This window comes from Akanthomyces muscarius, chromosome 2 (assembly GCF_028009165.1).
Source record: "Akanthomyces muscarius strain Ve6 chromosome 2, whole genome shotgun sequence".
Taxonomy (NCBI): Eukaryota; Fungi; Ascomycota; class Sordariomycetes; order Hypocreales; family Cordycipitaceae; genus Akanthomyces; species Akanthomyces muscarius.
The window spans coordinates 3846044-3913026 of record NC_079242.1 but is presented as its reverse complement, the minus strand read 5'-3'; the positions used below and the strand labels follow the sequence as shown (position 1 = coordinate 3913026).

At 54.5% G+C, this 66983-nt stretch overlaps 20 protein-coding genes across 20 annotated transcripts; 11 read left to right on the top strand and 9 right to left on the bottom strand.

Annotated features, from left to right (window-relative positions):
• Nucleotides 1-874: 874 nt before the first annotated feature.
• Nucleotides 875-2215, top strand: LMH87_004413 (uncharacterized protein; the record flags this gene model as incomplete). The annotated part of the gene is made up of 2 exons (XM_056195625.1): nt 875-1176; nt 1609-2215. 2 exons carry the CDS (start codon nt 875-877, stop codon nt 2213-2215), a joined length of 909 nt encoding a protein of 302 aa, XP_056049235.1.
• A 394-nt stretch (nt 2216-2609) lies between these two features.
• Nucleotides 2610-4088, top strand: LMH87_004412 (uncharacterized protein; the record flags this gene model as incomplete). Its single annotated transcript, XM_056195624.1, has 10 exons — nt 2610-2672; nt 2747-2789; nt 2902-2989; nt 3041-3112; nt 3172-3205; nt 3262-3475; nt 3550-3641; nt 3691-3825; nt 3886-3995; nt 4067-4088. 10 exons carry the CDS (start codon nt 2610-2612, stop codon nt 4086-4088), a joined length of 873 nt encoding a protein of 290 aa, XP_056049234.1.
• Nucleotides 4089-4957: 869 nt separating this feature from the next.
• Nucleotides 4958-5683, top strand: LMH87_004411 (uncharacterized protein; the record flags this gene model as incomplete). The annotated part of the gene is made up of 3 exons (XM_056195623.1): nt 4958-4960; nt 5041-5234; nt 5305-5683. The coding sequence occupies 3 exons, from the start codon at nt 4958-4960 to the stop codon at nt 5681-5683; spliced, it is 576 nt and encodes a 191-aa protein (XP_056049233.1).
• Nucleotides 5684-6141: 458 nt separating this feature from the next.
• On the bottom strand, nt 6142-7060 carry LMH87_004410 (uncharacterized protein; the record flags this gene model as incomplete). The annotated part of the gene is made up of 3 exons (XM_056195622.1): nt 6142-6443; nt 6535-6836; nt 6900-7060. The coding sequence occupies 3 exons, from the start codon at nt 7058-7060 to the stop codon at nt 6142-6144; spliced, it is 765 nt and encodes a 254-aa protein (XP_056049232.1).
• A 2009-nt stretch (nt 7061-9069) lies between these two features.
• LMH87_004409 (uncharacterized protein) lies at nt 9070-9692 on the top strand (the record flags this gene model as incomplete). Its single annotated transcript, XM_056195621.1, has 3 exons — nt 9070-9308; nt 9396-9538; nt 9610-9692. 3 exons carry the CDS (start codon nt 9070-9072, stop codon nt 9690-9692), a joined length of 465 nt encoding a protein of 154 aa, XP_056049231.1.
• A 473-nt stretch (nt 9693-10165) lies between these two features.
• On the bottom strand, nt 10166-12009 carry LMH87_004408 (uncharacterized protein; the record flags this gene model as incomplete). Its single annotated transcript, XM_056195620.1, has 2 exons — nt 10166-11772; nt 11826-12009. The coding sequence occupies 2 exons, from the start codon at nt 12007-12009 to the stop codon at nt 10166-10168; spliced, it is 1791 nt and encodes a 596-aa protein (XP_056049230.1).
• A 928-nt stretch (nt 12010-12937) lies between these two features.
• LMH87_004407 (uncharacterized protein) lies at nt 12938-13450 on the top strand (the record flags this gene model as incomplete). Its single annotated transcript, XM_056195618.1, has 1 exon — nt 12938-13450. The coding sequence occupies one exon, from the start codon at nt 12938-12940 to the stop codon at nt 13448-13450; it is 513 nt and encodes a 170-aa protein (XP_056049229.1).
• A 700-nt stretch (nt 13451-14150) lies between these two features.
• On the bottom strand, nt 14151-15071 carry LMH87_004406 (uncharacterized protein; the record flags this gene model as incomplete). The annotated part of the gene is made up of 2 exons (XM_056195617.1): nt 14151-14896; nt 14972-15071. 2 exons carry the CDS (start codon nt 15069-15071, stop codon nt 14151-14153), a joined length of 846 nt encoding a protein of 281 aa, XP_056049228.1.
• A 256-nt stretch (nt 15072-15327) lies between these two features.
• LMH87_004405 (uncharacterized protein) lies at nt 15328-19515 on the bottom strand (the record flags this gene model as incomplete). The annotated part of the gene is made up of 2 exons (XM_056195616.1): nt 15328-15578; nt 15645-19515. 2 exons carry the CDS (start codon nt 19513-19515, stop codon nt 15328-15330), a joined length of 4122 nt encoding a protein of 1373 aa, XP_056049227.1.
• A 1125-nt stretch (nt 19516-20640) lies between these two features.
• Nucleotides 20641-22646, bottom strand: LMH87_004404 (uncharacterized protein; the record flags this gene model as incomplete). The annotated part of the gene is made up of 3 exons (XM_056195615.1): nt 20641-21558; nt 21622-22131; nt 22413-22646. The coding sequence occupies 3 exons, from the start codon at nt 22644-22646 to the stop codon at nt 20641-20643; spliced, it is 1662 nt and encodes a 553-aa protein (XP_056049226.1).
• Nucleotides 22647-23354: 708 nt separating this feature from the next.
• Nucleotides 23355-25788, top strand: LMH87_004403 (uncharacterized protein; the record flags this gene model as incomplete). Its single annotated transcript, XM_056195614.1, has 6 exons — nt 23355-23462; nt 23550-23562; nt 23667-23738; nt 23795-23934; nt 23989-24970; nt 25025-25788. 6 exons carry the CDS (start codon nt 23355-23357, stop codon nt 25786-25788), a joined length of 2079 nt encoding a protein of 692 aa, XP_056049225.1.
• A 702-nt stretch (nt 25789-26490) lies between these two features.
• LMH87_004402 (uncharacterized protein) lies at nt 26491-30032 on the bottom strand (the record flags this gene model as incomplete). The annotated part of the gene is made up of 3 exons (XM_056195613.1): nt 26491-29331; nt 29386-29594; nt 29654-30032. 3 exons carry the CDS (start codon nt 30030-30032, stop codon nt 26491-26493), a joined length of 3429 nt encoding a protein of 1142 aa, XP_056049224.1.
• Nucleotides 30033-30633: 601 nt separating this feature from the next.
• On the bottom strand, nt 30634-32642 carry LMH87_004401 (uncharacterized protein; the record flags this gene model as incomplete). Its single annotated transcript, XM_056195612.1, has 3 exons — nt 30634-31951; nt 32031-32318; nt 32407-32642. The coding sequence occupies 3 exons, from the start codon at nt 32640-32642 to the stop codon at nt 30634-30636; spliced, it is 1842 nt and encodes a 613-aa protein (XP_056049223.1).
• A 1840-nt stretch (nt 32643-34482) lies between these two features.
• Nucleotides 34483-38655, bottom strand: LMH87_004400 (uncharacterized protein; the record flags this gene model as incomplete). Its single annotated transcript, XM_056195611.1, has 3 exons — nt 34483-37565; nt 37619-38540; nt 38617-38655. The coding sequence occupies 3 exons, from the start codon at nt 38653-38655 to the stop codon at nt 34483-34485; spliced, it is 4044 nt and encodes a 1347-aa protein (XP_056049222.1).
• A 1935-nt stretch (nt 38656-40590) lies between these two features.
• Nucleotides 40591-53700, top strand: LMH87_004399 (uncharacterized protein; the record flags this gene model as incomplete). The annotated part of the gene is made up of 2 exons (XM_056195610.1): nt 40591-43631; nt 43704-53700. 2 exons carry the CDS (start codon nt 40591-40593, stop codon nt 53698-53700), a joined length of 13038 nt encoding a protein of 4345 aa, XP_056049221.1.
• A 645-nt stretch (nt 53701-54345) lies between these two features.
• LMH87_004398 (uncharacterized protein) lies at nt 54346-55329 on the top strand (the record flags this gene model as incomplete). The annotated part of the gene is made up of 1 exon (XM_056195609.1): nt 54346-55329. One exon carries the CDS (start codon nt 54346-54348, stop codon nt 55327-55329), a length of 984 nt encoding a protein of 327 aa, XP_056049220.1.
• A 384-nt stretch (nt 55330-55713) lies between these two features.
• LMH87_004397 (uncharacterized protein) lies at nt 55714-57399 on the top strand (the record flags this gene model as incomplete). The annotated part of the gene is made up of 2 exons (XM_056195607.1): nt 55714-56122; nt 56177-57399. The coding sequence occupies 2 exons, from the start codon at nt 55714-55716 to the stop codon at nt 57397-57399; spliced, it is 1632 nt and encodes a 543-aa protein (XP_056049219.1).
• Nucleotides 57400-59420: 2021 nt separating this feature from the next.
• On the bottom strand, nt 59421-60974 carry LMH87_004396 (uncharacterized protein; the record flags this gene model as incomplete). Its single annotated transcript, XM_056195606.1, has 6 exons — nt 59421-59974; nt 60027-60094; nt 60145-60233; nt 60290-60586; nt 60650-60757; nt 60813-60974. 6 exons carry the CDS (start codon nt 60972-60974, stop codon nt 59421-59423), a joined length of 1278 nt encoding a protein of 425 aa, XP_056049218.1.
• A 2898-nt stretch (nt 60975-63872) lies between these two features.
• LMH87_004395 (uncharacterized protein) lies at nt 63873-64476 on the top strand (the record flags this gene model as incomplete). Its single annotated transcript, XM_056195605.1, has 3 exons — nt 63873-64048; nt 64286-64341; nt 64397-64476. The coding sequence occupies 3 exons, from the start codon at nt 63873-63875 to the stop codon at nt 64474-64476; spliced, it is 312 nt and encodes a 103-aa protein (XP_056049217.1).
• Nucleotides 64477-65429: 953 nt separating this feature from the next.
• On the top strand, nt 65430-66415 carry LMH87_004394 (uncharacterized protein; the record flags this gene model as incomplete). The annotated part of the gene is made up of 2 exons (XM_056195604.1): nt 65430-65584; nt 65662-66415. 2 exons carry the CDS (start codon nt 65430-65432, stop codon nt 66413-66415), a joined length of 909 nt encoding a protein of 302 aa, XP_056049216.1.
• Between the last annotated feature and the right edge of the window lie 568 nt (nt 66416-66983).

Sequence of the window (66983 nt, the reverse complement as noted above, 5' to 3'; positions counted from 1 at the left end):
TGTAGATTGATGTTTGTACTGGTACACCGCCAATACCGTGCATGAATCGGCAGGATTTTTGTTGCAGGCCAAGCTGCAAACCGTCCGTTAGCTCGACGGCGGCGGCGGCGGCGCTCCACCAGTACTAAAAACAAGCTCGGGTAAATAGCATTTGATATTGTTCAACCTTCTCTAATAAGTACTGGAGTTAGTTACAGACTGCCGCTGTGGCACAACGCCGAGCCTGTGACCACGGTAGGCAGGCGGTATTGGGCTATTGCAGACGCTAAAAGTCGTGCAGCTGCCGCTAAATCATGTGTAGTAGAGATTTGAAACCAGTAGGTACGGAGTAGGAAGTAACTTATTATCAGTAGATCCTGGCAGAAATCACACGCTGTCGCTGCAGGCATGGATGGAGGGAGCATGACCATTGACCACTCGCTGCTCAGAATAGTTACCCAGGCAAGCAAGCAAGTACCTGCGCCACTGGATGCTTCAGCCACCAAGCACCACCGCTAGCCAGCCATCCATCCACCATCCATCCACCATCCATTCACCATCCACCATCCATCCACCATCCATTCACCATCCATCCGTCCGCCCGTATTGGCAAACTTTTCTTCGTCTCTCTTCACCCCTCCATCAACCACATTAACCACATTAATAAAAGACAAATACAACCACAAACCCCAGCGCGCCGCAGCCACCCACCAGGCCCCGGCTGCATTACCATCGTTTATTTTCTCGCCCAGCCAACGAATCCACTTCGCTTCCCCAACGCCACGAGCAATAAGCGAAGCAGCAGTCAAACAATAGCGACGTAGCAGCGCATGTGCACCACCACAGACACACATGCACATACACATACGGCACACACACACAAACGCAAACTCTCATGGTCCAGTACATCTTTACTCCATGGCGCGATCGTCAGGAGCTGCTCCTCGTCCGCGACCAGCTCTACGCCGACAGACGCCTCCCCAAGCACGACGAACCGGACCGTGATGCTCGTCGTGCCCGTCAGCACCTCGCCGTCGCCCGCATCTCCATGTGGGTGCAGCGAGGCAGCTGCCCGCACATGGTGGAGTCGACCGCCCTGCTCTTCGCCGCCGTCCTGAGCGATGAGATTGCCGCTACCCAGAGCGCTGGCTCGTCCACCTACGCGGTCCGAGCTGCTTATTCGGCGGCCTTTAGTCGGTGAGTTTTGTTCCCAGTATTTTTCCTTCTCCCCCTTGCCCTTCTCGCCTGTCTCTAGCTTGCCCGTTTTTCGAAACTGCGCCATTCTTGTGCTTCTAGCGGCGCCCTGCCTACATCGGGCGGACCCCGAGTGCGAAAACACTGGTACATTTCATTTCGGCAAACCAGACCGGAATGGCCTATGCCGATAGACCCTGGGGCGGAAGGGAAGAGAGATGGAGGATTTGAAAAGGAGTCCCGACTTCATATCTGCGACCCCAGCGCCGCAGAAGCACAAAGACCGGCGTGCACGAAGACGACCATGGCCCCCAAACCGTCCCAACAATGCACCGAGATTGGGCACGGCGAAACAGAGACCAGGGTGGAGATCGAAACATGCGACAGGCTTCCAGATTATGCTAACTTGCTGGGCCATGTTCCTCTCCCCTACAGATTTGTTACAGGCCTCCTAGATGGCCACCAGGACAAGCTCCGCAAGCAGAGCATGTATTCCATCGCCAAGGTGATTGGCCTGCCGGCCACATTTGTCGAGCTGCGCCACCAGGCCACCCACGAGCAGCTGCCTTCTCTCGCCAAGTTGCGCCCAGCTGCGCACAGGGCCCTCGACTGGATCTGGGACTATTACTGGAAGCAGCTCGATCAGGGCGGCGACGGCGCAACTCCGGTGCAGGATCCTTGTAAAGGGGCGGTACTTGGATACCTGCGCGAGGAGGACGAGCAGCGTAGGCAGGCAATGCTTGCGCGCGAGCTCAGTAAATGGGAGATGAACGAGCTCATGGCTACCATAAAGGATCTGCAGACGACGCTCCCTGGCAACCAGGTATTCCTAAAATGCATGAAGCTCAAGCAGGAGCTTATCGCCCTGGAAAAGGTCAAACTCCAAGCACCAGCTGTCATGGAAGCTGATGCTCTTGTTCAAGGGGAGCAGCCGACAGTGCTCGAAGCACACGGTGTCGAGGCAGAAGAGTCTGACGAGGACGACATTGGCTGGTCCAAATACCAAGGACAATGGAAGCCAAAGCCAATTGGCATCGTATAACGTACTGCATTGCACGTAGGGCGTTTTTTTCCTTTTCTACAAGATACCCCATCTCCGAGCTATACTGGCGTAGACCACTCACTCCATCTCACCACCAAATGCGACAACACATAAATCCTGCTGCGCGGAAGCGCTGAAAAATAAAGTATGATAACAAATGAATACAAGACAATGATTTTTGCCAGGACGAAATCGTAAAGTAGCTCTCGCATCGTACTAACCGTCGTCCGTCCCAAGAACGATGCTTACAAATCGACGCCATATTTGTGGATGACCTCAGAGCTTCACCTAGCTTACCTCTCCCCGCCTACCCGTTGTCTGACAGCTCTCCGTCGATAGGTTGCCGCGAATAAACAAACGCAGCATTTCATCTTACGTGCGCCAGTGTGAACTGATGAACAGGCTTATCCCGCGACGACCCTTTTTACGACAGAATATCGGGTACCTCTCTGCAGCTGTAAGCTTCTCTTCCCCCATCACACAACCCATCCCCACTGTGCATGTACCCCAGAAGTGCTAATGTGTTGATAGCTCGCTGTCTCTCGCGCCATGCATATACAATCGATTCCCATGTGTAAGTTTCGTCAGGGGCGGGAGGCGCTGATATGAACAAAAGGGGACGGTGAGGTGATGCCCGGAAGATGTTGGCTTGTGAGGTGGATGAACAATGCTAACCCGCGTTGTAGGGGTTGGCACCAGCAACAACTATGCCTACCTCGTTGTCGACGAAAAATCCAAGGATGCCGTCATCATTGACCCGGCCAATCCCCCCGAGTATGCACTGCCGGATAAAGACGAACGTAGCGGGGACTGACTATGTTGTAGGGTCGCGCCGGTTCTGAAGGATGCCACGGCCGCTGGCAAGATTAACCTAACGAGCATCGTCAACACTCACCAGTATGACACTCTTTTCAAAATCACGATTCGCAGGAATGGAGAACTAATGGAGTGCCTAGCCACTGGGACCATGCGGGCGGTAACAAGAAGCTGGTAAGCTCTCTCATCTGCGTTCCATGGAGATAAGACGGTACTCACACGACCCGCAGCTCGAGGATCTCGGCAACCCCAAACTTAACATCATCGGCGGCAAAGACTGCGAAGGCGTCACCCAGACCCCGAAGCACGAGGAGGTCTTCAAGATTGGCGAGATTTCCGTCAAGGCTGTCCACACGCCCTGCCACACCCAGGACAGCATCTGCTACTACATGGAGGACAGCACGGGCAAGGCCGTCTTTACCGGCGACACGCTCTTCATCAGTGGTGAGTATTGCCCTCTTTTGAACCTCCGATTCTCTTTCTTGGAACTAGGTTCGCATGGCTAATTGGGTGCTTAGGATGCGGCCGGTTCTTTGAAGGCAATGCCGCCGAGATGCACGAGGCACTGAACAAGCGTCTGGCCGCCCTGCCGGAAGACACTGTGGTCTATGTAAGTCTTGCCACCTGGCTTGACAGAGGCTGAGCTAATAAGGATGCAGCCCGGTCACGAATACACCAAGGCCAACGTCCAGTTTGCCATTTCTGTTTTGCAGAGCGAGCCCGTCAAGGCACTGCAAGACTTTGCCGAGAACAACAAGGTCACCACGGGCAAATTTACCATTGGCGACGAAAAGGTGCGCGCATTCACCTCACCCACAAACGTATACGGGAATGCAAGGGCTGACCGTGACTAGAAACACAATGTCTTTATGCGCCTCGACGATCCTGTCGTGCAAAAGGCCACTGGCGCAACCGAGCCCGTCGAGGTCATGGCCCAGCTGCGCGAGATGAAGAACAGCTTCAAGTGAGAAGTAAATCTGGCTCCCTGCTGCTTGACCACTACCCAGACGACAGCGCTGACTCGAGCCATCATAGGCCACCCGAGCCCAAAATGTAGAAGTAATATAGTTGTTTGCTCATGATGTTGTTTTTCTAGGTGGAGGATGCTGGCGAGGCAATATCTATGGTTCATTCCGGGGATAGGAGGCAAATGAATATGGAACAAGTTATGGATATAGGAGCGGGCGCGGGTTGTCAAACAAAGAACATTTGTAAAAAAGTCACGAGAGGCGAGGAAATGTCTCCAAGAACAGACAGGCAGAGCTGGACGAGCCAGCACAAGCCGCAGGCCGCTCACTGGAATCAAGACGCGTTTTTTGAAGGAAAAACGAATCTTGACTTGTGTTTGCTATTGCTTCACTGTCCACACTTGCTCGCCCTGGTGAAGAAAGAGGCGGCAAGCTCTAGCAAATTTTGAAGCGAGTATTTCATAAACGAAGTTTTCGTCCGGTTCACAGTCGATTCGGCATTTCACGTGGCGAGAGAGAATAATATCCCATCGGTTTCAGCGCTCTGAAAGCAATCCGTGTCGACCAGGGTTCATGTTAAATCCAATTGGAGACTTGCGAGTAGTGGTAGTATTCGCCGTCGATCCAACACATGAACGGGGATCGTCGGAGTCAAAGAGTTGCGCCGCAGTTATTCTCTGCAAAACAGGCAGGGAAGCATGTAACATTCTGCTCTGTAGAGGGAGGAAGAGGAATCAAGAGAAAAGAAAAGAGTTTTGTACGCTAGAGCTGTTGGAGTGGGTTCAGGTGAATCTGCACCGTTTTAATCCTCATTTGGCACTGTGTGGCGGCACTGTCCGGGACTGTGATGTGAATTGCATCACCGAGCTTCGCGACCCCGTCCATCCCCATCGCGAAGCACAACGGGGGCCGCTTGGCGCAAGAAGCTACTTTGCAAACCACTTTTCAATTCGCCCACATGGTAAGTAGCATGCCCTCTTCTCCACGGAAACGTTACCCATTTCTTTTCGATATGTGCTAATGCCGTTTTGCTCGACACAGCCACCGAAGCGCAAGCCCGCGGCCGCAGTCGGCGGTGCGCCGAAAGCACCGCGGCAGTCCAAGCTCGCCAAGGAGCACAACGTGTCCGCGCAGGAGGAAAACGAAATCAAGGAAGCCTATAGCCTCTTTGCGGAGCCCATGGACGGGGAAAAGAATGGTGTGCTGCCGATTGACGATGTCAAGTCTGCCTTGATGTGCGTCCCCTCTCCCTCTCTCTCTCACTCTCGGCCTGATACCTTCTGCGGTGCTAATAAAAAAAAACAGTGCTCTCGGAATACCGCCCTCCTCCCCCGCCGAGCTCAGAGAGTTCATCTCCATCCTCGACCCCGACGGCGACGGCTACGCGACCTATGAACCGTTCTTCGCCATTGCCGCGCTCAAGTTCCACAGCCAGGACCAGGGCGCGACGCACCAGGCCGAGGTCGACGAGGCGTTTGCGCTGTTCACGAACCACCAGGAAGGAGGAGCGGGCGCGATCACGCTGGCGCACCTGCGGCGCGTGGCGGCGGTGCTCAAGGAGGACGTCGACGAGGAGCTGCTCAAGGACATGATCCTCGAGGCCAACGGCGGGGCGGGCGTGGCGCGGGGCGTGCGCATGGACGAGTTTGAGGAGGTGATGCGGAGGGCGGGCGTGTGGCGGTGACAAAAGAAGAGGCAGGAGGATCATGGGATGAACGTTTGCTGTATAGATTGCTTTCTGGGCGTTCGGGGGGTCTGCATACGGGGTGGCCTGGGGCTAGCATGGCGTTTGGTCGGATTTTTTATTTCCTTTACTTCTTTCACAAGGGACTGACTCTATACATGACAACATGTTCCATCTGCGTTCTAGGTTTCCCAGTGTCGGCGCCGTGACATTATGAATCTTGCAATATGCGCCGTGACATTGCATGCTTTTCATTCTGAGAGACCAGCTAATGCTTGTAATCCAAACTCGACTAATTCTACCGTGGACCACGCGAAAACAAAACAAGAACAAGAAAAAAAAAACGCCGCGGGAGCTGATCCCTTGTATATCCCCGTCTTGTAAAAGATCCCAAGACTATGCCCAAAACAAAATACACATGCATCACGCCGTCAAAGGAAGCCTTTTCCAGCTCGTTTTCATTGCGGCGACTGAATAGACACCTTTGGCGCGTCTCCCGTCACGGGAGAGTCCTCCGGCGAGCCGAGCTTCTGCGCGTCCACCAGGCCCTGCAGCTCCGGCGGCACCTTGAAGCCCTCGTGGTCGGCGTGCTTTTTGTAAAAGTAGTTTTCGGAGCGCGTCTGCAGCTCGGCGGGGAGCTCGCGGAGGATGCACTCAAACAGCGCGTCGATGGATTTCTGCTTGCTGGCGTCGCGGTTCCAGACGGTGATGAGGTGAAACTTGAAGCGGACCGAGAGGCCGACGCCGCAGAGCTGGTCATCTGTGTGTGTACTTGTCAGTTCAAGCGTACGTTGTCAAATTTCTTGTAAATGATGGGACGGTAGATGGGAAGGCTGGAAAGGCAAACGCACTCTCGTCCAACGCAGCCTCGAGCTGTTCGCCAATGGCCAGCAGCTGCACCTTGGTCCATATCTCCGGCCCTTGGGCGCGGGGCACGCGAAACGTCCAGCTGCCGCCGTTGATGTTGCGGCGGTCCTCCCAGACGGGGCGGAAGCCGGCCTTGAAGAGGTATATCGACTCGCGCATCTTGATCTGCTCGACGGGGGTGTTGTTGTTGTAGCGCCAAAAGTCCTGGACCGACTCGATCTGGGAGCCGAGCTGCTCGAGCTGGACCTTGTACTCGCCGTCGGCCGGGTTGTGGTCTTTGGATTGGCTGCGGGCACTGTTAGCCTTTGTCTTGCAAATACCAGAAACAGGCCAAGGGGATGGTACATGCCGGTCGAAATAGACGTTCCAGTAGTGCTGCGTCGGGAGCGGCCGCATCGTCTTGAGAAAGTTGCGCTTGGCATCGTCGCGCTGCTCGGCGGGCGAGTTGGTCTCTGGGTTCTGGGACAGGCCCGAGAGATTGCGGGTGAAGAGCTGCGGGCGGGCGGCCATGTTGGGACGATTTCTTCTTTCCTGGAGATGAGGTTGTAAAGTAGAAGAAGAAGAAGAATTAGAAAAGGGGAAAGAAATAGTCCAAGGAGCAGAAGACAAAGACGTCGAGATACAAAGCCACGAAATCGGCCCAAGCTTGGTGGTCTGGAGAGGAGGGGCTGGCGGCTAAAGAGGGACGTACCAGTACGCAGAGGTACGAACGGTCGAAGCACGCTAGACAGCTGCTTTGTCGCGGCCGTCGGGGAGGCGTCGGGTGGGGAGGGGGGATGGCTTGGGGGGGATGGGATGAGGAGGGGCAGATCTGGGTCAACTTGGCGGCTTCATTGCTGGCTCGAGATTTCTGATTTGATTTTTCCCATCAGAACAGAGCTGCAATTGCTATCGAGGCATGCTGCAGAAAATCCAAGCTCGACAGCAGATTTACGGCCCCCTCTACCTCGCTGCAGGACATGGGCATCCTTGGCACCCGTTGAAGCACGGATCCGTTGTTCGCCAAACAGCAAACATCACCCGCCCCAGCAGGATGAAGCAACCCCCATCTTGAAACAGCCACTGCGTCGCTGATATGCCTGACGAAATTGCAACACCAAGCATAGTATTGGCTTTTATCAGCACTGCTAAACTTGGTGCAGGATATTTCTGTCCAGTCTTGTGCCGTCCCCGGCCCTGAAACATTGATGGTGCCGTGACGGGGTGTGCCGAAGCACATCCGATTCGCGCTCTTGACGCCATGCGTAACCCAGCATAGCCGTCCTTGTCAGATCTACACAAACATGTCACATAGTCGGGCAAATCTGCTTCTGCGGTCCTTGATCTTCCGCGGCCCGGCACGAAGCCACGCAAAATGGCGGCAAGGACAGCAATGACCTGGATCCCATCCTTTTTGCCTGCGAATGGAGTGGTCGGCAACGAAAGCCAGATATCGATGTTGCGCGTTGTACAGCGCGGCGGAAGTGTAGCAGAGACTCTGTTGCCCTCGAATCATTCCACACGCCACTCCATCCATGCTTTGGAGTTGTCCCGCGGGCGACTTCTAGCAAACGACAAATCAGCCGGTTTAGGTTTCTCCTTGCACAAGACTCATGGAATAGTGCATCGGCTGGTCCCAGAGATGTACTAGTTACTCGCTTCTAAAGGACAAAGCACCGCCCTAGTCACCGGCACCGCGCAGTCCACCGCAAGATAGCCAGCAATCACTGCCGACCCAAGAGTAAGCCGCAGTTCTCATGCAGGTCCCTCTCGGCAACATCTCTCAAACGCACAGCTGCCGGTCTGGGCTCTGCAGTGCCGTACCTCATCGAGATGGCGCCGCGAATTTGGGCTCTAGTGGCGAGGAGTGCGAGACCAACGACGAGTGAAGAAGCCCAGCCCATGCAGAGGGCCATCTCTATCCTAGCCATAGTCTTGTCAATAGCGCCTCGTCTGGGAGTCTCGCAAGTCTCGTAGCCTACTCTTGCGGCGCCGGCTCGTCGCCCGGCGTTTGGCCTCTGCAACCACCGACCGAAACCCCACGCTTACACCGGACCACGCCTCCGCCCCAGAAAACTAGCTAAATGAAGCTTAAAGCTCGCACTTGGATGCGGATTCTTAGGATCCGGTGCAAACACAAGCGAGCCATCATATTAGTATTGCGTTTGTTGACCGCCGCTTCTTGGCCCGGATGTTCGAGACCCCTTCCCGTTGGAGGCGGTTTCACACCACACCGGTTGTTGAGGATGCTCCATTGCTGCCTTGTGCGCGAATTACATGAAATAAAAAAGCATGCCATGGCAGCCTTGTTTGCAGTTCGTTTCCATCCTTTCCCATGTTCTTAGCGCTTATGTTCTGCCAAGGGAGTATAGATCCATTGCAAACTTCGGCTCACTCCCGAAAAAGCCAGGCCGGGAGAGCCTCATATATAGCCCCCTCGAAGCATCCCGTTTTGAAGTACGCAATAATACGTCTAGTTTCTCAGTTCTGACCTTCTCATCTCGCTGACCAATCCAAAACTCCCTGCTGAACAAGAAAACATGTACGCTCCCGTTGTTGCCGCCGTCACCCTCCTCGCCACCGGCGCCGTCGCCCAGGGCCTCACCTACGACACCTTTGACGACAGGTGCAAGTACCTCAACGTGCTGGGCTCGGGCAAGAAGGGCCAGACGGCCATTACCGCCGCGTGCCTCGACGACGCCGGCAAGCGCTGGCAGACGACCCTCAACCTGAACCTGTGCATCGGCAACGATGCCGGCAAGCTCGCCTGGCAGGACAAGTGAGTATTTTCTTTCTCTCCGCAATGCGAGCCACAAGCCCGCGTGTGTATAATGCGAAAAAAAAAGGCTAATGTGCTTCCCTGAAGTGGCAACTTTGACCAGACGTGCCGCCCCTGCACCATCGGCCAGCTGGACAATGGCCCGGCTCGCAACCTCGGCCTCAAGTGCAACTGCCTGCCCGCCCCCAACGCCGTCCCCAAGTACACCGACCTCGCCGTCTCCCCCAATAGTGAGTCTATTTCCTACTTTCACTGATAAACATGGCGTTTTGTGTGACTCTTGTCTGACACCGGCGGACAGACAGTGACGCGCTGGGTGTCAAGCTCGTGGATGGCCGCTTCGTCTGCGGCTCTCACCAGGGTGACAAGGTCGAGCGGAATTAAGCTGCGCGGCGTAGCTCGTGTATATAGAATGAAAAATGTATATGCGGTATAGTAAAAAAAGACTTGGAATAAATGAAACATGACTTCTTCAGCTCGTTTACTCTGTGCGTTGTGACAATGGCTCCCAGGCTGGCTGTTTCTGGTCGCAGCACTCTTTTTACTCACTTTTGCTTCTGTTTGTAAGCAGCAGCGGCCCTTGTCTCTTTGAGTCATGGATGACGTATCTTTGGCTTGCTATGAGGCTTGGTCCCGGCAGGATTTACTTACTTTACAATTACGATGAGTGGACTCACTTCCCGCGCTCAAGTACACCTCTTTTGCAATCATAATTCAACTGTTCAATCTATTGTTGTCATATATACTGTATAAACTGATCAAAAAGAGCGTAAGAAATGGAAATGACGCTGGCAAGGTACCCAAACACCGCGCTGCATGTAAATCTCAAGTCAAAAAGTCGCAGTCTCAGCCTTTGGCTATGCATTTTCCCTCATACCAAGTGGCATGCGCACGCTCGTCTCATCTTTGAAGCGCGACAAGTCGCCGCCAATGAGCTTGCGGAGATTGCCCATATCTTGCAAGTAGCGATGCATTTCTTCCTGCAAGTCGTCACTGCCATGGGCTGTGCTATCGGAGTCGTAGCCATAATCGTCGTCCTCTTCGTCGGATTGGTCGTCGTGAATAGTGTGAGCAGCATTCTCCTTGCCATCGTCGTCAAAAGACTGGACCTGCACTGGGGGAATAGGGTTCTTGAGACTCTCGATGGCCAGCTTGAGATGCAGCTTCAGGGCCTCGTTCTCGGTCTGCAGCTTTTTGATCTTGCTCTCGGCCACCATGCCACGCTCCTCCATGAGGCGCTGCATTGTCGCGACACGTTGCTGATATTCGTCGAGGCGCTCCTCGGCGTCCTTGGCGTTCTTTTCGCGCTGGCGAGAGGAATCGGATACAGACATTTGCAGCATGCGGATTTCTTCGGACATGGCGGCAATTTGGGCGTCGCGTTCGGCAGTGGACATTTGGTCCTGGTTGACGACGGCGCGGGTGCGGATGCGCTTGGCCTGGTCGGCATATCGCAGTGTGGAGAGCGTCTCGTCATAGTCAGAGGGCGCAATGCACGCAATCATTGCAGTTTTACTGTTGCCACCCAGGGAATCCTTGAGCAGCCACGTAAGGATCGAGTCTCGGTAAGGGACCACCTCCTTGCGCTTGGCCCCGGGTCGGAGCGTCTTGGGGTCGGCGAGGGCAGCAATGACACGACCGAGAGTGGTGAGCGACTTGTTGATATTGGAGCCTTCGCGCAGGCGGGCGCCGGTAGCTTCAGTAGACTTGGCACGCTCACTGCCCGCCAGATCGACAAGCCGGATACGCGAGCTGCGCTCCGTCGTCTCGTCCGTCTCCATGTCGTGATGAATCTGGCGCAACATAATGGTAAAGACCGCGTGACTTCTGCTACTGGTATCGTTCATTTTGGTGCTCGCCGTAGTTCTGGAGGCATCGCCGTTCTTCATGTGACGCAGAATCTCGTCGATGCTGCGAACGGGCACCTCGGTGAGATCCTTGACGTAGGGGCCCTCGGTCGGGGATTCGCGAATCTTGAGATAGTTGGGCGGAAGGCTTGCGTTGACGGGAACGAGCAGGTCACGAACGTGCTCGTTGTAGACTTCGAAATAGGAGACGCGCACATTGTAGGCAATGTTTGTGTCTTCGTTTTGGGCCGCCTGGATACGCTCAAACAAGTCTTCGCAGGTGCGGGGGATCAGGCCTGGCTGGTCAGGCGTGCCCATCATGGTGTAGCTCTTGCCAGAGCCGGTCTGACCATAGGCAAAGATGCATGTGTGGTAGCCTTCGAAGTTGTGGTCGAGGAACTCTTCGCCGAGGGCATTGTATACGTCCTCTTGGTGGGCGTAGTGATTATCTTTCGTGTCGTGGCTCCAGAAGGACGAGTCAAATGTGAATTTCTTGTCATCGGCCTTGCGCGACCTGGACTTGGGGCCGGGCTGTTCGTCTTCGTCTGGAGCAAGCAGTGTCGTTTGTTGAGTGATGGGATCCATCTTGATCAGGCATCGTGTCCGGCGTTCGAGCTCTGAGAGCGGTTAGACGGGAGAGAAAGACGTAGATAGAGGCAAAGACACATACCTCTCTTGAGAAAAGCTCTCACGCGAACAACGACTCTGACATTGCCGCCTCCGTCCATCCTAGCGAGCATGGGCAGCGTACCATCGCGGGATCGCAGGGAAGGAGTTGAAGCAGTAGAGCGAACCGTCTGCGGCTCGGGGGTGTTGGGTGCAGAGTAGGGCATCAAGCGGGCATCCACAGCCATGGTAATAAGTGTCTCAACGATTTGGTCGATGCTATCACGGCGTCGTTGACAAAGAATGTGCCACATTCGTAAGGTCGGGGCATTGGAGCTCTTTGTTTACTAGCGCGGGTGATGCTGTTGCCGGGGTAAACAGATGAGAGAGACCAGGGTTGGAGCTTATTTGGGCAGTTTGCCTTGAACTAGCGTCGTGGTCGGCACAGCTAGCGGCCTCTGTAAACTCTGTATCTGGGCGCTGTAGCAAATCCACAAGGTTCCCTGTGTGCCTGTAATCCCGTCTCTACAAGTAGCTGATGCGCCGTGGCTCCCACTGGCCAGCCCCTGTTGCAGCGCATGAGCGGCCAGCAAGGCCAACCAGTGCCACGCTAAACCATATCGGGCTTCCAGTGGCCCGCACCCTTCTACCCGTCGTCTCCTCTCCTCCTGTAGCCATTCACAGTCGAGGGTCCGCGAGATACTCACTTCCCATTGGCTCGCTAGCTCGCCGCCTCGAGTCCCCCGCCCATCTGGCCATGTACCTCTGTCCCCTGGAGCTCTGCTGCTCTGCTGCTCTGCTGCTGCCTCTGCTGCTGCTCTGCTCTCCAACCACCGCCACCAGCTTTCTCTAAATTGCCTGTCGCGTCGCACGCGCTTCTCATAAACATCTCTTTTCATCGCCAATTTTATTTGCGCGTCCATCTCTCACCGTCGCCTTTCGCACTTGCGATCGTCTTCTGTTCACGACTTATCTCGCCGCGATTTAATTGTACAGCCCCGGGCTCTGCCGTCGTCGCTGTTCCCATCGTCGCGACTGTCTCGGCCGTTTTTTTTTTCGTTCGCGCGCGCAAAGCCACACCCGCCGTCGCGCCCACCATCACTCGTCGCCCTGCCTATCTATCCTCCTCAAGTCACTTATCCCTTCACATCACACACACAACAAAAGTTTTACAAAATGGCCAAGACTCCCGAAGAAGCCAGCACTGCCACCGGCGACGTGCCCGTCAAGCGTGGCCGCGGTCGTCCCCCAAAGGACGGTGTCAAGAAGACGGCGTATGTGCCTTCGGGCAAGCCCCGCGGTCGCCCACCCACTGGCAAGGCTAAGCCTGCCTACGTTCCCACCGGCAAGCCTCGCGGCCGCCCCAAGGGCAGCGGCAAGGCTGCCACGGCCAAGGCCAGCCCTAAGAAGGCCGCTGCTGGTCCTGGTCGCCCCCGCGGAAGACCATCCGCCGCCGCTGCGACGACGCCCGCCGAGGAGGAAACTGGCACCAGACGCGGCCGTCGCCCCCGTGGTTCCGATGCTGTTGGTCTCGAGACGCCCACCGCCTCCAAGCGTGGCCGCGGCCGCAAGAGTAACGCGGATGCCGCCGAGGAGCAGCTGACCCAGGAGGACCAGGAGGCCAACGCTGATACTGCGAGCAACGAGGACGCCGAGGATGCGGACGAGGATGCCGAGGCCGAAGAGTAGATCTCTGCCATGGCGCGCCATCTGAGGGCTCGCGATCAGCGACGCAGAGAGGCCGGCGAGGCCGAGAATGTGGACGAGGATGCCGAGGTCGCGGATTTGATCTCTACCGTGGCGCGCCAGCTGAGGGGTCGCGATCAGCGACGGAAAGAGGCCGAGCGTCTTGAGGATTCGGCTCCATGACGCAGGTTTGAACCGTGAGTTGCGCACCATCGATCACGCCCGATTTTCGGTCGTCGCCGTCTCAGGGAAATGTGTAATGCTATTGCGGCAAGGTTTACCAAGTGTACTGCGGAAGGAATCCACAATGAACAAAAATAATGTAAAAAAAACACAGAAGCGTGCGAAATTCTGGGAAAATCCTTTTTGTGGGAATAGGTTTGAGATTTGAGCAGGCAATTGGAAGTATACGGAATGATTCATGAGCGCGGTTCACTTTTGTTAAATGGGAGACGGGATGCAGCCGAACCTATTTAAACAGTTTTGTATTTCTTTATATATTGTCTGTTGCGAAGCCCTTTCTACAGTAAACAATTAGTCTGTCTTTTTATCTACACCTGGGCACCTCGCATCTTCAAACTCCAATCAGCTCCATTCCAACAATGCGGTCACCCTCTCTACTTTTAAACCATCTATAGACTCGTGATGGGATCATCGCATGGTCACCCTCTCTACTTTCAAACACACAAATACATGATCACCTCTACTCCCTCTTCCACGCGTCAAACTCTTGTTCTAAATGCTCCTTGAGCTGCGCAAACTTGTTCCCAAAGTTGCGTCCGCAGCGCCAGCACCGCAGATCACGCTGCAGATAACCCATGCGCTTCGTATCCCTCCGCGGGTCGTCCTCTGCGAGCGGAAAGTCCTCCACGTCCACCAGGAACGGCGTCGTAAACGAGTTGTAGTGCTTCCTGTGCTTGACCTTGCGCGAGTGCATGTCCCGCGACAAGACGTGGACGTGGACGTGGCTCATGCTCGGCACCGCGTGCACGCCGCAGACCACCTCGGCGGCCCAGTCGCGTCCGCGCGGCAGCTCCGCCCCCTCCTGCACTTCCGCCTCGCCATCGAGGACGGCTTGTCGCGCGGCCTCGGAGGCGCTGAAGCGGCCGAGCTGCCGCTGGAGCTCGGCGGCGACGAGGGCCTTGGTCCGGAGGACCTGGGCCTTGACGCTCGCGAGCAGGGCCGGGTCAGCGAGGGCGTCAAACGGATGAAGGAGGTTGGCGGCGGGGGACCGGGGCAGGATGAGCGTGTGCACGGTGGATTTGGGGAACTTGTCGTGGATGACGACAAAGTCGGGCGAGTGGGCGATGACGACGGACGCGGAAAAGGCGGCCGGGTCGCCGAGGTAGGCGCCCAGGCCCATGCGGTCCTTGAACGGGTTGCCGCCGGCGGAGCGTGCGGGAGTGGCGGCTGGAGTTTGCTTCTTCTTAGGTGCCATGAGCGCGGCGACTGTTTGGGTGTTAGAAGCGTGTGTGGGTGACGAGGCACAGTGAGCCGCGGGGGGGGATGTTGGGCGAAACGTACAGGCATTCTTGCGCTTCTCGCCTGCGGGAGGTGCTTCAGAGGCGCTTTGGATCTCCTCTTTGGTGAGGCCTTCTTCGGCGCTGGGCTCGGCATCCGCCATGGTGTGGTTGTGATTGTGTAAGTCGCGACGTGGCGATGAGCGGAAGAGTCAGGTTCACCGTCGCCACTTTACTAGCTGGCTGCCTGATTCGGTCTCGCAGGTAAATAGACCTCAGCTTCAAGAGCCACACAGATTTCAATCCAACATATTGGCATTTCATCGTGTCCGTTTATATAGTCTATGTTTATCTCATCATCGTCTTTATCAATACTCAAAACTTTTGGTGTTGCTCTAAATCCCACCTTCTAAAGAACATCTACGCGTCCAAGCCATTGAGCTCTATCAGCTTGGTCACCAACCTGATGACCTCGTTGCCGCGCAGGTCCAAGCCGGGCTTTTCCACCTTTTCCGCAATCAAGTCGTCCACCATGCCGCGCAGCCGCGCGACCAATACGCCGATGCGCGCCCATCCGCGCAGCCTCAGCCATCCATCCACCAACAGACCGCGGCCCAGCGTATCCAGCTCAATCGGACCGGAAAACATGAGCAAAGTATATACGTTGAAGGCTGTCTTCTTGTTAGCGCTCTATTCCTTATACATCTCACCAATTTCAACCTGGGCAAAAGACTTACGGGAAAGATCTCGGATAAACACCTTGGACGTGGCCATGATGCCAAAGTACGCCATGTACGCCGCGTGGCCCGAGAAGCCCTGGCTGTCAAAGATTGTGCTGCTCGGGTGCACAAACACCCGACCATTCTCCTGGTTGAAGAACTTGATGGACCGCGCCTCCGGGTCCAGCTCGACGGCGCCCGACATGGAGCTCGCAAACTTCTTGTCCGGGTACTGAATTCGTGCAATCTGCGGCGTAAACGCCGAGGCGATGAGCGCTCGGAGGAGCTGCGAGTTTTTATTCTTGCCACCACCCGCTGCGCCGCCCGCCATGGCAGCCTCGATGGTGTCCTCCTCGGCGGCAGCGGCCTCTCTGGGTGACACGAGGCCGATCTCGGCCAGAGCCGTGTAGTACTGCGACTTAGTGTTGGAGATGTCGGATAGGGTCAGGTGCGAGAGGAAGTTGTCGTCACAGAAGCCGCGAACCTGCTTCATGGGGATCCGGTCGCGCATTAGGCTCTTCCACTCTGTGTATGCAGCGAGATCGGTCAGCAGATCGCCGTCGCCCGCAAAGAAGCGCATGCGGGCCTCCTTGGCCGCTTCGCGCTTCTCCTGCGGTGAGAGGAACGGGCTCCTGGTGCTCAGAATGGCCGCAATCGTCACGCAGTCGTCCAGGCAGCCGAAGATGGCACCAAAGACCATGAGCTTGCCGCAGCGCAGGTCGGCCGGCAGCATCGCCAGCTGCTGACCCATGGCCGTAAGCTCATCCCCGTCCAGCGCGCCCATGCGTCGGAGCAGCTTCATGGCTCCTTCAATGGCCAGAGCTTCTGGCGGTGTTGGCGATCGGCCCAAGAAGCGAGCCACGTCACGCATGCCCATGGCACGCACCGACAGGCACAGCTGCTCGAGCGGCACACGACGAATTTCAGGCTCGGGGCGCTCAGCCATTTGGTTTTCGAGATTCTGCGTGTACAGCTTGTAGCACTTGCCTTCTTGCACACGACCGGCACGACCACGGCGCTGCTTGCAGGCGGCGCGCGATGCCCACGTCTCTTCCAGCTTCCGCATATTGTTCCCAGGATCAAAGCTTGTTTCTTTGACTTTGCCACTGTCAATGACAGCGACAATGTCATCAATCGTAATAGACGTCTCAGCCACGTTGGTAGCCACGACGACTTTGCGCTTACCGCGCGGTGCGCTGGCAAAAACGCGCTTCTGCTCTCTTGTTTCTAGAGAGGCGTGTAACGGGAGCACGTGCAGCGATGGTATTGCTTGCAATGCTCTGCAAGCTTGCGCAATCTCACCCACGCCAGGAAGGAAGATGAGAATTCCACCTGGCAGTTTGTCATAGGCAAGTTCGTAGTCTATGGCTTTGACGGCCTCCACAATGAGGTTGTAGTTGATGCGGTGTCCGAGATTCTGGATAATCTTGCCCATGAGCTCATCACCAATGAAGCCGCCGTCTGGCGTCTCCGCATTGTATCCCGTCATGCGAATGACATCATCCAGGAAAAAGTTGTCAACTGGATATGTTCTGCCCTCAATCTCAACGGCGCCGACTTTGAGGCCCTCGGATGCGAAGTAGTTGATGAACGAAGCGGCGTCCAGCGTAGCAGACATGAGAATCAGCTTCAAGGCATCTTTTTTGATGCGCATCACCTCGCGAATCAAATTGAGCAAGAAATCGGTATCCAAACTTCGCTCGTGGACTTCGTCGACAATTACATGGCTCACGTCGGCGAGGGAGGCAACCACATCGTCAATGCGACCGCCCGACGTTTGAAGACGACGGAGCAGGATACCGGTCGTCATGAAGGTGATTCTTGTGTCCTTAGACTGTCGCGCTTCACCACGAATCGTGTAACCAACCTCCTGTCCCACGCGACCGCAACGTTCTTCGGCCACACGGTCGGCAAGACCGAGTGCTGAAATACGTCGCGGCTGAGTGACAAGCATATTGGCGCAGTCGCCCAGGCCCTGACCGTACAGATCATCAAGGATGAACTGCACCGACTGCGTTGATTTACCTGAACCAGTTTCACCGCTGATGATGGTGACGTGGTTATCCGTGACTGTCTTGACAATCTTTTCACGCATCTGCCAGGCAGGCAACTTCTGCCTCTTGCTGAGCATTTCTTTGTACGCAGAATTCTCTTGGCGCTTCATCCACGCTTCCTTGCTGCGCGTATCTGGGCTCCATCTGATGGGTCTGGCAGCTGTCCGCATCCTTCTTCTAGACTTGACTGCATCACCTGGCTTTTGCTCGGAGGCGGCGGACGAGACCGCTGAAATGTCGACCAGCTTCCCAGGGTGTTCGATAATATCGTTGATGTTTTGCTGAATCCAGTCCAGCACCAAGTATACCTTCATTGGCTCTTCTCGTAGTGACGAATCCATGTATTCCAGTGCCTTGCGTATGATGCTCAGCTTAATGTATGAGGGCAAATTGGCAATGATGCCGAGGATCAGCGTATCTGGATAGTTTGAGCCTCGTCGAACTTGTAAAGCAGCCTCCACCTTATGAGGCGGGTTCTTCACAGATTCGAGCTGTATCTTGACGGTGTCGGCGCCGTCTCTTGAAAACAAGCCCCCATACATTGCTTCCAAGCTCTCCATCTCCTCTCGCCACTGCTCCTCGGGCGATCCCATATCAAGAAAGTCAAGCGACTCTTCTTTACCCTCATCACCCTCCTTGGGCCTCGAAAAGAGAAGATCCTGAAGGGCCTCTGCTGTCCTACTCTCATCGCCACCAACCTGGTCATACACCCGCGAACATAGCTCGAGCGAATAACCATTCTGTGAGAGACGTTGAATGGTACCATCTCTCCTGAGATCGTTTGTCCCAATAGTGACTCCGGCTGCATACTTTTCAGGCAGCGCCCAGCGCGGCAAGTCGTCCTCAGGGACGTGAATGAGCAGCCACTCCAGGGTCTCCTCTCGGTCTTTGCAGTATTCGACAGCTTCCGCAACATGGCTCTTGCGGAAGCCAATCTTGCACAATTCTGCCTCAACAGTGTCCTTTTGCGCCCTGGACATTTGCACCGCATACGGGTTCCATGAGACACCGCTGCGCAGGAGGTTTTCCAGTTGCGACCGCGTCTGCCGGCCCATCTCCACATTCGGTGCATTCGTCCACCCCTTCATGATGTTGAATCCCCTATCGCCACCGCCGCCGCTATTGCCACCTCTGCTCCCTCCGCTCCCTGCATTCAGAAGCGCTAGGCCAGAAGCACCAGGCATCTCCTTGGCCTTGGCCTTGAGTGCATCGGCCTCCTTGCGCTTTTTTTCTGCCGCCGCCTTCGCCTCCTGTCTTTCATGAAACGTCTTGAATGGATCCGCATCGTAAATCCAGGCCTTGCCGTCCTTGACATCCTGTTTCTTCAGCTCCTGAAAGTCCTTCCAGAGCGCCTTGTGGTCCGGCGGCAGCACCATGTGCTTGTTCTGCATGCTACACACGCGAAAGAGGGCATACGTCGCCGCTGCATGCTTGGCCTCAATTGCAGTATCCCGCATGATGAGGTGCTTGTGGGTGGGCGGAATCTTGAAAGGGTCCAGCCGCGTCGTCTCCTGCGTCTTGGGATCCTTGGCGCTCAGCGTCACAAACACAGAGAAGCCATCGGGCGTCTTGCGAGTGTCGTAGTCCGGGCGATCCCACTTTTGCTTCTGGCAGTACTCGCTCAGCAGATTCACTGGCAGTTTACCCGTCCACGAGGAGCCGCCGATGAGCTGCTTCACCGTCGGCTTGGGAGGACCGACGGGACCGAGCTCAGCAGGGACCGCGGCCTCCTGCTTGACGCCTTTCTTGCCCTTTCCAGCATCCTTTCCCGTAGCAGCCGGGGCTGCGGCGGTCTTGGGCGGCTCGGTGGCTTTGGCTTTGCCCTTTTTCACCATGGCGGGTAGCTTTGGATATCACACCAGGGAGAAGCCGTCTCGTCTGCGCACAAAAATTTCTGCGAGCTCTAGGTTGCCATTCGTTCCTAATGGGGCAGATTCCGCAGACTGAAGGGTGAAATTCAGGCGCTGCAAGCTGATATATGCGTGTTGCTTGCAAAGTAAGCCTAAAGTGATGACTTGGAGAGGCTTGTGGCGAGAAAGGCTCTGCCCGCAGACTGCTACACCTCTACGGCGACATCTACAGTTGCGCCCCACATGGGCACCAGGAACAAACCACCTTCGGTAACCTGCAAAGAATGATTGGATGGAACAGTTGATACGTTGACTCTATTTGAACACCGTTCGTGCCCATTTCCTCTCGTTCTTTTACCATGCATGTTTCCACTCCAGTTAAAAGTCTCGAAGTTGCTTGGGTCGCTACAGCAGTATCTACGAGGCACATCGCGAGACGTCGCGTCATGTACTTTGGGGGGATTGATTTGTTTATTTCGCTACAACTAGAAACGAGAGCACCGGAAACAAATTTGCCACTTGGCAGTAAAGTCCCCTGGCCGATTCCGTTCTTCTCGGTGCAGGCTGCACTAGCATCGACTGCCCGTAGTTGTATTGCTCCATCAATAGGTGAAGCTCGCTTCAGCAACAACTGCCAGTCCTAAATCTTTGCTGGCGCTGTGCATATCCACTGAGCAGTCTATATGGAGCCTCTTCGTTTTCCATCTTCCATGGTTTGCGCCGAAGCCAAGGCACGACATCGCTCATCAGATCATCTCTAGGCTGGAGCTTTCAAGCTACCATATGGCCTTTATACTGTACTTCCTTCCGTGCAAATGCATTAAACTGATTATAAAATGACTGGTGCTATGTTGATATTTGGGGGGGGGGGGGGGGGGGGGGGTGTAGGGTAAACGGGTAACGAGGGGGTATGTGGTGTTATGTCCAGGGAATTTCTGTCGCTCGTAAGCAGGAGCTAGCATGCGTTGGTGGGCATGCTGGTGTTGTTTCTCGTTATGAGTTGTTGTAGTGGTGTGTCGGGGGGACTGGAATGACATGTTGGTATATCATCCAGCCTGTTCATTCGCATTTCACAACACGGCATAATTCATGGTCTCTCCTGCAGACACTTTACATGTCCATGGAGTCGCCGCCGTTGGCAAAGTTGAAGCCACCAGCCTGGCCAGAGCCGTTGGTGGCGGTACCGAAACCGAACTGGCCGTTGGGGCCTGCGGCTTGCGCCATGCCTTCATCGGCATTCTCCTCCTCGTCGGAGAAGTACTTTTCGATGATGTTGTATGCCTTCATGTAAATCTCCTCGTTGGCATTGTTCTGGCAGTCATGAATCTTCTCCATGCCGCCGCACTCCTCAATAAAGAGGGCGTACTTGTTGAGGTTCTCAGCACCGTCGCCAGCAGCCTGCTTGTCGAGGTCACCAATCTTGAGAATGTTCTCAAGACCGTCGAGGGCAACCTGGATGATCTTGTTGTCGGGGCAGATGAGAAGATCGCACAGAGGCTTGATACAGCCTTGACCAACGAGGTAGCGAATCTGCTCGGGCTTCTGCAGACCACCCGAAGTAGCGTTGCTAATGGCCCAGCAAGCCTCCTTGCGGGTCTTGAGATCGCCGTTCTGCAAGAGATGGATCAGGGGAGGGATGATATTAGCGTCAATGACGGCTTGGATCTGAGAAGAGTTGCCCGCAGTGATGTTGGAAATGGTCCAGCAGGCCTCCTTACGAATGCCGTCCTTGGTGGAGCTCAGGAGAGACAGGAGGCAAGGCAGAGCACCACAGTTGATGATGACTTGAGTCTGCATATCGTCGCCAGTGACAATATTGCCAACGGAACGCAAAGCAGGAGTCTGGACAGAGGTGGAAGCATGGAGCAGGAGCTCAACGAGTCTGCGGGGGATGCCAGCCTCGATAACAGCCTGAATCTTTTCGTTGGGACCATCAGAAAGGTACGAAATCGCCCAGCAAGCGTCGATAAGGACCTCATCATCGAGCGAGTAAACGAGCTTAGAGAGAACAGGCAGAGCGGGCGCAATCTAAATATTTGGTTAGCATCTGGCGACATCCAACAGCGCATCAGCTTGCAGTCCTAGACTTACAGTGTTCCAGTCCGGCTGGGGGGTCTTGCCACGGCAGAAATTGCTAAGAGTCCAGGTGGCGTTGCGAAGCATGCTCAGTTTGCGGCTGTCACCAAGAAGGTTTAGCAGAGGCTTCAGGGCACCGCAGCTCAGGACGTAGTCACGGCAGTGAGGGCTGTCGCCGGCGATATTGCCGAGGGCCCAGACGGCCTGCTCACGCACATCGGGCTCGGGACTAGCCAGGAGCTCAACGAAGATGGGAACAGCACCGGCCTCAATGACAACCTGAGTCTGGGTAGCAGAGCCAGAAGCAATGTTGGTCAGAGCCCAGGCAGCCTCAAACTGGACGAGAGTGTGGGGAGATCGGAGGAATTCGACGAAGCGGCTCACAACACCGGTTTTGATGACCTCCTCGATGGGAGGGTTGCGTTCCTTGGACAACAACTTTCGGAACCTGGTTGTGGCCTGGATCTGCTGCTCCATCTGGTCGGAAAAGACGCCGGCGACCATCTGGGGCAGGTCCTCGTTGAGCTGTAAAAGAAATGGTCAGCAACATGATTGATTATGCTTACGGCACGCGGCATTGGCAAGCTAGCAGTCGTGTACAAGCCCTTCGAGCTGCTGCAAAACTCTTTTGGCGGGTGTTGACGAGGCTCTGTGGGGATCACCACGGTGTAATATCACCCATGTCCACAGCTGAATCACACCAAACAAAACAAGGAGTTGCAGCAAGCCGTAAGGCGGGAGCAACCACAGAGCGCAGAAGCAATAATTTGGTGCCGTATAAACATCGGGGTTGGAATCGTGCATACCTGAGACTCTGTGGGAGTAGACTCATCGTCACTATCGGGGGCGGCACCAAGCGAGGCACCGGGACGGTTTTCACCAGTAGCAATACCACGGCGCTTGGCGAGGTTGTCCTCGCGCTTGGCCTTTCGGATCTCAATCTGCTGCTCCTCGCGACGACGACGAAGCTCCTCGGGCTTGAAGGCACCCTTTGCCTTGAACTGGGTTCGGCGATGTTCGGGGATGTAGCGATCAGTCATGGTGGTTGCTTTGTATCTGTTTGGCGGAGAGGAGGGGTTGAGGGGGACAAGAACGAGGCGGCGAGCCAGCGGCAGAGAGATGCCTAAGAGGGTAGAAAAAAAATCAGCAGCTCAGAGATTGGCTGTTTCGACAAGGGGGAGAGTATCTGCGGAAGAAGAAGCAGTCCGGACGAGACGAAGAATAAAAGGGTGCGTAAGATGCAAAAAGCAGAAGAATAATGGCGGGCAGAGTTTGGCAGAGCAGCCCAAATTGCGGTAGAAACTGGACGCTCCAAGGAGGGTCTTTTTCGGTTGCCACAGAGAGAAAGCGGTGCAGAGGAGCCGCTAGAGTGGGCGCTAGCCGCTTTCGGCGGTGCGCCACCTGCTGGAGCTTCAGGGTGTTTGACAGCTGTGACCGCCTGGCGCACCGCTGGAGAGCTCTGTGCGTCCCCATGAATCACCGCTACACCCGTTGTAATTGACCTGTGCCTGTGACGGCCTGTTTGCCTGTGAGGCGTTGTGACACGGAGCTTCCACCGCTCTCGCTGCAGCTCATCAGCCCTCTTACAGGCTGAGAGGGGCGCCCGTCATACGCTTGCAGCCTGAGGCACCATGGCCTCGGTCCAGTCCCTAGTACCCAGTACATTGCTACATGGCTAAATTCACACCATCTGTCTCGCACTTTGTCGTAACAGATACACGTCCCGTACCCCGCCCTTTCAAACTTTGATGCCCTTTTTCTCTTCGCCGTCCACTGAGCTTCTCCTAGCACTTCCAAGCTCCCAAGCTCTCACGTGCTTCCGTGCCACCGTGCCCGCTAGCACCCAAGCCAAACGCGTAAGTAGCTGCACTAATACGCGACGACCGGCCGAAACCGCCTCTTTGAGAACCACGCTGCCTGTACATGCTGCTGACAATAGGCAGTTTTCTTGCTGCAGTATCTTTCATTGCATCTCCTTCAGTCTCGATGCGCAAATAGGAAAATGGCTGCCGCGGCCGCCCCCTTCACCCCCATTGACCATGTTCTGGAGGGACGAGTAGCATCTGGAACCTTCATCAACGTAATTGGCATAGTCATCGACTTCAGAGCTCCAATCCCGACTAAGAAGACGGGTAAGCGTTTGATTCTTCGCTACTTGCTCACAATTCTTGACCGTTGTCCACTTTAGACTACAAGGCCCAGATCCGCTTCTACGATGAATCTGCTCAAGATGTCGACTCCAAGTCATTAACCCTGAATGTCTTTCGTGGCCGAGATGCGATGCCAAATCCTGCTTGTGGCGATGTTGTGGTCATTCTTAGAGCAAAGGTAGGCTGAGTTGCGGCTCTCGTGAATGACTGGCCAGGCTAACCCCGTTGACAGGTTCAAACATACAATTTCGAGCTCTCGCTCATGACGAACTACCAGACAGACATATATGTATTCACAGCTTCAAATATTCCAAAGCCTCCGCAAGGCGCAGAGAAAGCCTTGCACCCCATTGTGAAGAAGCCTAGCAGAGTACTTACAGGAGCCGACTTTATCTACATATCTGCCTTCTATCATCGCATCGACAAGGACAGAGTGCCAACAGCCGCCGAATACCACCACAAATTTGAAGCTTCTGTGCAAGTCAAGGAGAAATTCAGTCTCCTCAGAGATGTCGCTTGTGATCGCTTCGTCGATGTCATCGCCGAAGTAGTCAAACAACCGTACGACTTGGGCGACAAGTTTACTCTCTGGATTTCCGACTACACGGAGCACGCGAATTTCTTCAACTTCATCATGGAAGACCTTGACTCTCACACGCATCCCGGGCCACGAAACAGCGCCGTCGGCTCTAATGCCGCTGATAGTGACTGGTGTGGCCCATATGGCAAGCATAGCTTGCAGATCACATGCTGGGAGCCGCATGCGGCGGCAATCAGGGCCAACAACATATCTGTCGGCTCTTGGGTCTTCATCAAAAACCTTCAGATAAAGTACGGCCGCAACAGCAGCAATCTAGAAGGCTTTCTTCGAGGAGACCAAGAGTTTCACAGCAAAATCAACATTTCGGTACTCGAAAATCTAGATGATGCCGATGCCATGGACCCCCGATTACTGGACACGATTCGTCGACGACTAAATTATGAAAAAGAGAAGAAGAATCAGCTCAAATCAATAAGAGAGGCTGCCAAGGCTGGTCAGAAGCGACGAGCAGCTCTGGAAGATGACTCGAAACCTCGTAAATCAAACTCAAAATCACGGCGCAATGAGAAACGACAGGCTGCAAAAAACGTTGCAGTGTCTGCGACCAATCCTGAACATGAGAAGTCTCCTACACCTGAAGCAGAAACCTCGAAGATTAAGCTCAACTCCATCAGTTAGTTGCTCTTTGCCCATCTCAGCTGCGGCCTTTCTAACAACGATGCTACAGTCAAATGCGAAAATGAGAAGCAGCCACTCAGCACCGTCGCAGAGCTGCTAGAACGGATCTATTTCGAAACTCTCATCAGCACGGACGCCGCCAAACTGCCGCTCCCCTTCATCAACGCCAATTACCGTGCAAGTGTCCGCGTCAAAAACTATCTGCCGCACAGGCTGGAGGACTTTGCATTTGCCAAGCTCAAGGGTGATATCTACGATGTTTTGTCCGACGCGGAATCTGACTCGTCAGACAACTCAGAGGACATGACCATGGATCGATTCGTCACGTCTGAAAGGATTGCCGGATGGGCGTGGCGCTTCCACCTCCTCTTGGAGGACGCGCGAGACACTGATGATGCGGAACAGAAAGACGAGGTCTGGGTCACGGTCGATAACCACGCCGCGCAGTGCCTTTTGAACATGAACGCCTGCGATCTCAAAAATAGCAGGTCCGAGGTGGCAAAGTTGCGCGAGAAGCTGTTCTACCTCTGGGGCGACCTAGAGGAGCAGAAGACCAAGAAGCTGCTGCGCAAAGCAAAAGCCGACAAACAGGCCCGGACCAACGCGCCACCTGCGGACAGCGACGATGAGGGGCCCAGCTCGGGCATAGTGCCGGCCAATCGTCCCTTCTCGTGCTGCATCAAGCAGTATGGCGTCAAGATGCGTGAAGCAGACGAGGCAAAGGCCGATGCGGGCAAAGGGCGCAGGTGGCAGCGCATGTACGGTCTATTCGGGACGCAGATCTCGGTGCCTGACGTGGTCAGGACGGAGTAGGCGCCATACATTGTACAGCATTGATTGCGACATGACATGTATTATCTAATTGTCGAGATACCCCCCATAATGCGAAAGATTGCAGCACCATTTACTTGTCCATTATAAGAAATACCAAGCATCCATGCGTCTGTCAAGTAAAGTACATTGTGCACACGAATTACCAAGAGGCATTGCACAACCAAGTTCCCAAGTGTAAGCTCGGTAAATGAGTTTCCTCTTCCGGTTTTCCGCTAAATTCACCGAACCATCTGAAAAGAACAAAGAAGAGGTATACTATGATAGAAAAAAAGGTGAAGCGCATACAATCAAAACAGCACAGGTCATAAGAGAAGCCCGCAATCCTGACACAAAAGAAAACTGAGTACATAAACTAGAAAACACCTCATGTGCCTTCTTAAAAGAAAAGAGAACCATTATGAAACCAGAGAAACGACTTGATTGTGGGGGAGAAGGAGCAAAACAAAAAAAACGACCAAGAGTAAACCTCCCGAGGTGCGGCTGTCGCGAAGTTTTCCATCCGTAGCATAACAACAGTTTCTGTGCAAAGCAAATGCCTCTGTTCCCCATCGCGAATTTGACGTCATGTTTCACTCCGCACGCCAGAAAACAGCCCGATTTTCCCTCGTCATGAATTTTTTTTATGTATATATTTCTTTTTCTTCTCCCGATTCATCGAAAGGAAGAGAAAGTGGGCGGTTCTCAATCTCCAAAGATGTCATCATCGAAGCGACTGTTTTCTTGGCCTTCATTGTCATCGTCGTCCTCAATCGGGTCATCCTCGAGCAGGCCCCTGCGGCGCAGATCCTCTCTCGATCCCTCCTCGGGCTCTGCTTGCTCCTCAAACATGTCCTCAAGATCCTGCGCCGTTGCCTCCTTCTCGGCCGGCTTGGCGGCCGGCTGAGGCGCCGCCTTCTTGGCCGCGCGGGCCATCTTGTCCTCGTCGAGGAACGCCACCACCTCCTTGAAGTTGTTGCCCAGCTTGGTCTGGTTGCGGAGCAGGCGTCGGCGCAGCTTATCCACGAGCCCGCCGCGGTCGTCGATGAGGCGGCCGCTGATGGCGAGCACGTACTTGGCCGTCAGCTCGCAGAGGGACTTTTCGGCGCGCAGCTCGTTGCCCAGGCGCTGTTCGGGCGTCAGGCCGGCGTCTTCCTCGTCGTCGTCGTCATCCTCCTCTTCGTCGGACATGGGGTCCTCATCCTCGGCAGGTTCGTTGAGCACCTTTTCCTTCTTCGACTTTTTGGCGTATTGCTTCTCGGCGCCGTCGTAGATGGACGTCAGCTCCGGTATCAGGCCCGGCTCGATTTCTGAGACGAGGACTTTGAACTTGTTGGCTAGGGCAGGATCGGCCGAGTTTCGAAGGGCGTTGATCTTGGGTCGAAGCGTGGCAAAAGAGAGATGCAAGTCGCAGAGGCTGCCCGTGGCAAAGAGGCGCAATTGATCAATGGCAGCGCGGGACGAGAACGTCTCGATGACGTGGCGGCGGTAAGATTGGCGAAGTACAGACAGACGGTCAATCTCAGCGTCAGAAACGCCGGCGCCGGCTGCTAGTCGCTTTGATAGAACACGGATCTTCCACATGAAATAGAACTGGCAGGCCTTGATTGCGAGAGTCACAATTTCGTCTTCCAGATCATCAATTTCATCTTCTTGGGGCTCGTACTTGCCGCGATGGACAATGTTGATGAGGGTCTGGATTGCCGAGTCCGCATTCTTAGATCTAGGCTCAGCCTCCAGAACATCAACACAGTCCGCAATGCTTGCCAGCTTGCTGACCTTCATCAGCAGCGTTGATAATTGGCGAAGTTGTGCTGCACCAAGGTTTCCGCGGACAGAAAGTTCGCACGTCTCGCTAACGTTGCGTAGAGCCTCAGTAACGTTGTCCCACAACAAGGATAGCTTGCTGTCAGTAACCTCTTCCAGTTCGTCATATTGACGGGCATGTAGGAGCGCGGCAGCAGCTTCCGACAGGACTCTCTTATCGTCGTGTCTGATGAATTGTGTGCTTATTTCGTCTAGCAGCTTTCCATATCTGCTCGAATCTTGGCGGAGCTGCTGAAAAACGTCGAGATCGAGATTGTGTTCCAAACGCAGGACGACGGCAGCCGTTTCAGGTTCAGCGCCAAACTTGCTTAGGAGTTTCGGAATGATGCTGGCGAGTTCAACTGCGATTTCCTCTTGCGCATCGGCAGCTTCACGATTGCCTCGGCGTCGGCTCCTGTCGATGTCACCTCCCGTGTGGGTGAGAGAGGATCTAATGCCGGAGCTGAGCACTTCGAGAAGGATGGATTCCTCTTCCCGCAGAGGCGCGACGGCCATCTTAAAGGCAGCCTCTGGAGACGCGCTCTTGCCCTTGGCCCTGCCACGTGACTTTGTGCTTGTTGAATGATCGAAAAGAAGATATCCGGCCAAGATTTCCCACGACTTGATCTCAGGAATCTTTTCATACAGAGCTTGGGCAGCAAGCGTTATCCTCGTTTCGGGTACAGCAGCCTCGAAGAGATCCAGAAACGATTCGATGCCAGCGGAACCATTGTTCTGCTGCGCCTCATCAACCTGTGCGTTGTAAATGGCCAAGGTCTCGGCAAGGCACTTGATATCCAGCCATTCTCTGCGAGGCGACTCAAAATCGTCCTCGTCGCCTCCATCGACCTCATCTAGCGCATCTTGGCCGCCAAGCTCTTCCACCTTGCCTTCCTTGACATCCTCGATGCATGCACCAAAAAAATTGACGACAGCCTTGCGTATTCTGATTTCGTTGTCGAAGATGAGCCGGCCGATGGCATCAATTTCCGTGGGTTCGAGGAGAGCGGCGGCGCGCAGTGTGTCAATAACCGAGATGGCAGCGACTCGGACCGAGATTTCAGAGTCAAGTGTTGCAATTTCGATAAGCCGTGGGCGGAATCGGTCGATAAAGTGAATGAGTTGCTGGGCGCTGCGCTTGAAGACCTTCCACAACTGGCGCAAAACTTCCAGTCGAGTGGGGGCGTTGATGTCGGAAAGCATCCATCCGAGGTAACGAAGGTAGCCTGGCTCCATGAAGACGGTAGGGAGATCCCAAATCCAGGAACCAATGGCTTCAACGCACTCAGTACGAATCTTGGCGTCAACATCACGGTATCGATGGACAAAGACAGTATCGAAATAGGATTGGATGGCCTCGCTGCAATTGCCACGGTGGCTGTTTGCTTCTTCCAAGTTGCGTTGAACTTCGGCAGTCTTTAACTTGTTCTTACCGCGCTTAGCAGCTTGCAGCTGCTGCTCGATGTTGGCGATGCGACGGTCGAGTGTTCCGGCTACATCGACAAGTCCGGTCTGGACTGCCAACGCAATGGTGGTAGCCGTGTGGCGGAAAGGCCGTAGTGATGACGAAGACATGCTGGCCAGCCAAGCGTGAAGATTCTCCATCAGTTCGGCATCCTGGTACATGATGTCCGTGTCGTGAAGCAGGGCGATGAGGGCTTGGAAGAATGTGACGAGAAGGTCCCGGAATGATCGCGTACCCTTGGCGCGAGAGATGAGAGGGTAGTCGGTAATGTTTTGCTACAAAGTGTCAGCTTTACTTGTGCAGACGAAGCTTTTTTGGGTGGCACGTACCTCTTGATAGACGCCCTGAAGATCGATAAGTCTGTTGGGGATGTTTTCGGGGTCGCGAATATCGTCGGGCGTGACTTCAAGGTCGCAGCCAGCGCATTGTAGGATACAGTTGACAAGGTCGCTCAGAGCGGCAGCATTGTCTGCCTTGTACTTTTCGAGCCATTGATGGGCAACAGTCTGTGAAGGTTCTCCGGAGCCGAAAATGTCGACTGGAGCAAATGTGTTAGCCGACGTGAGAACGCGCGTGCGCTGAGAGGAGATGGCGTACCGAATAGGCCCGTGCCTTTAGTCCCGGCTTCGATTCGGACACTCTTCTTGGGTCTGCTAGGAATACGCGCTGTGTGGCCGCCCGCGCCATTAATCTTGGGCTTCTTAAGCGAGGGTTTCTTTTGGCGACTGGAGGCACCAGCTCGTCGCGACCGGGGAGCAGGATGATCCGCGTCGCCCTCATCATCGTCAAGACCGCTTTCGTCCTCGTCGGAGTCGAGGGCATCGTCTCCTTCCTCGCCCTCTCCGCCACGTTTGCGCTTGCTCGAGGCGAGCTGCGCGGACGCCTCTGGCTCCCACTTCTCGGGAACTTTGACGACGCGTCCCGATCGGCGCGGCGCATCGCCGTCCTGGCTGGAAGTTGTGGTTTCGTTATCCATAGTGTATCGTGCGCCTGTTAGGTTCGGCTTGGCGGCATTAGCAAAAATGTGCCTGTGGTGTGGATTTGATTGTGCGATCGCGAGTCGCGCGACGGATGTTTGCTGCGACCGGCGCGTCTTTTGGCGTCTTGGAGTCGTTAAGCTGCCAGGGGACTGTGACTGGGGACTACCAGCCAGCAGCGCTCAGTGGTGGGGGGCAGTCATTTATGGGGCCTTGGCCAGGCTGGTATAGATACATACATGCCCAGCATAAATACGATGGAGGTGAAGGTACTGGGGACTTGGCGGCCTGCGTCCTCGGTTTCTTTTTCTGATTGGTCCTTGCCGCACCATTAAGTGGGGTAGCCCTGAAGCCCAGGTGCAGCACAGCCTCGTCAACCAAGGAAAGCTCAGAATTACAATGCTGAACGAGGAAATTTCTGTTACATTTATTTTACAAGTAAGAGCAGTCGCGCATATACTTGATAAATACCAAGAAAGACGCCAATATCTGAATAAACTAAAGTCAAAAATTACGTACGACTATGACAAGACTTTTTGCATTGCCCGGACCAGCGCTTAGCTGCGTGCCCAGTCCGACAACAGCATCCGGAACGAGCCCTTATTTGTTAACATCGGGCCTCTTCTCGTCCTTGACATCGGACCTGTTCTCGTCCCTAACATCGGATCTGGTCTCAAAGTCCTTGACCTTCAGATCACGCCACATGGCCACTGAAAAGAGCGTACCGAGCAAAAGGCAAGTCGCCGCAATCATCATGATTCTCTGAGCATCACCGTACGCCTGTTCGATGGCCAGACGAATTGCAGAGCCCTTGGGGTACGAAAGCTGCGTGGGCAGGCTTGCGACGATCAGGGTAGCATTTCCCTTGGCCTCAGCTGGAAGATATTCGGCAAGCTTCTTGGGGAAGACGCCGGTCCAAATGGCCGTGGAGACGGTGCCTCCAATGGCGCCACCAATGTTGGAGAACATGGAAAGCAGTGCCAGGACGACAGCAATGTGCTTGTGCGTGACGGCAGCCATGACGGCCATTTGCTGGCAAATGGCCAGAGTTCCGCCGGAAATAGCAATGAAGACTTGCGCCATAACAATGTATCCAAGAGACCTGCCAGGCTGGCGGAAGTAAATCATCAGGCCAACGCCGAGAATCTGCAGCGGTGCGCCAAAGTATAGCGCAATCCACTTGAAGCGTCCGGTCCAGCGGATGAGAATACCAACGACCAATCCCCAGAAGCAACTTCCGATGTTGTAGATGCGGCTAACCCAAGTGGCCTGCACAATGGTCGCGCCGATGACAACCTGGAGGAATGACGTGAAGAGGGCCGACCAGACGTAGAACGAAATGAAGGACAAAGTCACCGTCAGACAAGCGCCGATGATCGTGCGATCCGCGAGAAGCTCAAAGGGAATGAACTTGACAGGAGCAAGAAACTTTTCGTACAAAGCGAACAAGCAGAGAAGTACGACGCCGAAGACGAGCATGCAGATGATCATTGGCGAATGCCAGCCTTGCTTCTGGAAATAGTAAATGTTGAAGGGAAGCAAGAACAGCGCCATGCCGGCTGCGGCGAGCAAAATTCCGAAGAGATCAAACTGAATCGCGTAGTGCTTGAGGGTCTGGGGAAAAGTGCGTCCGCTGCGCTCCCTGGGGGGCAGAGCTCCCATGCGCTTGGCCTTGCGGTGGTTGTGCAGGAACAAGAACAGGATCGGTGCCACAACGAAGGGCATAATGATGCTGAAAGCGCCATATGCCCATCGCCAGCCTTCCGGTCCCTTGTTGAGGAATCCCTGCGATGCATAACCGGCAGTCGGTGTTGAGATGATGAAGGGGGTATTGATGAAGGCGAAGACAAAGGCACGGTTCTTCAGCGCGGACGTGTCGGCAGTAAAGACCTGCAGACTGTACGCTACACCGTTGAATCTGCGGGGTGAGAGGAAGCAGGTTAGCTGCGGGGATCCGAGGTCAATTCTGTCAGATCAGACTACGAAGATGCACTCACCCAATCCAGTAGAAAACCTGTGCGGCCGCATAGGTCTCGACATTCTGGCAGGCCGCCATCATGATCAGGCCAATGACCATGAAGAAGGTGGTCAGCGCCACACCCTGAGGTCGACCCCAGATGTCCAGAATCTTGGCGAGCGGCAGCTTGATCAGCGCACCGATCAGCGACGAAAAGACGCCGGTCGTGGCCGTGAGACTGTGCTTGGCAAAGGAACTCGTAACGTAGGCAGTCAGGGTGCCGCCCATGCCCGAGTGCATCGAGTCCGCGAAATAGACGATCCAGATGCTGTGCGACAGGCCAAGAGTCAGCATTCAAATTCCAGATTTGCTCTAGCAGCGGCCTCGGAATAAAAGCAAGGGAAAAAAAAACTTACAAACCCCATGCAAGGTAGATGTGGAAAGGGCTCCAAACTTTGATGCTGGCCTCGACCTCCTCGACACCTTTCTGGTGGTCGTCATCGTCGGAGTGCTCGCTGTCGACATTGGAGACGACGGCGGACTTGTCGTTGGTGTGCCCAGCGTTGGTGTGCTCGACGTTGGACCGGAACGAAGGCGGCAGGTTCTCTGCCGGCTCGTCCTTGCCGGCAAAGATCTTGGGTAGGAACATCATCTTGTCTAAAGAGAGAAACCCAGCAGCAGAACGAAAGATGAAAGTTTTCTTCTTTCTTCCTAGCGCCTTGGAGAGGGTTGCAAAAAAAAAAAAAAGATGGCAGAGTCACGTCTACTTATTTAAACGTGCTAGACTTTTTGGGGGTTGCAGGGTATAAATGGTCTGCAGGGTGCTGCAGACAAGGTCCCCGTTGTTGCGCGAAGAAGCGGGTTTCCTTCCGAAAATGGTTCGCATATCACATTACCCATTCACTTCCCACCGCGGAGGTCTGGACTCCTGTGCAGGTGGCAGGCTTTGCCAGGGTGGCATGTGGTTTGCGGACTAAACCGTTGCGTGGGGAATCGCCTCACGCTTGGCACGGCTGTGTCAGGGCTTGGAGCGATGACCTGAAAGATTTTCTGTCTCTTTTACTTCGATTTATTGATGCTATTTGACCCGAACGGAAGAAAATCCACAAAGGATCGGTCATAGCCGAGGATGGGCCACGCCGTGGTTGCGTGGTCACATAGCGAACGCAGGCCTGCCTCGAATTTTCGGAGACGGCAGCATTTAGTATAGGCTTACTATGCAGCTCCTTATTAGCAGCGGTGCTGAAGAACCACTGGACGAAGGCAGAAAGGCATTTACGGGAGACGCTTGACGGTCAAATTCAAGTCCAAAGAAGCCAAAAGAAAAAAAAAGGCATGTTTACTAGCAAAATAACTGTCACGGTGTGACGGCGTCTACTTGGCTGAGCGGCTGCTTCTCAAAAATGAGGGAACTCGGCGAGTGAAAATTTCAAAATCTATAGTGCACAGTGCACAGAGCACAGAGCAGCGGGGGCCAGAGCCTCGTCTGCAGCCACCCTGCTTGCATGCCCAACCACCCGCACACGACCATTTCCCCTCCACTTCTGAATAGCGACGGGGGACACACAAAGCCTCGCAAGATTGGAGCGGGCGCCACGCGTGCCAAGCAAATAGCTGAAAATCAAAATGCCAACGGACAGGGGTTTGCTTTGCAGACCAAAAAAAAATTAAAAAAGGAGAAAATGCCTCATGCAACCAGCTGAGGCTTTGGGCTCCGCGCTCAACCAACCACATTAGGCAAAGATGATTTATCAGATGATCTTATCTAATCTGATCCTAGGCAGGTGTGGCCGCAAGCTGAATTATATTGGCTGGCGAATAAACTGTACGGTTGGGCCACCCCTCACTCTCCCTCCACTTTGGAAATGTCCGAGCATTTCCGAGCAGTCTTGTTCGGCTCCGCTTGCTGTACTGGTAATATTGGTCTCTGAACCTTGGTTGCTTGGCTTGGATGCTTGGCCCAACCCGGGATCCCGGCTAAGTCGGCAGTTCCATAAGCAAAAAGTGATTGTTTTTTTTTTTTTTGTTTTTTATAAATCTTCAGCCGCCGGACCCCGAGGTCAGTCACGAGTGCAGCCAAGAGATTGATTGTTTGCGCTTGCTCTCTTTAGCTCCATCTATTGGAAGCAGCTCGATCTGGTATGTTGAGGCGGTTGCGGCGGTCGGCGACGCTGCTCTTTGTTCCTCTCGGCGACCATGGGCTGGGCATGCGACTGACTCGCCACTCCGCGCGCCTGTGTGTGGACCGCGGTGACACACTAGCCAGCCTGATATTTCCCTCGAGAGAATAACTCGGAAGCTGAAGCTGTCTCATCGTATGACAGTTCTGCTGCAAATTATTGTCGACAGGCAAAACTGGGCAGAGAAGAAGCAAGTACATGTTGGTGCAGGGCGAGGGGGGTTCAAAATCAAATACAGCCAGTTTAGCATGAATTACTATTCTATAAAATCTCCCCCACTATGCAATTACAATATCCATTACTTTTGGTTGTTCAGTTGAGTGTCTGATGCATAACATCTTGGCGGTACTTTTCGCATCGCGCCAGAAGCTCGCTGTGTGTTCCCGCGTCAAGAATCTCGCCATGATCTATGACAAAGATCTTGTCCGCCTTCATGATTGTGCGTAGTCTATGGGCAATCGTCACAACCGTGACGCGTCTTCTTCCTTGGTCGTCGGGCTTCATGACATCTTCCAGAGTCTGCTCAAAGAGGCGCTCGCTCTCCGTGTCCATGGCACTGCTCGGCTCGTCTAGCAACAAGAGGCGCGGGTTGCGAATAAGCGCGCGGGCAATGCAGAGTCTTTGCTTCTGGCCGCCAGAGAAGACCTGAGAGCCTGATGGACCGCAAGGGGTCTCGTATTTCAAGGGAAGGTCGTTGACCACATCATGGATATTGGCCATTCGGGCAGCGCGCTCGATGTCGGCTGCGGTTGCATCTCGTCCGTTGCGGCTGCCGATGTTAATGTTGAAGGTGAGAGTACCCGAGAAGAGAGTGGGATTCTGGGGCACGAGGGCCATGTCATCCCATACCGGCAAAGGTTCTTGGTCATCTTCTCCGTCATACTGCATGGGGTCCTCGTCGGCTGTGCCCTCGTGACGTCGGCCAATATCAAAACCATCCAGCGACACCTTGCCTGTTGTCGACTTGTATAATCCTCCAATTAAAGACAGAATTGTCGACTTGCCAGCACCACTGGTGCCGACAAAAGCCGCAAACGATCCTGCGGGAATGTCCAATGACAGATCCCGCACAATCATATGATCCGGACTCTTTGGGTACGAGAAGCAGACATTCTCGAGACTGACGGCGACTCCCTCGCGGGGACCGCTGGGACCAGAGTGAGGGGTAAGACTCTTTTCGCTGTCGACCTGCGGCTGCAACGGCTGAGCTTTAAGACGATCGACCTTGCCATCGGGGCAAATGAGGGCAAATACGCGACGCGCAGCCACAACCGCCTTGGTGACGTCCGGACTCAAACTGAACAGCTGCCCACTGGTTTGCGCAGCAGATAGTAGAGAGACCATACTGATGAAGAAGGCAGTCTGCGAAATGTCGCCGCGGGCGATGAGGCGACCACCCCACCAAAAGGCCAGGGCTTTGACCAGGCTGCCGATGCTGAAGGCGCCAGCGAGCCACAGGTTGCCAAACGCGATGGACTGAAGCGTGGCCTTGTAGGGACCTCTGAGAGACCGCTGAAACGTGTGTAAAACCTCCTCTTGTAGAGAAAAGGCAGACACAGTCTTGATCTGGGTGACCGACTCGGTCGCCGTGGACACCGAGTCGCGGAACGCCTTGGCATGACGGGCTGCGAAGCGCGCCTGGAGACGAAGCCGAAGGAAACCAGACATGAAGATGAGAGGCACGCAGGCCGTCAGGACCAGCGAAATCTTCCATGCCACCACGTTGCCCAGGATGATGCCGCCGAGCAGCGTCACGAGCACAGAGACAGAGACACCCAGGATGGTGCCCGTCAGCCCGCTCATGGCCGTGGCGTCGGCGGTGAAGTAGCCGATGAGGGCGCCGTGCGTCCGGCCCCCGCCCTCGTGCCACTCGAGGTCGCGGCGGAGCAGGGCGCGCAGCGTGTAACGGCGGATGTTGTTGACCAGCCGGTCGGAGACGTAGCCGAAGCTGGCCGCCGAGAGCGAGTTGGCAATGAACTCGGCAATGGCGAGGACGAAGAAGAGCAGACCAAACAGAGCGGCGCCGTCGCGGACCTTGCCCGGCGCGCGGCAGTAGGAGAGGTTCTCCACGGCGTTGCCGAAGATGACGGCCTCGCCGGCGTGGGCGCCGCCGACGACGATGGAGGCGCAGAGGCCGACGAGGGCGGCGACACGGTGTCGGACACCTTCGATCTTCATGATTCCGAAGAAGATGGAGATTGTGCTCATGTTTGCCTCGGGCTTTGCGACCTGCTTCTCTTCGGTAGGTGTTGGTTCTGCATCGACTGTCTTGTCGGCGGCCATCTTGTCGGGCTCTCCCTCGCTGACGAGGGGCAACTTTTCGAGAATCTTTTCAGACTTGGCAGGTTCAATGGCATCTGAGCTACGTCTCTCATCTTCATCCGTGGCGGTCATGGCTTGAGACTGGACCATGGACGCAAATGTGCCACCAGAGTTTATGAGGGTTGAGTAGTTGCCAGAATCGAGAATCACACCTCCGGGCCCCAGGACGACAATGTTATCAGCTCGCTTCACCGTGCTCAGACGATGGGCCACGCAGATGATGGTCCTCTCGCCCGGCAGGTTGTGGATGGAGTCCATGATCTGAGCTTCGGTGCTTGAATCCAGTGCAGCGGTAGCCTCGTCCAGGATCAGAATAGAAGGCATGAGAATCAGAGCACGAGCAAGCGCCACACGCTGCTTCTGCCCACCGCTCAGCCGGCCACCGCCCGCGCCGACGTTTGTGGCCAGCCCATGGTCGAGCTCGACGACAAAGTTGTCCAAACCGGCTCGGGTGGCTGCGACGCGGATCATGGACAAGAGCTCGCGAAGCTTCGGCGAGTGCGCCACGAGCGTGTCCAGGTCACCGCCTTCCACAACTCTGTCTGCGAGCTCTGCAATGTCGCCGTCGACGACTAGTCGCTGCAGCGGCTCATGCTCTGGCTCCGAGGAACCAATCAGTCCATGCGCGATATTCTCCATGATGGAGCGATCAAACAGAACCACCTCCTGCTCGACGTAGCCCATGTGGCTGCGGAGAGATCGCAGCTGCAGGTCGCGCATGTCGTGCCCGTCAATCAGGACCTGGCCTTGCTCGGGGTCGTAGAAGCGCTGGATCAGCGCCGCAATGGTGGACTTGCCGCAGCCGGAGCCGCCGACGATGCCTGTCATCTTGCCGGCGGGGATGACCAGGTTGAAGTTGTCGTGTACTTTTGCTTCGGGACGGCTCGGGTAGCTAAAGTCGACGTTGCGGAACTCAACTTCGCCTTCGATCTTGCTCAGGACCTGGCCGTCGGCAGCCTTGGAGGAATCGATTTGAGGCTTGCGATGGACCGTGTCGAGAATCTTGTCTGCTGCGCCGGATGCCGAGGCGAAAATGGTGGCAAAAGGGGCAATTTGGCTGATGATATATGATGCTGTTCTAGTTAGTAATAATGGTCAACTTCTGCCAAGTCACAATACGGCTTACCATCAATCAGACTCATCATGACCGTGTAGACAGCTCCCAAAGTCACGCCAGACCCGGTCTCAATCGTATCGGCAACTTGTCTTCCACCCTGCGAAATTGCCAGAGCATTGGAAGAAAAGGCAATAAAGTAAAGCAAGCCAACCTGAATCGCGGCCGTCAGCAGCTTGCCCACGCCCGGTCTCCTTGCCGCCACCAGCTGGCTCTCAAAGATGCGCTGAATCCTGCCGCTGGCGCGAAAGGCCTTGATGAGCTTCATGTTGGCAATTGACTCGGAGGCCAGCGCAATGGCCGGTGCCAGGGTCGAGTTGACCTGCCCCGTGTACTTTTTCGTGAAGCGGCCGCCGAAGTACGCCATAAGCAAAAAGGCCGGTACGACGCTCGCCAGCATGCCCGTCAGGGGCGCGTCGATGGTGAAGCCCACAATGTAGGCGGTGCAAAAGTACGAGATGCTCTGGATGACGATGCCGACCTTTTCAGACACGCCGGATTGGATGGTGGAGAGGTCGCCGTCCAGACGGGCGGCGACCTCGCCCGCGGGGCACGTCTCGAAAAAGGCCACCTCCTGCCGCAGGAGGGACTGGAGATAGGCGTACCGAAGTCGGCGCACGAGGCGCTCGCCAAAGATGGTCCAGGCGCCGGTGGCGACGTAAATCAGGATAAAGTTGGCAATGGCAATGTAGACGGTGAGGAGGACCTTGTCGGAGATGGCGCTCTCTTGGGAGTTGACGGGCTTCTGCTCGCTGGCGGCGCACGAGGCGCTGTTGAGCTGGTCGACCAACTGACCGAAGATCAGGGACATGATGGGGAACGGGACGCCGGCAGCCATGGACGCCAAAACGCCAAAGGCAAGCAGCACATAGTCCAAGGGCTTGGGATTGACCGAAACCAGCAGTCGAAGGTAACCGAAAGCCGACTGCGATCGCTGCGGAGGGAACCGTATCAGCATCGTGATTGCTGAGTTGCTAGCACATCCTGCGAGCATTCGATTGTTGACTTACCTTTTTGACAGCCATCTTGTCTTCTGCTGGGCCGCCCATCTTTGTCGATGTGTTGCGTAGAAAGGCAACGGTGCTGAAGTCAACAAGCAACGAAAGACTGTCGCGCAGGTTGATGCAAGGTATGCAATGAAGGATCAGCGCCTTCAAGGCCTTATTTTTAGCAGAGTGACGGCAGCCTGTCGGAGTCCGAAGTGGTGGCCCGGAGACTCGTGGTCCGTTGATCTGGTTTTAGTTACCGGTTGGGGCTGCCGCTTCTAGCAAGGATTGCCTGCGTGCATTTTTCTTTTTCTTTTGTGCTATCCTTTCCCCGCTCTGCTCAGCTTGTTGGAGCCTCGTGTGGGTTGTGCGTATTACTGGTAATTACAGTTGCTCGGCATTTGTGAGCTTAAATGGCTGCTTAATTAGCAGGGGTACGTTAGTTGCGGTCGGCCGTGAGTCCACGTCCGCTCCCGGGCGCTGCCTTGCCCTGGCGGCCGCTTTTTATGAAGCGGATCTGATAAAATTCGCATCTGATAAACAACGCATCAGCTGATGAGACAGGAAAAGAAGCCAGATCCACCGTGCAACCTTTGCGCCAAGGCCCCCCCCGGCTTGATGAGGGCTTTTCTCTCTCCCTTCCCAGCTGCCAGCTCTTCTCGCAGATTCTCGGGCGGGGCAATTGTACCCGGCAGTTGCGTCTCTAGTGCTTGTTGTGGCTCTGTAAATGGATCTGATAAGCTAGAGCATCAAGGAACGGAATGTATGCATGCGCTGACGAGTGCGGATCAGTTGCTGAAAAAAACTCTTCACACCCTAGGCTCTTGGCGTCAAGGTCCCCAAACTAGCTCCGAGTATGCCTCCACTTGGTGTGAGGACAAGGAAAGGCGCCGAGACGATGCGATGGCGAAAGCAAGGCTGCTTATAAGAGGTGTGCACACAGAGAGCTGTTAGATACTATGAGTAGAGAAGAGGCCCCCAAAAGTAATCAATCAGGCTGCTTCCGCTCGAAGCGAATCACGAAATTTCACTCCAACGTCCGACAAAGGCCGTTATTAAACAGCCATGCATCAGCCAAACGCCACTCGATTCGCCGCTTTGCATCCTTTCCGCCATTTGGAGCGAGAGCCGTTGAGCGGAAGCGATGATGCTCACTACTACACCATCTCCGGCAACCTGGACCTGAAACAGCAGAGCAGAGACCAAATACTACGTCTTTTTGCCGCTTTCGTACTGAACCAGGTCGGCGACGACGAGGTATCCTTCGACTTTGTCGCCTGCGATGCGGGGAACATTCAGCATTCTGGCAGCATAGGGGCCAGCCGTGTAGCAAACGACTTGACCTTGACGACAACTTCACAAGAAAGTCAATCTGATTTCGGAATAATTCTGCTTCAAGATGGCAGTGGAAATGGCTCAGAATACTTTCCTGACAGGCCGTTTCTGGTCGTCGCCAGTGAAACGAGCTACTCACTGCGGCTTTCTCTCGATATCGTCCCTGAACCTTTTTTGCAGCCTTTTTGCGCTTCGTTTCTGTCCATGATGGGATGGCCAGAGAACCCTTCACTTTTACCGGGTACAGATGTCCAGACCTCGGCCTTCGCAGGCACATCCGTCATCAATCACCCTCCGTTGATGACCCCCCCTGACTTTGAAAGCCAGCTTGGGCTACCAAGGTCGCTCTCACAAAGTAATTCAGCTTTGCTTCATACCGCTTTTCTGGCAAGAGCTAGAGAGAATCCTGAAAAAATTGCCGTCGACTTCTTAGACCCCGCTGGGCGGGCTGAACTCACCTACAGAGAGCTTGATCACCTGTCGTCGATTCTGGCTGAGCAAATCCTACAGAAAGTCGGAATCAATACGGATCCAGACGGAAAAATAATAATAGTTGCTTTGAATACATCGGTCGAATTGTACATGGCCTGGCTAGGTATTCTTAAAGCACGGTGCGTGGTGGCGCCTGTTCCGACCGATTGCCCTCCCGAGCTATTGCAGCACATGACGGAGGTTACCGGTTCCAAAGTTGTGCTTGGCTCTACCGAGACTCTGGAAGCGTTTCAAAACTCAATGAAATCTTGCACCGGATTTACCTTCATTGATGTAGCGACCATCACTGACCAAAAGTTCGACGCCGCACCACCGCGGCTTTTGCCGTCCGTCGAGATATCTAAAGATGATGTTGCCTACATTCTCTTCACAAGTGGCTCCACGGGAAAGCCCAAAGGTGTCCAAATTACGCATGACGCAGCAATATGCTCCGTCGCGGCACAGATCGCAGTCGCATCGCACTCATTCGAATCAGGGCCATCCAACACCCGCTGGTTCCAGATGGTAGCCCCAGCGTTTGACATGTCTGTCACAGAGGTCTTTGCGACCTTGTCCCTCGGAGGTACATTGTGCTCGTGCGACAGAAATATGATGTTGACAGATGCAGAGTCAGCAATCAATGAGCTGAATGCGAACGTCACCTTGACTACACCGAGTTTGGCTTCTCTGCTGCGACCTGAAAGGGTTCCTAGCCTTCGCGCGATATGGACCGGTGGCGAGATGCTGAGGAAAGAGATTGCCACCAACTTTGCTTTTGACGGTGATCGAGTCATCGAAAACGGCAACACATATTCAATCAACGGCTACGGGCCGACCGAGACCACCATCTTCTGCACGATGGATCCCAAGGTATCAGTCAAGACCCGAGTGGCGCTTATCGGCCCGCCACTGCCAACATGTTCACTAGTCATTCTGGACCTGGCCGAGGCAAAGACAGTCATGCCCATGGGTTTCGCGGGTGAGATAGCCATGGGCGGACCGCATCTGAGCATAGGATATCTCAAGGACCCCCAAAAGACTGCCGCCGCTTTTATTGAACTTGAACCTTTCGGTAAGCTGTACCGAACGGGCGATAAAGGAAGAGTCATCGTCGGCCCAGATGGTACCCCTCAGGTGGAATTCCTGGCACGGTTATCCTCTGATCAGGTCAAGATTTCGGGTAAGCGCGTCGAGCTCGGAGAAATCGAAGACGGCTTGAAGAACCCTCTCGTCGCTGTTGCCGTGGTGGCGTTGAAGACTGGAGGTCCGGATGAGAAACAAACTCAATTGGTTGCCGTCGTCTCTCCCACCGGTACTCACAGCGACAAGGAAATAATCGAAAGTTGCAAAGAAAGAGCGCAAAACGTATTGCAGCCACACATGCGCCCGACACTATACTACATGATCGACAAACTGCCTCGCTTACCCAGTGACAAGACGGATCGAAAGACCCTCAGCCGACTTTGCGCATCGCCAGAGAGCTCAGGAATGAGACTAATCAGCGACGATAGCGCGCAAAGTTCAGCACTGGATGAAGACACGGCTCCGCTGTCGAGCATTGTCATTGACGCCGTCTCCAGAGTCTCTGTCCTGGGAAAGGACAACATTACATCTGGAACTACCCTGTTGTCCCTTGGCATCGATAGTCTGCGTTCTGTGAGGCTTCTTCAAATCTTCCGAGAATCTGGCATTGAGGGACTACAGGTCACCGACATACTCACCTCCCGCAACCTCGGCGACCTCAACGTCAAAGCTGAACGACGGCTGGGACAGCCCGCGGCGGCATCTGAAAGCTTAAACGCAGTAAACACTCTCGTCGAGAATTTTGAACAACGGCACAGAGCCCAATGCATTGAGTCTTTGGGATACGACAACCAAAGTGTGGTGTCTGTCCTGCCGGCAACCACCTCTCAGGCCGTCACTTTAGCCTCCTACCTCCTCACTGCCGATGTGGACGGAGCGTCAGCAGTTCCGGGTCTGAAAGCTTACATTCAGCACACTGTCTTCTATGTGAAGCCGGATTTGATTGCTCAAGATGTCATTGATGCTTGGGTCCGTGTCTTGTCTCGATACGATGTTATGCGGACAGTCTTTGTCCCCGTTGACGACGATCTTACGCCATTTGCGCAATGCATCTTGTCGCCTGAACATGATGCAGCTATAGTCAAACCTCACCTGTACTATGTAGATGGCGAGGACGACATCCAAAATTCTATTACAACGGCCCAAGATGCGGCTAACAAGGCCATTACGCTGCAAGAACCGCCTCGACGTCTGTCAGTCCTTCAAACGCCAAGCCGAGCAATCGTCATATTCAGCATTCTACACTCTATCTTTGATGGTGGCTCAGAAGCTGTGCTTTGGGAGGACGTCGAGAGGGAATGCCTCGGTCAACCAGTAACGGAGAGGACTGGGATTTCCACCGCGGTCGGTCGACATTTTTCCCAAGATAGGGAAGGGGCATACAAGTACTGGGCGTCGTACATGGATGGCCTCACCTCACCACCTTTTCCATGTCTTCGAAGCACCATTCCTGGAAGTGCAGAGCTTGGCTGTGGTGGTTTCAGCTTCGTCTCCGAATTACTGCTGAGCACTGTGACGAGTAAAGCTGCGGCTTTGCAGGTGTCGCCTCTGTCAGTTTTTCAGGCAGCTTGGGCATACGTGTTGCTCACCTATACTGGTGAACGTGATATTGCATTTGGCAATGTTGTCTCGGATCGCTTCACCGACGACCTGGCCAACTGTTCTGCCCCAGTCCTCACAGTTCACCCCGTCCGAGTGTCCATGGACGATGCCAACAAGAAGAAAAATATTGACGTCTTCTTGGAAGCAACAAAGCAAAATGCGGCTGGTCTTTCGCACCTTCACACACCCATCACAGGAGCGCGATACGACACTACGCTTGCTCTCCAGATGTACCTCAACACGGGCAAAGGCGCAAGCTTATACGACAAGGTCGAGCATCCTGGCATGCAAAATGATCAGGCCGTCATGATTGAGGTCTACCCACATGCATCTGGTGTATTAGAGTTCAGAACAACCTACCAGTATGCGCTGCTCGACAATGCGACAGCCTGCTCGATGCTGCAGGATCTTGCAACGGTCACTGAGAACATCATTTCAAATCCCGAAAGTCTATTTTTGGATCCCACCATTGGTAGCCCACAGCAAATTGTTGACGTCCGCCCGCAAGTAAAAGAGCAAGCGCACCTTGGCAGACAACTCTTGCACGAGTGCGTTGCCGACAAAGCCCGCCAGTCACCCTCGTCGACGGCGCTTGTATTTTATGACGACTTGGCCGCCAGCGGTCCCAAAGTTCAACTCACATACGCAGAGTTAGATACAAGGTCCGACATTGTCTCGTCGTTTTTGTCAAGTCGCTTGGGGAAGCATGGCGGCAAATATGTCGTTCCAATTTGTATGGAGAAATGCCCGGAGCTGTACATTGCCATCTTGGGTGTCTTGAAGGCCGGCGCTTCGTGGTGTCCCATTGATCCAAGCTACCCTGCCTTGCGCCAACGCCTGCTTATCGAGAAGGCAAACACGGAAACTATCCTTGCAAGCGAAGCCACAACTTCACAGTTGTCTGGTATGCTTCAGGCCCCATTCGAGGCCGTCAACGTCGCGGATCTGATCGCGCGGGGTAATCAATCCAACGGGCATCCGTCTGAGCTCCAAGCTTCCTCCACTTTAAGCGCGCGTCCAATTTCGGAGTCAGACATTGCCTATGTTATTTTCACGAGCGGCACGACGGGTACACCAAAGGGTGTACCGATCTCACACAAGGCAGCAAGCGTATCCATCGACTCATTCATCGAGCGCATCAACGCCGGCATCGAATTGACTGGTGATGATGTTCAATACCTGCAATTCGCACAGTACACGTTTGATGTATTTGTCAGAGATGTTTTTGCGGCGTGGAAGCTCGGCGGGACACTTGTTTCTGCTTCTCGAGACATCCTTCTTGGGTCGTTCACTGCATTGGCCAATAAAGTACATGCGACGCATGCGTCAATGACGCCGACCTTTGCAAGCACTTTGGAGCCTGAGGACTTGAATACCTTGCGAGTGGTAACCATGGGAGGCGAGAAATTACCCCAGTCTCTCGCCGACAGGTGGTTGACGTGTGTGTCCCTTTGCAATGTGTATGGGCCGGCAGAAACGGCGATTAATTCTACCATCAACAATTTGCAACCCAACTCGCGAAGCGGGAACATCGGTACGGCCCTTCCAGCCGTCGATGCGTGTGTCATGGTGTCTGGATACCCGGTGATGAGACACGGCCTTGGAGAGCTGGTCATTGCCGGTGCACAGCTTTCACCTGGGTACTGGGACAGCGAGAACGGCAACGACAAGAAATTCAGATGGAACGAGTTCTTGAAGTGTCGTGTATATCATACCGGAGATTATGTTCGCCAACTCCTCGATGGAACTTTTGACTTTGTTGGAAGAAAAGATGACCTGGTCAAGATTCGGGGCATGCGTGTCGAGATGGGCGAGATTTCGACTGTGTGTTCCGCGGCCCACGAGTCTGTTGTTCACGCAGAAGTAATACTCACTCAGCTTCCTAGCTCGACAGGCGACGTTCTGGTCTGCTTCATTGACTGCGGAAAGCAAGACTCTTCGCAAAATGAAACCTCCTATATACTAGAGACGGAAGAGGCCCAAAGCATAGCACAATCGGTCAAGAGACATGCCAGGACTCAGCTTCCACAACATATGATTCCAGATATCTTTATCCCATTGAGAACGATACCGCGTAATCAATCCGCTAAAGTCAATCGCAAACAGTTACTCACGATCCTTGCCACCGAGTGGTCAGCGGAGCCAACATCGCAGGCGGATGCTGAAGAGGTGGATTCCGAATGGTACAGCCAACACCAGCCCATCCTCGACTCGATTCGAAGCGTCGCCAAGATCTTTTCATCTTCTCTATCAAAAACAACAACGCTTGCTGAGATTGGCGTTGATTCAATCGGGGCAATCAGGCTGAGCTCAAAGTTGAAGAATGTCGGGCACACCATCTCTGCAGTTCAAGTGTTGGACAGTGCAACGATTGATGATTTGATCGGCCACCTGTCTGTCAAGAGCCAGCCCAACCAAGACTGGGAACCATTCTTCAATGAACAACTAGAAAGTTGGAGGCCGCTCGTCGCGAATTACTTAGACAAGGACCCGAGTCAACTTTATACGCTTCCGACTACCGTCTTCCAAGACGGAATGCTAGTAGAGACGCTTAAGAGCCCTACCCTCTATTGGGGTAGCTTCGCCTGGAATGTTCCTCCTACCGCTGATATTGAGCAAGTTCGCGCAGCCTGGGAGCGCGTTTGCAAGTCCCACGACATTTTAAGACTAAGTCTTCTTCCCACAGCGCTCCTGGAGCAGCAAGAGCATGCAAAGCGCCCTGAGTCGTCGACCATGTTTCTCCAGGTAATTCACAACGAAGTTGCAGTAAGCTGGGAAGAATCAACTGCAGAGTTCGATGATTTGCAGCTATCGATCAAAGCGATCCGGGACAAATTCGCAGCTGCGCAGCACAACAAGACCTTTTCTTCTCCCCTTTGGCAGGTTAATATTCTTTCACACCAGGATCGCAAAGTGATGGTTTTAACAATTCATCATTCTCTGTACGATGGAGATATGATAAACCATCTAATGAACGACGTTGCCGCCGCGTACACCTCCGGCAAGGCCCTTGGCGAACGCTGTCAGGCGGCAGAGGCGCTTAGCAGGCTGATATTGCGAACTGACAAGTCGGCTGCCGCAAAATTTTGGCACGACTGTCTGGGCCCCTTTGCGCAGCCAGAAGATCTCGACGACGCCGAGTCCAGCAGTGTGGAAGCAGCTCCGAAGCAGATCCGGCATCGTACCACTGAAATGAAATCGACGAATCTGACCTCCAAGCTCGCTGCATTGGCGCGACGATTAGGAGCAACATCCCTAGGCCCTCTCTTCCGTGTTGCCTTTGGATCTATGCTTGTCGAGCACCGCGAGTCTGAGAGCGTCCTATTCGGTGAAGTGCGTTCTGAGAGGCTGATGAATTCGCGCCTCGTAGATGCCATGGCTCCATTGTCGGCAACATATCCCGTTCCATTTAAACCTGGCGGCAGCCTGAAGGAGTTGGTCCTGAAACAACAGAGCCTGGTAATGGAAGGCATCCGACATGGGCCTCCCGAGTCTACTCAAGTGCGCAAGACTCTGCGTAGAGGTCAAAAAGAGGCTCTCTACCCAGCCATCTTCGTCCTACATCCCCACAACCAAGATGGCCGCGGTAGCTCTGCACCCTGGCGCGAAATCAAAGATGTCTTGGATCCTGTGGTGGACCACGAATTCGCTCTCAATGTGTTCGAGAACGGCGATGACACCATCACCCTTTCCCTGTCTGTCGATGAGACGCTGATGACCTCGGACCTACAGAAGCTTTTCCTGCAGCAGCTCGACGCATTGGTCATTGCCTTTGAAGCCGCCACCCCGGATACAAGCTTGAACCAGCTCACAGAGCAATTTCCTTCCAGTCTCCTTTCGATTTGCTCTTCAAAGGTCGTGGCTCAGTACCCACCCATTGTTGGGCCCGTATCCTACGTTGAGACATGGGCTAAGCAGCATCCAGACTGGAAGGCGGTCGAGGTCGCTACGCACTTCTTGGACGATGGCAGAATTCTCACCGAGTTCTGGAACTACGAGCAATTCAACCAGGTTGCTAACCAAATCGCAAATCTCATCATCAGCTTCGACATTGCCGGTCGAGCTGTCGGCGTCTCTCTGGATCGTTCTCTGATCGCGTTCGCCGTAATCATTGGCATCCTGAAATCCGGGTGCACATATGTTCCTATCGAAATGTCACTGCCTGCGGATCGCAAGTCGTTCCTGCTCAAAGACAGCAGCGCCGCCCTGGCGTTCGTCTGTGACGACACTTTCGACGAAGTGGAACTGCCGGTGGACACGCTTCTGCTCGACGTAAAAGACAAATCCTTCCTGGAAGATGTGGCTACTAGAGACACTTCAAACATTCCCGATACTCACCCGGCAGATCGCGATGCTTACCTGCTATACACATCTGGCTCCACAGGTGCCCCAAAGGGCGTTCGAGTCAGCAGGCAGAACTTGAGCTCCTTCAGCAGCTCATGGGGAGAGTTTATCGGCGATGTGTGCCCCAAGTCTCTGGAGCTTGGAGGTGTTGGTAAATTCCTCAATTTGGCCAGCAGGGCGTTTGATGTCCACATCGGAGAGATGTTTCTAGCGTGGCGGTTCGGCCTCTGCGCGGTCACTGGCGAACGCTTGTCAATGCTTGATGATCTTCCGCGAACATTGAAGGAGCTGAACGTGACGCATACGGGCATCGTTCCGTCTCTTTTAGATCAAACTGGCTTGCTTCCTGAGGACACTCCGCATCTTGTCTATCTCGCGGTCGGAGGAGAAAAGATGACACCCAAGACGCAACAGATCTGGGCGTCGTCGGCAAACGTTTCTCTGGTGAATGCCTACGGACCAACAGAAGTCACGGTCGGTTGCACTGCGGCGCTCATTTTACCAAACTCCGACACCCGCTGTATTGGTAATCCTTTGGGCGATAGTGTCGCTCATGTCCTGGTTCCTGGAGCAGATACTCATGTCAAAAAGGGCATGGCGGGCGAGCTTGTTTTCGAAGGAAGCTTGGTGGCCAACGGATACTTGAACCGGCCCGAAGCCAAGGGGTTCTGTGAGATCAATGGCAAGAGAATGTACAGGACTGGCGATATTGTGCGAATGGATGCTGACAACTCGATTCTTTTCCTCGGGCGGAAGGACGAACAAGTCAAGGTCCGTGGACAGAGATTGGAGCTTGGCGAGGTATCGGAAGTTGTGCGCTCCTTATCTTCGACAGAAAGCGATGTCGTCACGCTTCTTCTCAAGCACCCCGGCACTTCCAAACAGTTTCTGGTGTCCTTTTTGGCCCCTCTTGGGGCTCCTCAAAGTGAAAAGCTTCAGTGGGCCCAAGAGAATCGACAGGACAGCCTCCAAGAGGCTTGTAGTCAGACGCTGCCAGCCTACATGGTCCCCGACTTTATCATTCCCGTGACGATGATCCCTCTGAGGGACACTTCGGCAAAGACAGACGCCAAAACTCTGGAGCAATTATTCCGCTCTATTTCACTCGGTGAGCTGTTTGGAGATACTTCCGCAGAAACAGACACCGAAAGACAACTGCCATCGAGAGACTTGACTCTGGCGGAAAGGGACATGTTATCGGTAATTGAAAGTGTCGTGCCGCGTGACGAGGGCCGTCCCGTTGGGCCAGCAAGCACTTTGTTCCAGCTTGGGTTTGACAGTGTTTCCGCAGTCAAGCTTTCATTCACTTTCAGAAGACTTGGATACAACCTACCCGTGGCTCGGCTGCTACAGAACCCGACCGTCGAGGACTTGTGCCGCATGAGCTACGAAGCAAAGTCTGCTCACGGTGACGCACCAATCAGCTCCAAGACAATAAATGAGCATTTCGGAGACCTTGAAAGACGAGCCAGGAAGCTTTTACAAATTCAGGGTATAACGCACATCGAGTCAGTCCGACCGTGCATGCCGCTACAAGAGATACTCGTGGCGCATACAATGACCCACGAGTCTGAAGCTGAGAATGAGTATGTGTCTCATATGGTATTTGAGCTGGGGCCGAGGATATCGATTGAAAGCGTCAAGGCGGCGTGGATTCCCGTTATTAGGAACAATGAGTTACTCCGAACTTGCTTCTCCAGACTAGGAGACGACATTGTTCAGCTCGTTCTCGAAGACGAATATTCTGAACCTCGCTGGAAACATATCTCGGGACGCCCAGGCGAGTTGGAAGCTCAACTAAACTCTTCCAAGAAAGATTTGGCGAACGACATTGTGGCCAACATCGACAAGCTACCTCCCCTCAGGTTTACTACGGCCATTAACGATGCCGAATCTACAGACAGGTCACCTCTTTTCATGCTCTCGATCCATCATTCGCTGTATGATGGAGCTTCTATCAAGTTGATCTTTGAAGACTTTGAGGCAGCTTACAAGGGCCAAGACTTGGTACAGAGACCATCTGTTTTGCCTTTATTGAAACATATCGCAGCCCAGCAGCACAACCACGGCGATGCCAGAAAGTACTGGACAGACTTGTTCCGCGAGTACCATCCTAGCACGGATTCGACGGTTCCAAAATCCAGGAGAAGTGCGACAAAAACTTTGAGCGCAAGTCTGGGCGGCCTAGAAGGACTGTGCTCCCAAATCAATACTACGTTGTCAGCTGTCAACCAAGGAGCATTCGGGTACGTGTTGTCACAGAAACTGCAGCGTGACGATTTGGTCTACGGCGTTGTCCTCTCGGGACGATCTGTTGAAGTAGAAGGCATCGAGTCAATGGCCGCACCTTGCATCTCGACAATCCCTCAACGACTTCATCTGGGCGCAGATGGAAAGACGCTATCTGAACTGGTCAAGACAACTCAAGACAGGCTGTACACGTCCATGGGATACCAATATACATCTCTGCGATCTTTGCAACGGTGGCTGGGGATTTCGGGCTCGCTGTTCTCCAGTTTGTTTTCCTTTACGAGAACCGGGCCTCCCGGGAATGCAGTCGATGACGAACCGAGAGTCCTTCAACAGGTTGAAGGCGAAATGTTCCTCGACTTTGAGTTGGCCCTTGAGTGCGAGGCAGACTCGGCTACTGACACGGTAACTTTGCGGGCAAGCTCGACCATGTTTGAGACGGCCGAGGAATTGACGAGCTTGCTTGACGAAATGCAGAGCATTGTGTCAGACCTTTTACACGGCCAAGACAAGCTTATCAAGGTATCGGAGAATAGTCTGAAGAAGAAGGTTGAAACCCAGCCTGAAGATCACCATTGGTCGCCGATAGAGGAGCAGCTTCGAGATATTGTTGCGGAATTCTCGGATTGTACCCCAATCGAGATTAGCAGGACGGCGCCACTCATCAAGTACGATATTGATTCGATTACGACCATTCGATTCTCAAAGATGCTCCGCCAAACTGGGTTCCAAGTTTCCGGTGCCGACGTGCTCAGGAATCCAAGCATAGCCAAGCTAGCGGCGCATATTGAACACAAGCATAACACGAGTGGCGCAGCTTCTGGACTGGCCACTCAAGGGTCGGTCGGCAAGTCTGTCGATACTCCCATCGAGAAATACTGGTCCAAAGATATGATTTCTGGCTCTACAACAGAATCACTGAATGATGTCGTTGCCGTATACCCGTTGACACCACTCCAAGCCGGCATGGTTACAGCCACTGTCATGATGGACCCGTCGCTGTATTCCCACCACCATGTGGTTGAGCTGCCACAAGGCATCGACAACGCCAAAGCGAAAGCAGCGTGGTTCAGCCTCGTCGCCAAACACGACATTCTGAGAACTTCCTTCCACGAGACCAAAGGGCCACGTGCGCAGCTTGTCGGCGCAGTGCATCAGAACCCAGTCCCGAATTGGAGCGAAGTTGAAGTTGCAGATTCTGTACAAGCAGCCATTGACAACGTGACTGGGCGCACGAGATTCGTCAATATTGCATCGTTCGAGAGACCTCCCGTTGGCGCAACAGTCGTTCGTGGCCCGCAACACGCCGTGCTCGTTGTTTCTCTGCATCACGCTACCTATGACGGAGTCTCAATTGGCTTCATTTTTAACGACCTCTGGGCGCTCATGCACGACTCCGACGTCCCCGAGCGCAAGCCGTTTTATGAGTTCGCAACGGCGATACAAGCGGCAGCGTCGGAATCCGCATCGTTCTGGGTCGACAGCCTGGCGGGCTATCATGGCGTGGCAGCTTCCGAGCCAAGCCAAAATAAAATTACTGCCCGCACTGTCGAGCTGACTCAGGACGTGTCTCTGTTGGAGAAATGGTGTGCTGAGGAAGGGGTGACCGTCCAGACTATCTGCCAATTGGCGGTCGGCAAGGCCATCGGCGCGCACACCAAGTCCAGAGATGTTGTCATGGGTCAAGTTCATGCTGCGAGACTTGTCCTGCCGGGCGCAGATGAGGTGGCTGGCCCGATGCTCAACACAGTGCCTCTGAGAATCTGTTTGAAGGAAGGGTCATTCAGCAACAGCCGCTACTTGCGTGACTTGCAAGCGTTGCAGAATGATGCCTTGGAGCATGTGCATGCCTCGCTGTCCGATATTCAACAGCTGTGGAGACAGACTGATGCTCACAACGAGCAGCTATTCGAAGTTCTTTTCGTCTTCCGAAGAGGCGAGGACTCGGAGGAGCCGAAATGGCCTGCATCACCTGAGCAGCCTGAAGGAGAGCAGAAGGCTCTTCCTCCGTCCCAATACGACTTGGTTGTTGAGATTCACCAGAACGGGGATGACACTCTCCAGCTCCAAGTCTACTCCAAGCTCTCAGAAGAAATCACGGATGATGTAGTACGGCTACTTGTCGAAAGCTACGAGAGTGTCCAAAAGCGCGCTGATGAACGCGCCATTGCTTCTCCGGGTCTACTCGCCGAACTGCCAGCACCTGGGCTTGCAACGGCGAACGAGGCGACACCTGCTGCGTACAATTTGGACGCCACCGAACGCTACCTGAGCTCTCTGATCAAAATACTGTCGGAGACCACAGACAACTCGTCTGAGAAGATGGATGCGCACACCAGCATCTTCTCCCTCGGTGTCGACTCCATCGTGGCGATCCGTGTGGCTGGCGCGTGCAGGCGAGCCCAGATTCCACTGACAACCATGGACATTCTGCGCAATGCAAAGCTAGGCAAGCTTTGCGAAGTGGCCCTTGCGAAAGCAACCAGGCAGGACTCGGCGCGCGAAACGCCAGCTGGCGCCGAGGTCACAGTCTCGTCGGTCGACCGAGAGATCAGACAGCAAGCCCTCTCCAAGCTAGGCAAAAAACCCGAGGATGTGCAAGACGTATTGCCGGTACTGGCTGGTCAAGAATTCCACTTGGCGCTCTGGCTGCGCTCTGGAAAGACATTGTATGAACCAACATGGGTTTTCAGGACGACAAGCGAACTGCAAGTGGACCGCCTACGGAGCGCTTGGGTGTCTCTCATACAAAGAAACGATTCCCTGCGGACCTGCTTTGCTCAAGTCAAGCCTACAGTCGCCGTCCAGGTCATCTTGAGACCGAACGCCGCACAGGCAGCTGAGTCCTTCACGGTGCTGCAGGTGCCAGAGTCCAGCGACCTGGAGACCTTTGTCAAGGCGGAGATTTCAAAGCTTTACCGGCGTCCGTCGTCGCTGTACGACCCCCCTGTTCACCTTTGTCTTGTTCGCGGAGGCGCTCGCGGCGATGCTGTGCTCATGAGGATGCACCATACCGTGTACGACGCCTGGAGCGTTGGCATTCTCGTCGACGATCTGACCCGTCTCTACCGGGGCGATGCGCAAGAAGCGCAGCCCGCGGCCTTGTCCTTTTCCAAGTTCGTTGAAACCACATTGAAAGATCTCCGAGCCAACAACGAGCAAGAATTCTGGAAGAAAGCCCTGCAAGGCTGCGAACCTACCGTCTTGGAGCCGCGCACCGCGATCAAAGAGGATGCGCCTCGCCAAAGGAGGCCATTTGTCGTGTTTGACTGCGACGAGACCAGCAAAGCCGCTCTCGAGGCTGCGGCTCGCGCATACGGAGTCACTGTGCAGTGTCTGATTGTCGTCGCCTTTGGACGAATGCTGGCAGATACCACGAACGCGCGCTGCTCTCCGGTATTTGGCTACTACACGGCCGGACGATCGTCTGAGATGGATGGCATGGACCGTCTGGCTAGTCCCACCGTCAATATGCTGCCGATCGGCGTACCCGAGAACCTCATCAAGGAGCACGAGTCCGACAAAACGAGCGCCACAAGGGAAGCCCTACAGGGCATGCAAGAAAAGATGCACGCTCGCTCGGGCTACGAGCAAAGCCGTCTGCGGGACGTGATGGAGTGGGCAGCGACGGCGACGGCCACCCAAGCCGCCGCCGCCGCCGGCTCACGTCTTTTCAACACGCACTTGAACATTCTCTGGAATGACGAAATTATGCTTAAGTCATCCGGCGCGTCGCAGGGCGATGCAATCCTGCAGCCATGGCCTCTGGGCGTGCCGTCAGACTATGCTTCCGTGGAGCCCTTGACTGCGCAGAGTTCGGTCGAGGGACTCGACACATCCGTGGTCACGACCGAAGCGGTATACGCCGATGTTGGCGTCAGCCCAGAGACTGGCAACGTGGCTGTTGGCATTGGCGGTCACGCGAGCTTGCGTGATGTGGAGGGGCTCAAGGACATGGCGGGCATCTTTGCAAAGCGCTTGGCAGAACTGGTTGAGAGGAGCAGCAGAGAGATGGAAGTTTAAGAAATTGGGTTGGAATGAAGCCAACCAAAAAAAAAAAAAAAAAAACGCAAAATGACTAGTCAAGAGGACCCAAAGATAGAACAAAAAGGAGAAAGACGGAGAGAAAGGGAGGAGTGCGATACATGTTACATTGTGTTTTGTTAGATTATAATCACACATACTTATAGCGGAAAGTACCTATCCACTAGCTGATGAAGCGTGAATAATGCTTTGCGTGCCGGCTACTGTACTCGTAAAGGCTTTCTTTCTTTGTATGACATTGTCGAAAAGTTGCTTTCTGAACAAACCAAAAGACAATATTGCCATTTAATTACTGAGCTTGAGAAACCTTTTCAGAGGCCAACACGCCTAGAAATAATCGCAAGTCTACACCTGTGGAAGATTGTTGTTCCGGCTTTTATTTAGGTGGCTGGCCGCTAGCTAATTAGACGCTATCTACGGAGTACCGTCCATTGTAGTTGCCCGATTGCAGCTATCATCAGACGCCTCCGATATTCGGCATCTCACCATCATCACCACCAGCGACGAAATGAGGCCACAACATTTCTCATAAAATTTCCCAATCACTTCTCGTTCCTGAATTGCCTGCATCGGGATGTTTAGTCAAAGCCAATACCACTTTGAGAATCGGGCCGCCCTGTCAGTATGACTTCACCGTTTCCCAAGTCTACGCCCACGGCCGGAGGGGGCAGCATCGTGGCCGGACCGCTCCCGTCTGGCGGTACCGGACTCGAAATCATGAGATACCAGTACCCCCTCAAACTCATCTCACCATCTCCTTCCAGCAACCAGAGCAGCGTTCTCGTCTTTCTGCTCTCGTACGGCGGTGGGCTGGTCGGCGGCGACTCGGTTGATCTCTCCGTCAAGGTCAAAAAAGGCTCAAAGCTCAGCCTCGTGACTCAGGGACACACAAAGGTCTTCAAGTCTCCGTCAAAGTCCGTCTTGACGAGCCAGGTCATGAGCGTCGAGATTGAGGCCGGCGGTGCCATGTGCCTCCTGCCGGATCCCGTACAGCCGTTTGAAGAGAGCGTCTATGCGCAGACGCAGATTTTCAAAACTAGACCAGGCTCGTCACTCTGTCTTTTGGACTGGGTCACCCAAGGGAGGACAGCGAGAGGCGAAGACTGGAGCTTTTTCCAGTGGACAGGCCGCAACGAGGTGTGGCTGCTCGACGAGGCCGGCAAAGACAGGCTGCTGGTCCGCGACAAGGTCATTCTGGCCGGCGATGGCGGCTCTTCCAGCGACGGGCCTCTACGCAAAGTCATGCACAAGATGGGAATCTTCGGCACGCTCATTCTGCGGGGCGACCTGATGAGGCCTCTGGGCGACTTCTTCCTCGCCGAGTTTGCCGCTCTTCCTCGCCTGGGATCCCGAGACTTCCGGACGGCGGAAGCTCGCAAAGCTGCCGATGACAGCATGACGGAGCACGAGCAGTGGCGCTCTTGGAGAATCGACATGGAGACGGTGGAAGGGGTGTTGTGGTCGGCCGCCAATGTCCGCGGCTGTGTTGTGGTCAAGTTTGCCGCCACGGCAGTAGAGGCTGGGCGAGAATGGATTGGGTCAATGCTTTTTAGAGAAGGCAGTATTGAAGCCAATTTTGGAGAAGATGCCCTCATGTGTGTTCGATGATTTCTTTACACGGCGCATATCTGCTTGATACCCGGCATAGAGTACAGATACTGTGATATAGCGCGCTTTGCATTGTGCAGATTATTTTGCCATTCCATGCCCAACTACTTGCACATTACTGTGGATTCTTCTGACTTTTTCTACCGAAATTTTTCATTCAGTCCAATTGTTCAGTTATATGTTTCGGAAAGACGTAGTCAGTGGGCAGATGCGCTGTAGATGCCGCCAACTCAGCCCACTACAGCGGCAGAACTCGAGCCCCACCAAGTCTTCACTCCACCGCCCAAATTTTCAAGCTTCAACCAGCTTCAATCGCTTGCTTCCTCAGCTGTCTGGCTACTGTCGGACTCGTTTTCTAATACCCATACGAAGCTCCCAGTCATTATGGTTCGCGGCAGAGCACCAGCGCGTGGCACCCGCAGAGGAGCGGCCAGTGCCGGTACCGAACGACCAGCACCCGATGCGCCGGCGCCTGCGTCAACGTCGACTGACGCACCAGCGGCCGCTTCAAGCGAGACGGCACCTGCGAGTCGCGGGGGCGCAACACGAGCCACACGAGCACCAGCTGCAGGACGATTCCGGCCAAGGAATGTGCGTCGAGACGAGGCCGAGCGAGATAGCCTGGCGCGACAGGAAGAGAAGAAGGCGAGCGAGCGTGCCGCGGAGGAGCGCAAAGCTCGTGGGCGCTCGCGTTTCCGCAGCAAAAGAAGTCGCGGTGACACAATGGGCAGGGGAGGGTTTGGTCGTATCATTTCCGGAGCCAGTGGCCCATTCTCTTCCGGCAATGGAGCGGGTAAGTCTACAGGAGGAGGCAGCTACTTGAACAAAGCTCTAACGCAAAGGACAGGTCCGGGCAGAGGCGGCAGCGGATGGTTTGGCGGTGGTGGTAGTAGCATCGGCGGTGGTGGCGGCGGCTTTGGTGCCCGCGGGATGAAGTCTGAGTCCAAGGGTCTCAGCTTCGCACAAGGACGAGACATCTACCGAGAACCACGAATCAACGCCGATAAACTACACATCATGTCGCCCGAGGAGGAGCTGGACAGCGAAGACGAGGCCATGATTCATGCGCTGAGCTCCAAGGACTCGAGCAAAATGCCCATGGGCATATATCGCAAGGAGCATAAGGAGGCCGAAATTGTCGTGGCTACGACGGCTGAGCTGGAAGCAAAGGAGAATGCCACCGGTGAGGAGGAAAGCCTCTGGGTGGACGGAGAATCAGGGACGCTGCCACCTTCCGATCAGCCCGAGGAGGGCGTCTGGGGCACGGGGTCCAAGCCTCTGATCAAGGAGGAGCCCGCGGCAGAAGACGCAATGGACGTCGACCTTGCCACAGTGCCCAAGGTGGAAGATAAGGCTGCTACTGCGGCACCAGTCAAGGTCAAGAAGGCTCTGCCTCAAGATCCCGAGAGCAAGATGATCCAGTCAGACCTGGATCTGCTCGCGCGAGAGCTCGGCGCCGTCACGGTCGACGGCGAGAGCGCGCCCGAGCTTGCAAACAAGGACGGCCGGCTGTACCTCTTCCAATTCCCTCCGCTGATGCCGCCGCTCAAGGAGACGAGCACGCCGCAGGAACCAGCCAAGGTCAAGGAGGAGACGTCGGCCCTCAGCGTCGACGACATTCCCGCCAGCACCGACAAGACGGCCGTGGACCTCACCGGCGACAACGACAAGAACGGCAGCGGCGGCGACGAGGACGACGAGGACGACGACGAGGAGACGGAGGAGGAGCGCGCCAAGGCCGAGCTCAAGCACGGCTTCAAGTCGCAGTTCCTGTCGCAGGGCGGCATGATTGGCCGCCTCAACGTGCGCCGGTCGGGCAAGGTCGAGCTCGACTGGGGCGGGCACGTGCTCGAGATGAGCCCGGCCGCGGGCATGAACTTCCTGACGACGGCCGTCATCGTCGAGGAGAGCGACGAGAAGCCCGTCGTCGTCAGCGCCGGCGCCAGCGCGCGCCCGACCGGCGGCGACTGCGTCGGCATGGGCAAGATCATGGGCCGCTTCGTGGTGGCGCCCGTCTGGAGCGAAGAGGAGGACTGGGACGTTGCGCCGGAAGAGCTGCAGTCTGCGTAAGGGCCCGGTCCTCGGCATCTAAAAAGACGGAAACCGAAAGGGAAAACAAACAAAGAAAAACATGGAGACAAGGCTACAAAAAAAAAGGATCGGTTCCCTTGTCCACAAACGCTCCCTTATTCCCTTGTTCCCTTGGAGATCTTGTTGGTTTTGCAGCTCTTGCCGAACGCACGTCACTCGATACCATGGAATTCAAGAGCTTTCTTCTCCCCGGCCTCATTGGACCGATACGATGTACGGTTCGCGTGGCCGTCGCATATATGCATGCGCGCCATACGACTCAATTTCCTCTTTTTGCCCCCCAAAAAAAAATAGCAAACTGGGCTTCAGCTGGCTGGCTTGCATGGGAAGACCACCGCCCTGCGGACCACGCCCTGCGGGGAAAAAAACGCAACCTCTTTCTACTTCATACCCTTGCATGCACATGTCTTGCGTCCTTTTTTTTTTTTTTTTTTTTTTTTCTGCCCTTCACCTTGCGCCCCAGGGGGGGTGGCCCAGGATCCCGGAGCTGTCGCAAAGCAGAAAGCCGGGGCGACACTTATCCCACAGAGGTCTAGACTGAAAGTTCAGATCCTTGCCTTTGCTGGGCAGTCTGACGAATTTCCACAACAAGCAACGGGCGGAGCAAAACATCTCGACTGTTGGCAGCCGTTTCACGCGTGGGGACCCTGCTCTGTCCCTCTGCGCGTTCAGCCTTGGGTCTTCGTCCCGGGTCCAGTTGAGGCGTCGTCCGGGGGCTTGACTCGGCAAAGAAAAAGAGGGCACGCGCGCGCGGGATTGCGGCCTCCCGGCGGCCCAAGAAGAATTTCAAATCCTCTAGGTACGGGGTACTCGGAATTTCCTTTGAAAGTTATAGCTTCTGCAATCTGGTCCTATACCATCGTCTTTTTTCTTTTTTTTATTCTCCTTTGACTTTCCGGGTAGATGCGGCGTGGGGCGGCGGCGTTATAGGGAAGAGAAGGAGCAGGGGGGGGGGGGGGGGGGTTTGGTGTAGATTTTTTTCTTTTTTCTTTTCTTCAACGGGTCTTGCATAAGGCGGCGGGTGCCGCCCATCGTTTATACAGCGCTGAATTACCTCATGACCAAAAAAGAATGCATCCAACTCATTCAACAAATTCCATCTCTAGAAAAGCGAGCTGTCAAAATCGTATTTGCACTAAATACCCCCCAAAATCTCGTCTCTACTCCCGTTGCCAGTGGAGATGCTCCATTGGCATTGCAAGGATATCTCTTTCAACAATGCCGCGTTCCGTTTTCCCACGACAGGGGCCGGGAGGGCCCCCTTCGCTTACCATTCCTTTTCCCTTCTTTTTTTTCGCGCAGCATTCAGCGCCAAGAGATGTGCCCTGAGAATCTTCTTAGCGAGTTAATATAGGCGCTCCCTTCAAGGTTCAAGGGTGATTTTCCCAGCAACAATCTCCATTGTCTTGGTTTCTCATAGATGGATGGCCTCCCCCACCATCTTACCATGTAAACGTCTTTTTCCCTTGCCCTCTATAGGTCCGGGTATGTGCCTATATTTTCCGCTTCTCTGCAACAATGCATTGGTTTTAGAACATGGTTCCGTTTCATGAGGCAAGTCATTACTCCGAGGTAAAGACGACATCTTGTTTGTTTCTAGATGTACAGAGTATCGCAGGGCAGTAATATATGTGTAGCCTGGGCCAAAAAGCCGGCACCGCCCAGATGTTGGCCCTGGGAAACTTGTGCAAAAGTGAAAAGGTTATCCCCGTCCTGCAGTATTATGCGATGCCGGGCAATGCGTGGTAAATCGTTTAGTATTGACATTGGCTGCCGTTCTATCTCTAAATAGCCATGACGCTGTAATTTATAGCCATCGTAATTCTACATATACAAATTCCTGCATCCATAACAATGTGCAAAAACATCATTTCCGTAAACCATGGATCCATATCCATTCTGGAAAGAAAAAAAAAGGGACTCGTATACTCCGTGCCGTATATACTGTGAAGGCTCCAAAATGTGCGCCGTAAAAGGGAATGGTATAGCGTAGAAGCAGTTTATAGTCGGTGTCCATGTCCGCCAGACGGGCCATGTCCAAGGTCCTGGCTTTGCTCTTCCAGGGCGCTGATGTCTTCCAAGGACCTGTCCGAGGCAGGGTAATCGCTGGGGGTCCATGACGGAGAAGTGATTTGCTTTCCCTCGATGATGTAAATTTCACTCTTGGAGTCTCCGCGCACTCGAGTGCCACCGCCCTCACCAGCGGAGATGCTGACCTTGTTTCCTAGCATCGGGTCGCCGTTGTAGTTGAGGGGAGGTGGATGGGACGAGAGACCAGCCGCGTGGCGATGGTACTCGTCATAAGCGAGCGCCTCACTGCGACTTTCCGAGTCTACAACCGTGACGCGGTGAAGCGAGACATCATTGGGTCCGTATCCAGGCATCGAGCTTCCCTGTTTCTTGCCAGACATTCCAGTAGACCGTGTGCGGGCTGTAGATTCAAAACCGCGAATCTTGAGGACGCGCAGTAGAGGTCGAATGGTAGCGAGACTCGAGGCGATAATGGCCACACCAGGCTCCACCATACTCCAAAGCAGGGCATCGGTTGCGGAAACTACCACCCTATTAGCATCAAGGTTGGTCGGTGGTATCGTGGGATTACTTACAGAGGAGATCATCCGTCTCTGTCAGACCAGCCAAGAACTTGACACGGATCAGTGTAGCAACGCTAGCGCTGTGTGACTGTCAGTAAAAAGCTACCTCCAAGAGAGCGCTTGTACTCACAAGATACCAAGGCCCAGAATGAGTACAACAGTGACCTTGGCCTGCTTGGTCATCTTGACGTTCCACAGCATGGGAATGGGTAGCAGAGCCTAGGTGGTGTCAGTCAGCATGGCAAACAACTTCCGGAGAGGCGTGCACCACGTACGTAGAACCAATCCGAAACAACAGTGAGGACACTGATGGCGTAGGCGGCATTGATAATGTCCTGCCCACTGGCGCATCGACCCTCTGTGATTCGGTAATCCCACTGCTTAGCGACGGGCATGCATTGGAACACATCCCAGAAAAAGACACCCATCGTATATAGTGTAACAACGACGAGACTGATTTTGATGATGGTGCTGTAGACTTTCTTGGCGGATAATCGAAGAAGAAAGACACCAATGCTGAGTTTGACGAACATCATGGCCAGAATGTAGGCAATAGTCGCGATCGCTTGCCACTACAGCCAAGGGGTTCATGTTAGTTCAGTTCGACTGGGAATAGCATTTGCTTCGATCCGTACCATGAGGGCAGCAACTTTATCATCGTCGCTTTCAATGGCTGCATTGTGTCGTCCCATGCCTCTGCGAACACCTTCAAGGATGAAGGCGCACATTGCTGTGAAGATAACCTGTGTTCATGTCAGCGGCTTGCGCTCCGAAAGCTCGGCTTCCAGAGCAACGAACCTGAGCCATCAGCATTAACCAGTCGTCGCCCTGAAAACTCCTCATGATAACGGCTCGGGTGTATGTGCGCAGGCCGATGGTGATCCAGCTCAGGGCCAGTAGAGCGATGGTGGCGCCGACCAGGCGACCGCCGTTGTATTCGTTGAGATCGACTTGGGCCATGGTGAGAGTCTTGCGCTGCTCGGCGTCTCGAGGCGTTGGGACTGGTAAATACGCAAGTGCGCGCTTTGGTTGGCGACGAGTTGGCGAAACTGTAGGGAAGACAAGACGGGATGTAGATCTGGGAAAGATGGCGAGTGTGGTTCCTATATAGAGTTGCGGGTCGTCATAGCCAGTGCTAGGGACTATGGGGAGAAACCAGGTAGCGCTAAAGCTTGACAGGTTGAATCAATGCATCGGCGCCCGTGTACTTTTGGCTCGGTAACTCTATCACAGTGACGGCGGCGCGTGCCTGTGTTCCCGAGGTCGGACAGTTTGTGAAAAGCCCAAAGCCTAGAAGAAGAAGAAGGAGAAGTATTGCTAGATTGGCGAGAGCAAAGTGCAGCACAGCCTCGTAATATGAATTCTTCTTTATTTTATTCTCAGCTCCCACTGTCTTTCTAAACCCAGCCGCCATGCAATGCAGGCTGGACAGGCATGTAAATTGGTGGGTGCATAGTGGTAGGGAATCCGCCGGATGCAGTTCCCACTAGCGAGTGCCACCAAAGAGCCACCACAGCTGTGGTTGGATACGGGGGAAGGCAAATCCATCTCCAACAGGGGTCAGTTGCAGGGGAACAGGGAGGGGTGCATTGTGGCACGCCCTCATTTGGAAAAATGGCCGTTGAAACGCTGTCTGTCTGTCTTGTGCCGCGGTTCCTGAGTCGTGGTGGCTTTGGCATGAATGAATGGAGGGCCTTGCAGGAAAATCGTTAGCAGATGAACCAGCAGGCAGACAATGCCGGCGCAACACCACCAGTCTTCAGTTGCCGAAAGGCTTAACCAACCTTTACCGTCAGGTCGCCGGTAGGATAGCCCAGCTACCCACAGACCACCAACTGTTTCTTCCCTGATGGCCAATTGATGCGCTAGAGGGTTGTGCATTGAACTTGCGAGAACGAGAGGCAGAGGCTAGCACATGCATCTCGCAACCTTTGATTCCAGAACTGACATGGGTGCGACTTGGAGCAGGGGTTGGTGCGCAGGTAGCGTGCGACTGGCAGCACTAGGGCAGCCGCAAGGTTCCATCGATGGTGGGACGCCAACAGCTGTGGTAACTTGAAGGGACTTTTCGCTGGCTGGTAGCTTTGGTCCACATTGCACCACTGGCTGAAACTCTTTCGTCGAATGGGCGTACAAGTTGAGTTGGCCACCATGCGTGGCTCCCGAGCCCGTTCGCGGAGAACAGACTCTGGGAAATTGGTTGATGCACCGCCTAAAGCACTCAGATGCTGAGCATATGGCATCTGTCGTCTGGAAGTGCTGGTTCAAGGTGTTTGTCAGTATTTCGACCTCGATGAACGAACGACTCAGGGTCAGAGCGTTTGAGCGTTTGAGCGTTTGAGCGTTATATCCAGCAGGCAAAATGCGAGTCAGGGCCACGCAGTTTGGCGCCAGGGGAGGTGTCTGGCTTCAACCGACAAGACTGGGTTGGGTACCGCTAAATGCATAGAATTCTCCGCAGCGTACCCTGCAGAGCCTACTTGGTATTGCACTTAGAATAGTTGACAGCGGGTGCTACCGACTGTCTGGCGTGGTACGATAATTAGTGATTGCTCAAGGTTGTGTATACCAGTAACAAGAGCGTGCCTGTCAGCCCCTTCACAGCGTTTCATGTCTCATGCCCAGTGACAATGATTCTTGCCGGGCCTCTTGCCTATACCAGCACCACCTCCGTGTAGTTGATATATCGTCGATGGGCGGCTTGGCAACCCGTAATGAGAGGCTTCAATATTGGTCCACGCCTCTCTGGGCAGCGCCACGCCTCAACTACGAGGCCAGGCCTGTGATTTGATGCTACCGGTACCAGTGGTACGGATACTGGTGCCAGCAGACCGAGCTAACCACGAAACATACTGGAGGCCACATGGCAAGGGTACAAGCCGACCCAGAAACGGGAATCCCAGCAGTGAGGCTGGTCCAGGAGCCACTACATATGTGGTAAGTTGTACGGAGTCTTTGTGTCACCAGGCTAGCCTGTCCGTTTGTGTCGCACCAAGCGCCAGGGGGCTCGGCTCGGAGTTTGATAGGGGACACTGGCCAGTTGCCAGGATAGCATCTGCAATAATATGTTTGCAAGGTATGTGCCAATTAATCGGGCTTCTGGACGGGGATGAAATCTCAGAGTCTCCAGCGGAAGCGGGCCAGCGGACTCGTGCCGCGCATACGCACAGACGGAGATAGGTGAAAAGTCGCAGCGCCGAAGTCTGACTGGCAGGGACCAGGCATAGTTGACAGGTTATTTAAGTGAGTGATCCGATCGATGAATCCCAGCTGGCCTGAGCAGTGAATGCGAGACATGTAGCGGAATCATGCGATGCGCAGGTTTTCCTCGCTGTCTGCCCCAGGGTTGGCTGGGTATATTTTGGTTTGGGAAATGATGCGCATCAGTGTATCGCTGTCGACTCTTTGACCATCCCGATAATGTTCGATGGAATGGTGCCGGGAGTGGCGCACCCAGACTTTGCACAGACTGCAAATCATGGCCCCCATCACGAGCGAATAGTTGGCCAATGGACATGCGGTCAGGGCTGATATCGACACGAGGATTCCAGAACTTTGCGCTTTGGTAAACACAATAGATCGTAGACCCTGGACGATGAATATATTTTCCTGATGGCACAAGTTGTTCAGGTTGGCACAGGGTATGCCCGTTGCCGCTGCTCCGTCAATGGGTCCCGGGCAGAAGCCGCGGCAGTGCTGCATCCGGGTTTTGTGGGAGAATGCGGCTTTGACATGTTGACATTGACAGGCGAGGCACACGCATAAGGGATGATCCTCTAGTGCATGGCGATGAAACTCTTGGGGGTGCTTGTTTGTCGCGGGCAGGCAGGGAGATGCCTGCTGCTTCTTGAGCGGCAAATGGTGCGTCGTGGCAGAGGCAAGTGGTGGCAGCCAAATGGAGTCAAGTGCCTGGTGCCTGTCACGTTACAGTGGCCAACAGCGCTGAAGAAGCGAAACATCCCGTCCGCAGCGGTGTCCCTCCCACGTCCACTGCGAGCCCCTGCAGCAGGCCACAAATTGGTGAAGGCTGCCCTGTAAAATAATTGGCCATCACTGCCCATACCTACATCGACGTGACTCAGGCACCGTCCGCTGTCATCTTCAGTCCTTGCATCAAACCTGCCGTCTTCAGCTTCATCCAAACCGTCGATAGGGTTAGGAAAAGCCGAGCGACCCCGGCGCTGTAGAGAAATACAAACGTTCGGCTTGCCACTGAAGAAACTGCGAAGGCCAATTAAGCATCTCCTGACGTAAACGCCGCTGTGTTGCAGTTCGGGTAGCGTGCCCGCGGCGGCAGCCGACAGCATCGGATCGAGCACCGGTCGTGGTAATTACAATCCTTCCAGCTTTCTTCTGGCTTGAGACTAACTCTTCGGATCCAGCAGCACGCATCTGCCGCGCCCACGCCCTGTTCCCGCGTGGCACCCCTGCCCAAGCAGCTACCACATCGTCAAATCGTTGACAACGTGGTTATGAGGCCGATAAGGCAGAGACGGACCAAGATTTGCGACATGATCTTGTAGACATTGGCCTACCAAATGTCAACTCGCTCCTTTGGTGCAGCTTCCTGTTGTCGGGAGCGATGCGAAGCCGTGTCCTCCCACCAGTAAACGCCCGCCATCTACGAGACAGGCTAGACTGGAACGAGTCTACGCCATGGTTGGCTCGAACCCGCTAACCAACTCTAAAGTACCTGGGGAACGTGCCAATGATGCCTGGCAATAGGACAAGAAGCCATTACGAAACTGATCGGCCACCCAGAAAGTACGTGCGTACGTACAATCAGTCGCCGGTATTGCTGGCGATGCGATTCCCTCTGCCGACAGGTCACGCGCACTATTTCTCACAAGTTCCTCTGGCTCGGGCTAGCACACCAGTCACCCACCACCTCGTTCTCAATGGCGTCCCAATCGTGCCCTTTTGTCCACTTCTGTCTCGCCCTACGATATGGTTTTTCCCACAATGATCCGCTCTCTCCCGGCCTTTCCCCAGGCCGGAACCGTCATGCCCGCGTCACAGCCCAGCCGTCCTGAGCAATGCCCACTTCTGTCCCCGTCGTGAAACTCGATATCTATGAGCCACAATTACTCTTTCTTTCTTCTTACAGCTTCATGCTTCTTGACTCCGACAACTGCCGTCTTTCCTCTATTCAACCAGCTATTGCGACAGCCGTGCGCTCTGACGCCTTTTTGTGACTGTCTGTACCCGCGAATGACTCGGACCCGCGAACCCACCGTTAGCGCCACATAAAAATCGCCAGTCAAAGCATCCGACCAGATTAATCGCCATAATTCACATCGTGTGCTAGCTCCCGGCTTCCCTGTCATCATTTCTCATCTTCTGGGTCCTCAGGCACGGACCGAACTGCATGCCAAGAAGAGTCTGTTCTGTCAGTCTTGACCAGAGAAAGCAGTCATGGGTATCGGCACAGGTCACAAGGCTGGCGGTATTCGCGACGATGCTCCAGACCTCGAATTTTCGTATCTTCGCTATGGGAAGCACAATCTCCACCGAGTCGGTGTCTGGGAACAGCGCAGACCGGCCAAGCCAAATGCTACCTACTGGCTCATGTACGTATTTGGAGCTGCAAGAAGCATCTCAATAACACCTTCGAAAACGTCTGTGCTAACTCGTGCTCGTGCCACAGATTCATCCACGGTGGAGCTTGGCGAGACCCTCGCAACAAGCCCACCGATTTCGCTCCCTCCATCCGGCATCTGATGACAGATGGTAGTCTCCCCGAGACGGTCCGTGGATTCATCAGCATAGACTACCGGCTCTCTCCGTATCAAGACGAGTTTCCTCAGTGCCTAGACCAGACGCCCTCTTCAGAGCAGCGCACTGCGCAGCACCCGGACCACGCCCACGATGCGCGCTCGGCCATGGATTTTCTCAGTCAACGATTCGACCTCGGTGACAAGTACATCCTCATCGGCCACTCGGCTGGGGCCATGCTGGCTTTCCAGCTGCTTATGGGCAATGCGCCGTGGCAATTGCCATCCAGCGTTCCTCTGCCCAAGCCCGCCGCCATTATTGGCATATCTGGCATTTACGACCTTGTCAACTTGAACCGCCGTTATGATGGCAACTATGCAGGCTTTATAAGCAATGCATTTGGCGACGACCAGGATATTTGGAGCAGCGCTTCCCCGGCGCAGTACCACGACTCCTTTGCGCAGCCTCTCTTGCCCCGCGACACGCCGCTTGTGCTTGCCATCTCACCCAGCGACGGCCTGCTCGATCTGGCGGAGACGGCCGCTATGGCTGACAAGCTCAGGGCCGACGGTTTCCATCCCATAGTCGTCGACGACTTGCAGGGCGAGCATGACTTTGTGTGGCAGGATGGAGCACAAATCGCCAGTCTTGTGCAGGGTGTCCTGGCCGAGTTGAACTCGAAGTGATACAACCCGCCGATGCGTCCGTCCACCCCGAGCATTCAAGCTGTTGAGTGCTTTCTCTGTACATCTTATCTCATACTCGCATAAAGTACATAGTCATCTCGTATATATGAATAGAGTTTAATCTCGGCAAGCAAATCCCGGCTATTGGTTCAGTGTTTTGGTTTTGCTTTTGGCATTTTAGCGCACGAGTTCCGCCATTGGGTTCTAATCTGCCAGAGTGCCACTGCGCCCTTTCCCTTTCTATGTCTTATTCTGCTGACTTTTCTTTTCAATGTAACGGGAGAAAACATTTACATTTAATCGGTTTACCTGCAATGTCGTATCAGAGTGTGCGAGCGTTTTGGCCTCGCCCTGCGTCAATGCTGTGCAACAGCGGCCCCGCGGAATTCGCAACACTTCATGAGCGATTTTATCCATCTTGTGGTGTATATCATTTTATCACGCAGGGGGTTTTAGAGGCTCCTAGATGGAATGCCGAGTCTGGCGGATTTTGGCCCGGTTGCTACCGTCTTGTCTGCCTAGCCACCCGACAGACTTGTTCTCAAACGCACAACCTTTGGAACTGTTG